Below are 55,833 nucleotides of genomic sequence, written 5' to 3' on the forward strand. Positions count from 1 at the left end.
ATATTCTCAAAAAGAAATAAAATTAAAAATGTTCTCTATGAGATTGTTCATCATTCATCTATGAATTGAAGCTGACAGTTCCCAGAAATAAACTTAAGGGTCTGTGGGATTGAAATTAACCTGTGCCCTAAAATATTCTTGGACTTTATAGGAAATCCTAAGGTCAGAAGTCCTAGAGCCTAGATGACCTAGTAAGTGAAGTAAATAGAGAGTTCCTACTACCTGAATGTTAACAGAACCTGGAAATAGACAGAGAGAAAAGGCAAAGGAATGCTGATTACAACTTGAAATTTGTGGTGCTTTTTGTCATCTTTAAGAACCTGAAGTTCTTAGAACTACATTATAGAATGGGACCACATATCCTTTATAATCCTCTAGCTCTGGATTGTTCTGTAAGATTTTTGTGACATTTTCATGGGCTCGAAATGGCTTAGTCACGAAGTGGGCCATGTGTGTTGTGGCTAGTAGCAAATAATTTAGAAACTGGTTGCCAATCTTTCTTTAATTCATGATTTTAAGTTTATTTTCACTTTCAGGAAAGTCAATGGTTTCTTTGAAGGACATTGTGACAGGAATATATCCTAGGGAAATTCCAGGTCTGGTGACATCCCTTTGAGGTAACATGTTGGACAATGTTAGAAGTTATAAGAAAGACTGATGTGTCTCTTCTGTGATCTCTCCAAATATAAGGTATAATGATAAGAATTTTAATGGGAATTGAAATCTCAAAAAATTTTACACGGCCTGAGTTTTGTTCTGTGACCTGGATCTGGTCTGGTCTCAGAATCTTCTTTGCAGCTTTGATCCTCTGAGAGACTTCGTTTCAGCTTGGCTTAATTTTATCCTAAAAAGCTGTTCATCTTTATTTGATTACAGTGTCAGGGAGGGATCCTGTGAACCGTTAAGTATCAAGAATTCCCCAAAGCTATTTTGAGTTGTGTATCTCTCTTCTTAGGAGCTACGAGTATTTTGGAAATTTTAATTGCAGAGGAAACTGTTGCAAAGCACTCCACTCCCTGCTATATGTCTTATATTCTTTCTGTACACGCTTCTGCAGTGGTCCATGAGCTTTTGCATCAGTGACTACAAGTGCCTACAAATAATCAATAGCCTACCATGTCCCCAAACAGGCCATTGTTCCCAGGAGATTCACCAGAAGTTGTGAGTTGTGGCTGACAATAACAGTGATCTATGGGTAAGAGTACACCTGTTCATAAGGCAGTTTAACAGGCACATAATGCCTATCAAATAAAACTATAAAAATTGTTTCTTCAACCACAGATTTTTGCTCTGACTTACATTACCAGGCTTGACCTCTCTCTTGTCTAGTGGACTGCCTGCTATTTGGACTGTAATCCCTGTCCAGAAAATGAAGTTTCCAACATGATGAGTAAAGATGTGTTTTACCAAAATAATCAACAGATTGTTTATTTTCTCCCATATTTACATAGTTCGCAAAGAGTCTTTTGGGGAAAATAAAAGTTTCATTATGAATTGGAAAGCATCAGTCACAGTGCTATCTGAAATACTATACTCACTTTTTATTTATTTTTTTATTAAGAAAATATTTTCATTCAATTTACACATCAATCAAAGTTCCCCCTCTTCCCTACTCCCACCCCTTAGCCACCCACTTCCATCCTCCAACCCCACCCCACAAAAAGGCAAGGTCTCCCATGGGGAGGCATATCCAGTAGAGGCAATTCTAAGCCCTTCCCCCACATCAAGCCTGCATGAATTGTCCTACCATAGGTAGTGGGTTCCAAAAAGCCCACTCATGCACCAGGGATGCATTCTGATTACATGTCAGAGGACCCCACAAGCAGATCAAGCTACACAGTTGTCTCAACATGCAGAGGGCCTAGTTCAGTCCCATGCAGGCTCCACAGCCATTGACTCAACTTTCATGAGTTCCCACTAGTTTGGTTTTATCATCTCTGCATGTTTCCCCATCATGACCCTGATGCACTTACTCATAGAATGATTCTTCTCTTTCTCCGACTGGACTGTTGGAACTCTGCCTGGTGTTTGGCTGTGGATCTCTGCTTCTGCTTCCATGAGTGACTGAAGAAAAGCTCTGTGATGACAGTTAAAGTGTTCACCGATTTCATGACTGAGGTAAGCCAGTTCAGTTCAGGCACCCTCTCCATTATTTCTAGTAGTACAAGCGGGAGACATCCTTGGGGATTTCTGGCAATTTCCCTAGCACTGGGTTTCTCTCTGTCCCCTTGAAATCTTCTTCTATCAGTGAATCTCTTTCAATGCTTTCCCATTCCATCCCTGTTCCAGCTTGACCATCCCATTCCCTTATGTTCTCATCCCCTATCACCTACCAACCATTGCCCACCCCTCATCCTGAATATTTATGCAGATCTCATCTAGTTCCCCTTCACAGGGTGAGCTATATATCCCTCTTTGGGTATTCCTTGTTAGCTAGCTTCTCTGGAGTTGTGGGTTGTTGTATGGTTATCCTTTGCTTTATATCTAGTATCCATTTATGAGTGGGTACATACCACGTGTGTCCTTCTGAGTTTGGGTTACCTCACTCAGGATGATATTTTCTAGCTTCATCCATTTGCCTGCAAATTCATGATGTCATTGTTTTTTTCTGCTGTGTATATGTACCACAGCTATACCACTCTTGGGCATATACCCAAGTAATGCTCAATCATACCACAAGGACACATGCTCAACTATGTTCTGAGCAGGATTATTCATAATAGCCAGAACCTGGAAACAACCTCAACTGAAGAATGGATTAACAAAATTTGGTACACTCTGTTTTTTTAACTACATATTGTTGAAACAGTCTAGACCCATGAACACAACATTTTCTCCTGGATATTATATGAGAGTACTAAACATTTCTACTGCAATCATTTTCATCATAACATTCAGCATTTTTAATATATTGTATCTACTTGGCAGTTTATTTAATGCTTATATGCTGTGCATCCTAATAGTCCCTGTACCACCCAAGTTCTCTAACAAGAAGAGAATATTCAGTGATCTTCTACCATTTCTTAGAAATGCTCATTTTTATAGTTTGTGCAATGATAGAGCAATGCTATCATTCATTGGTAATTTATATTTCCAGTTCTACTCTATTTCACAGGATAGTTTATGTGCCATCATATTGAACTCTTCATTAACTATTTTCTTATAATATCGATAACAAGTAATTCACAAGTGTTTTTGAATTAAGTAGGTAGTAGAATCAACATTGCTGTCCAGAAATTTTAAAAACTGTGTTATATATAGTATACCAGCTTCTGAAGATTGGAATTAATGGTTATTGTAGTGAAGATAATAGCTAAATAATTAACTGGCAGTTTCATTTAGAACCAAACCAGTGTGTAAATACAATTCTATTTGATTTGAACAAGAGGAATGTGAAGCAATAGCACAGGTATTTAAAAAGTTACACTAAAATTATAAACATATTTGACTATAAAAACCAGTAACTAATGCATAAAAATGAAACACTTGATTAGACTAATGCATAATAATTATAGTGATTCAAATGATACTATCACATATATAACAAAACCAAAATTCAAATATATTGACTTTTGTGTTTGTTGAACACAAGGTTACTACACTCATATTTACTTAATTCAACTTGCTGCTACTTAAAAAAGCATGTGTGGAGTGGAGGGAATGGAGACTGTGGTCAGAGTATATTGTACCAGAGAAGAATATATTTTCAATAAAAATGAATAAATATAACCTTCTTCTACTTAATTTTAAATACATATGAAAATTGAAGCATTTGAATATTTCCACTCATCAGTTTTAATGACATTGCTTAGCAAAGTCAGAGAGGATTGAACAACAGAAATGGAATATAAACATTCTGATGGATAGACTCAGTATTGGAATGTCATCTTTTCCATTTGATCTTTTGGGTCAATGCAATTGAAAGAAAAGTGAATATATTTTGATATAAACTACAAAAATATAAGTGGAAGGAAATTCTCAGCCTCATCCAATACTATCTTTCCAAAGTATGCCCTTGAGGAATGGAATGCTCACTACATATTGATGTTTCCACAATAAATACTGCAACCTTGGTAGCATTGAACTATCAAATTTATTGAAATTAGTAAAATTAGAAGATAATGTGGCCAAGCATAGGTCAAACAATGAAACAAAAACATATATGTCATATTTTCAACATGTAGAGATAATTTGTTCACGCTGTCTCTGCTTTCCTTGGAATTATCAGTGCAGGCTTTTTTTGGCCTCTTTTCTTTTTCTGTATTTTTAGATTATACCATTACATCATTTCCCCTTTCCCCACCATTCCTCTAAATCGTCCCACATATCCCTTCTTGCTTTTTTTAAATTTATTGCCACTTTTCTCATTAACTGTTGCCATGTGCATATATTTTGTGTACATACATATGTATTTTTAAATATTAACTCTTCATGCTGTACAATATTAATTGTCTGTTTTCAGGATTGACCATTTTGTTATCCAAAGATAATCAGTTTGTATGCCATGCTCTGGAAAAGACAGTTTTCCCGTGCTCAATATTCCTCAGGTGCCTATAGTTCTCTGTGTATTGTTGAAGCCTGATTGTCTTTTTCCCTACAACTTAGCCACATCTATTATTTGTATCCTTGTTCAACTTATGTTTAAGCAGTCATGTTTATGAGACTTTATGTTTGTATCTTGTGACATTTCTATGAGACACCTACTCACATCAAACTCCCTGATCTCCTAGCTCTTACAATCTTTCCATCTTCTTCTGCATTTTTTTTCTGAGACTTAATTGAGGGAGTATTATTACAGATGTATCTATTAGATTGTGCTCCAACACTCTACATTTTCACTGGTGGTGATTTTTCTCTATGGGTCTCTGTCTCAAAGATAAGTTTCCTTGATGAGGGAAGAGTAATAATATGAGTGTAAGCAAATATTTTAAACATTGTTAGGAATTGTACTGGATTAATAATCTGGTAGATATAGGTTCCTTCCAAGATATGGAGTGGGCAATGTTTGTATGCCAAAGGAACCATGTGAGGGCAATTTTATGTGGGACCTAACTTGCTCCTGATAGATCATGATATGCAAGGAAATACCTCATTCTCAGTTCTTGTTTGGCAGTATATGCAAAACTATGAATAACAACTGTGTTTCTGTGAATGACTCATTTCAAGATAGGTTACTGAGGCTACCTGAACATTATGTAAAAGTGTATTATTGTCTACAAAAATAATAAAAAGTTCTTGGATACTTAAGATTATAAACAAAACCTTTGCATTTAGATGAAAGTCAATGAACTTAGAATTAAATACTATACATCAAACACATTTAGTTTCCATATACTACAAGAGGTAAATAAATTCATCATAACTTCCCAATTCATTAATATAAGTAGCACGCTTCATGGAAACTAGGGAAAAATTAAATCTGAAAATGCTTCCATTCCTATTCTAGCCACAGATCATTGTGTGAAGAGTCCAGATGACCAGTGTGCCAACACTAAACGAACTCACTGCCTCAAAAACTTGTGACCTTTCTGGCTTATAAGTAACTTTTGGGAAATTCTCTGGCTGGCTTGGAACTGTTTATCTATTCTCTTACAGATGTTGTACTAGCTATCTTTTTGAAGCATCAAGATACTCTCATATTCAAGACCAATTACCAAGTTCTCAGCTATGTACTACTCATCTCCCTTATATTTTGTTTTCTCTATCCCTTGCTTTGTATTAGGCATTCCTATACAGCCACCTGTTTCTTGCAAAAGACCTAATTCACAATTGTCTTTACTGTGGCAGCCTCTTCTGTCTTGGCTAAGACAATTACTGTGGTACTAGCATTCAAGGTCACTTTTCCAGATAGAAGAATGAATTGGCTGCTGGCATCAGGTGCACCTAACTTCATCATTCCCATGTGTACCATTGTCCAACTGATTCTCTGTCTAATCTGGCTGGGAACTTCTCTTCCATTAGTTGATGCTGATGTATACACTGAACGTGGCCGTATTTTGAAAGTCTGCCACAAAGGTTCAGTTATTGCTCTCTCTTGTGTCCTGGGATATTTGGGCTCCCTTGCCCTGGCAAGTCTTATTGTATCTTTCCTGGCCAGAAATCTGCCTGTCACATTCAGTGAAACAAAGTTGCTGACATTCAGCATGTTGGTGTACTACAGTGTCTGGATCACCCTCCTCACTATCTACCAAAGCACCAAGGGCAAGTCTACAGCAGCTGTGGTGTTCTACTGTATCTTGGCCTTCAGTGCAGGGCTGCTTATTTGCATCTTTGCCCCAAAGTGTTACATTATTTTGTTCAAACCACAGGAAAATTCTTTACATGAGGTCAAGGAAACACACTAGAAAATATCATCCTGAGTGTGGTAACCCAGACTCAGAAGGACAAACATGGTATGGACTCACTCATAAGTGAATACTAGATGTAAACCAAAGGATAACCAGACTGCAATCCACAGCTCCAGGGAGGCTAGCTAGTAAAGAAGATCATCGGAAGGACGTATGGATCGCCCAGGGATGGAGATATGGGTGAGATCTACATGAGCAAACTGGGAATGACAGGGGTAACAGAGGGCAAAAATGGGGTTGAAAATGTAAGGAAATGAGAGATTCAAGCTGGAACAGTGACAGAGTGGGAGAGAAAGGAAAGAGATACCATGATAAATGAAGACATCCTAGGAATAGGAAGAAACAGGGTGTTAAGGAAGTTCCCAGGAATCCACAAGGATGACCCCACGTTAGACTACTAGCAATGGCTGAGAGGGTGCCAGGCACCAGACAGAGCTCCAGGAATCCAATTGAAGAGAGAGAGGAGGGATTCTATAAGCAAAGGACATTGAGATCATGATGGGAAAATGTACAGAGATGAACAGCCACACTAGTGGAAACCCATGAACTGTGGAACATAGCTGTGGAGCCCCCATGAGACTGGACTAGGACCTCTGGAGATGTGAGATAGTTGTTTAGCTAGAACTGTTTAGGGGGCCACCAAGCATGGGGATCAGGATCTGACCCTGGTGCATGAGAAGGCTTTTTGCAGCCCAGTGCTTAAGGTGTGACACTGTAGCAGGGAGCTTAAAAGTTCTTATTAATCAAATCATACTTGAGGCCAGTTATTGGGGTGAAAGCTGGAAGATCAGAGAAGCAGAACAAGCCACAGCTACCTCACCTTGCCAGTTCCTGAGCTGATCCTGTTTCCTCAGACTGGAAGCCTCTGAATCCTCATCCAGAATGAATCTCAGCTGAACTGAGCTGCTAGAAGCCTAAAATCTTAACCAGCCAAATGCTTCTAGTTTCTGGTCTTCGTGCCTTATATATATTTCTGTTTTTGCCATCACTCTCTGGGATTAAAGGCTCACCATACCTGGCTGTTTCCAATGTGACCTTGAACTCACAGAGATCCAGAGGGATTTCTACCACTGGAATGCTAGGATTAAAGGTGTGAGTGCCACCATTTTCTAGCCTTTGTATCTAGTGGCTGTTCTGTCTCTGACCCCAAATAAGTTTATTAGGGTGCATAATATTTTGGGGAACACAATAGCACCACATGACACCTTGCACAGCCTCGGTGTGGGGGGTGGGGCGATTGGACCTGCCTCAACTGAATGTAACAGACTCTGCTGACTCCCTGTGGAAGACCTTGAATTGGAGGAGGTAGGATAGGAGGGTGGATTGGGAAGGTAGGAAGGGAGGCAGGAAGAGGGAGTAGGGCAGATCTGTGGTTGGTATTTAAAATGAATAGAAAATTTTTAACAATAAAAAGTTGCTGTGTAGAGAGTATATACAAATAGGATTTAATAAGGAAACACTTCATATTGATCTAGGACTGTAAAAAAAGTTACAAAAAGATAATTAAATCATGCTCTGTGTGAGGTTATAGGCCATAACATGGGATAATGCAAATAATGGTGTTAGGAGGTAACTAAATGTTTTCTAATTTAATTTGAATCCTAATCAATGGGAAGATGCTTCATGCTTGATATTGTAATGTTGTTGAAAATCTGATACCTGAGGATCAAAAAGGGCACATAGTATAATACTCTGTTGATAGTTTGCAAAGTGACCATAGAATCGAATGCCTTCCTAAATATTTATACTTATGTCCAGAGACATCGGCTGCAGTCAACTTTAGTCATAGAATTTTATTTATATAATAGAAGAAGTAGAGAGAAAGACATAATTGTTTAAATTCCTGAGAATAACAAACTAAGTGCCCTGATGTATAAAGGCCATCTAAACAAATTCCCATTCTTCATGGCTTAGGGAATATCTTGGCATAGATGGCAGAAGGATTCAAGAGCTAACATGTTAGTGCTATGAAGTACCATCTTTATAACATGATGTTGCTATTGTATTGTATTTATCCTCTGAAGAATAAAAACTAAAGATCCTGGCATAGATTCAATAGATCTTATTTAGCAACCTGTCACATCACACTTATGAGATATAGGCAGTAGATAATGCCTGTGGGAAGGAAAAAAATTTTGAGTCTGTGGTTTGTGTTAGGACTCTCACTCTCTAGTAAATGTTCCTACCATGCACATGTTAACATCACTAACAAAGCATACTGTGATATCAAGACCAAAAGCCAAGAAGCTGGGAGAAGAGTGTGTTTTATGTATGGAACATTGTATGGAGAAGCAAGGATTATATATTTTTCTGTTACATTGATGAAGTATGACATTTGCCAAAAAAACAAAAACACAAACAGCACAATGTAAAAATGTTGTCTAGGCAATTGTTCATCTGTCATCTATGAATTGAAGCTGATTATTCCTGGTGTTAAAATTTAAGGGTCCATGGTAATGATGTTAAACTCTGTAATAAAATCTTTGGGATTAATAGGAATTCCTAAGGTCACATGCTTTAGGGGCTAGACGATCTACTATTTGACCTAAATGGAGACATCCTACTACTTAAATGCATACAAGAAACATACCTCAACTTCAAATATAGACACTACCTCAGGGTAAAAGGTTGGGGAAAGTCTTTTGAATCAAATGGTCTTAAGAAGCAAGGTGGTGTAGCTATCCTAATATGCAAGAAAATAGACATCTAACTAAAATCAATCAAAAGAGATCAAGAAGGACATTACATACTCATCACAGGAAAGACCACCAAGATGAAGTTTCAATTCTGAACATTTATGCTCCAAATACAAGGTCACACACATATGTAAAAGAAATATTACTAAAGCTTAAATCATACATCTGAAAGGCCCTAACCCTTCAGGCTTACACCCTCCAAGCTCCAGGAGAATAAGGAGCTAAAAAGAAAACTAGTTCCAAGGGCAACCTGACTCAGCCATTATTCAACCACCCCTGCCACAGTGTAACAATGTAAAGAGATTTCTGTTAAGAGATGTGCTCAACTGTGACTGGGATAGTTGCAAGTGTTCCAGGAAGGACCACTGTGACCTTTGTGTAAACTCCACTCCCACCTTGATACCCCCCTTGAGGTTTCAGGAAGAATGTGCATGCAGACGTGACTGTACCCACTCTGTGATCACCCTGTGATCAGGCCATGAAATTGTATGGGAATTGTAATCTTATGGCTTTTGTGGGTTTTTCCTTTAAAAGTTCCCATGTGATTGCAATAGATGCGACTCTTGCTCTTTGGAGCATAGGAGCCCGACTGTACAGCCATATCAATAAACACCTCTTGCTGTTGCATCAATTGGATTGGAGTCTGGGTTCTTGGGGCCCCCCCTCGAGAAGGTAGTACCCTGGGTCTGGGGTCTATCACATCAAACCCCACACATTAATAGTGGGAGACTTCAACACTCCACACTCACCTCTGGACAGATCTGCCAGATCAAAACTTGACAGAGAAATAAGAGACTTAACGGATGTTATGAATTAAACGAACTTAATCTGTATATACAGAATATTCCACCCTAACAAAAAAGAATATGCCTTCTTCTCAGCACCCCATGGAACCTTCTCTAAAATTGACCACATACTGGGTCACAAAGCAAATCTCAAAAAAATACAAAAAAAATACAAAAAAGATACAAAAAAATGGAATAACCTCCTCTATTTTATCGGACCACCATGATTCAAAGTTAGATTTCAACAACAACAAAAAGTACAGAAAGCCTACAATCTCATGGAAACTGAATAATGCCCAACTGAATCAGCAATGGGTCAAGGAAGAAATAAAGAAATAAATTAAAGAATTCCTAGGGATCAATAAAAATGAATGTACTACATACCCAAACTTATGTGACACCATGAAAGCAGTGGTAAGAGGGAAATTCATAGCACTAAATGCCCACATAAAGAAGTGGGAGAAATCTCACACTAGTGATTTAACAGTACACCTGAGAGCTCTAGAACAAGAAGAACCAAAGTCACCCAGGAGGAATAGACACCAGGAAATCATCAAATTGAGAGCTAAAATCAATAAAATAGAAACAAAGAGAATAATACAAAGAATCAATGAAACAAAGAATTGGTTCTTTGAGAAAATCAACAAGATAGATCAGCCCTTATCCAGACTAACCAAAAGGCACAGAGAGAGAGAGTATCCAAATTAACAAAATCAGAAATGAAAAGGGAGACATAACAACTGACAACAAGGAAATGCAAGAAATCATCAGGTCATACTTCAAAAACCTGTACTCTACAAAATTGGAAAATCTAAAAGAAATGGACAATTTTCTGGATAGGTACCACATTCCTAAGTTAAATCAACACCAGATAAACTTTTAAATAGACCAATAACCCCTAAGGAAATAGAAATGGTCATTAAAAGTCTCTCAACCAAAAAAAAAAAACAAAACAAAACAAAAAAAAAACAGAACCAGATGGTTTCAATGAAGAATTCTACCAGATCTTCAAAGAAGAGTTAATACCAATACTCTTTTTTTCTCAGGATAATTTTTTTTTTTATTTCAAAGTCAACCTGGGCTGCATAACAAAACTCACAGTGCAAAACAAACAAATAAACAAATACATTAAAGTTTGAAGATTATGTAGATACACTGAAACTTTCCAATGGTAGCATAAAATGATACAATCATTTTGGAAAAGTATGTCAGTTAAAATTATTAAACACGCCGGGCGGTGGTGGCGCACGCCTTTAATCCCAGCACTCGGGAGGCAGAGCCAGGCGGATCTCTGTGAGTTCGAGGCCAGCCTGGTCTCCAAAGCGAGTTCCAGGAAAGGCGCAAAGCTACACAGAGAAACCCTGTCTCGAAAAACCAAAAAAAAAAAAAAAAAAAAAAATTATTAAACACATCTTCTTATATGATACAATAATTCCATTCTTGGTATTTTTCTAAAGTGAAATTAAGATGAAAAAACATGAGTGCTCATAGAAGCTGTATTTATTAGTCTCTTACTGAAAACAGCTAAGATGACTGTCCATAGATGGATGGAAGAACAGTTGTGATGTAATAACCTACAGTTCCAGGGAACATCCTACTGTGACATGTGATAGCAGATGGATCTCAAGAACATTCCATGTTAAAAAAGAATAAACACTATGTGACTCATTTATAAGAAATTCTAGAATACATAGAACTTGTCCATGGCAATAGAGTATCAGTGATTGCCTGGGCTGGAGAGTACTCAACTCAAAATGTACTCATTTCAAAGGAGTATAGAATTCCAGGGTGCTGGAACATTCTATGTCTTAAAGAGGGTAGTTACTACTCAGAGAATCCAATTGAAAACAAAATGCCCCCCAACTCAGAGGAATATAAAAGAAAAATAGTTGTATTGCTGAATAAACATTGACTCAGAGCAAGTGAGAAGCAAAGACGAGGAGAATTCCAGGTCCTCCACACAGCCCATCAGATGTTGCCCATTGTGTGTATTCTCAACATAAACAGTCCCCAGTCACTAAAGAGAGAGGTGCTGCATTTGTCTCACAGGGTTCATCCCAGGTTCCAGGTTCCATTGGTAATCGAAGTGGCCATCTGCATTTGCTAATTGGTTCCATCAAAGGCAAAATATACATCTCACATGACCATGACAGGAGGCAGTTTTGTGACTTATAGGTAGGTGATAGATGTGACTTGGATTCCAGTTCTTGTTCTCCCACAGGTAGTCGGAGGTAAGATTCTGGCTTCCCCTTGTAACTGTGTTTCAAAGGGATGGCTCTCATGTCTCAGGGGAAACATCTCTGGGCCCTCACATGGCAAAGGTGTAATCAGTTTTTTTTAAGACATACATAAATTTCAGAGAGATAGGAAGGACTGAAGATTATTTGGTCCTCTGTGTCTGCATGGTTCATGTCTGCAAATTTAACCAACCATATGGAAAATATTTGGAAAGAAGGTACCTGAATACATACACTTTTTTTTCTTACTGTGATTCTTTAAATAGTAATGTAGACATCACTTTGGCAGCATGACCATTTAGAAAAAAAGCAATAACAAGTTTATCCTAGGGCCCATGGCCTCTCTAGTCAAGGCCTTTCACCAGAATTACAGTATCAGACATGAAATTCCTTACTGTGGAGCATATGTCAAATCCTATCAGAAATCAGTTAGTTACCTATAACAGTCATGCCAGTATTGCACTAGTGGACCAGCTTGTCTGGAAAATTGGTATTGTAGCATTTGAGGGTCTAGTGCTGGATAAGACCATGGATGTCTTCATTCTCTCAGCAGTCCATATTGCACTTCCTGGTACTACAAAAGCATGTAGTTATGATGGGTAACCAAGGGCAAAAGAGTAGATAATCTTCACACCTACTGCTTCCTGAGGATCTATTGGTAGTTGAGAGTTCCTGGGAAAGGACAATCACTCTTTTTTTGGAGGATGTAGCCAATAATAGGATTCCCATGCTTCAGTAGATGGCTCCACCTCCTTGGACATATGGTTGGCAGTACGTGGGCTTCAGCATGGAGTGTGAAGCTTCTTATTTTTTGTTTGTGTTTGCCTTCATAGAAGTTCATATATGAAGTCCATGTTTCTCTGTGCCTCTTCATATATGAATATTATGCCTAAGAAACAGGAGAAGGATGCAAGCAACTTTCAGGAGTCTTGCAAGAGTAGATAGAGACAGCTGGCAGCCTGGACAGTCATCCAAATTTCCTCTGTAAAGTTGGAGCATCTGTCTTCAGCCCACAGGCCTAGAGTCTCTCAGTCACATCTCTCTGTGTTCTGTAGAATGTCTGGTATTTACCTCTTGCAAAGCAGGAATCTGAAGGACCATTTTGTGAAGCAAAATTCAGTTATCACCTTCCTATGGGTCCTGCAAGTCCAGTTGATACATTTTTTTCAAGCAGTCCAGGGAAGAACAGTTTTTTGTCCAAATGGCCATTTTGCAATGAAGAAGATAAACTCCATATGGAGAGTCTTTGATGCCCATCCTTCTCTCTGAAATAAATTAGTGCTGCCAAGAGCAGACATGTCTCACTGTCCAGAAAGTCTTTTAGTCCAATCAGGTGCTGGCGGGCTCTGCTCAGGGAACAGTTGCAGTCTCCAAAAATACTTTTTAAATTGTTCCACACAATAGAAATAGAAGGAACATTGCCAAACTCATTTTATGAGGTTATAGTTACTCTGCTTCCCAAGCCAAAAAAAGATGCAACAAAGAAAGAGAATTACAGACCAATCTCACTCATGAATGTTGATACAAAAATACTCAATAAAACAATGGCAAACAGACTCCAAGAACACATCAAAAATATCCACCATGATCAAGTAGGCTTCATCCCAGAGATGCAAAGTTGGTTCAACATATGAAAATCTGTCAATGTAATACACCATATAAACAAACTGAAAGAAAAAAACCACATGATCATCTCACTAGATGCTGAAAATGCCTTTGACAAAATCCATCATCCCTTCATGATAAAATTCTTGGTGATATTGTGAATAAGGGACATACCTAAATAATATAAAGGCAATTTACAGCAAGCCAACAGCCACAATCAAATTAAATGGACAGAAACTCAAAGCGATCCCACTAAAATCAGGAACAAGACAAGGCTGTCCGCTCTCCCCATATTTATTCAATATAGTACTTAAAGTTATAACTAGAGCAATAAGACAACAAGAGGAGATCAAGGGGATACAAATTAGAAAGGAAGAAATCAAACTTTCACTATTTGCAGATGATATGATAGTATACTTAAGTGACCCAAAAAATCTACCAGGGAACACTTACAGCTGATAAACACCTTCAGTAATGTGGCATGATACAAGATTAACTCAAAAAATCAGTAGGCCTCATATATGCAAATGACAAATGGGCTGAGAAAGAAATCAGAGAATCATCACCCTTTACGATAGCCACAAATAATATAAAACACCTTGGAGTAACTCTAACTAAGCAAGTGGAGGACCTGTATGACTAGAACTCTAAGTCTCTGAAGAAAGAAATTGAAGAAGATATCAGAAACTGGAAAGATGTCCCATACTCATGGATAGGTATGATTAACAGTGAAAATGGCAATCTTACCAAAAGCAATCTACAGATTCAGTGCAATCCCCATCAAAATACCAACACAATTTTTCACAGACCTGGAAAGAACAATACTCAACTTCATATGGAAAAACAAAAAACCCAGGATAGCTAAAAGAATCTTATACAACAAAGCAACCTTTGCAGGCATCACAAACCCTGACTTCAAGCTCTACTATAGAGCTACAGTAATAAAAACAGCTTGGTACTGGCATAAAAACCAACATGTGGACCAATGGAATGGAATTGAAGACTCTGACAATAATCCACACACATATGAAAACCTAACGTTTCACAAAGAAGCCAAAACTATACAATAGAAAAAAGAAATCATCTTCAACAAATGGTGCCTGAGGTGACCTAGTCTAGTGGTTAGATGGATGAATATCCTAATTGACATCATAGAATCATCATACAGTGACTGATGGAAGCAGATGCAAAGATCCACGGCTGTGTCCCAGACAGACCTCCAGGAGTCCAATTCACCAGAGAGAGGAGGGATGCTATGAACAAGAAATATTGAGACCATGATTGGCAAAAGTACAGAGACAACTAGCCAAACTAATGGAAATGAATGAACTGTGGACCAATAGCTGACGAGAACCCATGGCACTGGACTAGGCCCTTTGGATAAGTGAGACAGTTGTTTAGCTTGAACTGTTTAGGAGGGCCCCAGTTAGTGGGACTGGGACCTGTCCATAGTGCATGAGCCAGGTTTTTGGAAACTAATGCCTATGGTAAGACACTGTGCAGCTTGGTGCAGGGAGGAGGGGCTTGGACTGCCTCAACTGAATGTACTAGGCCTGGTGACTCCCCATGGGAGATCTTGCCTTGGAAGAGATGGGAACTGGGGGTGGATTGGTGGGGAAGACTCAAGGGTGGGAAGAGGAATGACAGGGGATTTTGTGGTTGATATGTACAATGAATAGAAATTCTCTTAATAAAAATTTTTTAAATAAAAATGAAAATAAAAAATTTTAAAAAAATTGAAAACAGATTTGTGTTATATTGGACAATACAAATCAAGAGAAGGAAAAAGGCCCAAGAGAAAGCGAAAGAATCAGAGACCCACTCATACACCCACTCAGGATTTACACAAAGACACTAAACTGGCAGCCACAGTATGAATACAAAGGACCTGGTCGTGATCCATGCAGGTTCTGTGCATGTTATCTCAGTCTCTGAGTTCTTATGAGCATTGTACATATTGATTTAGAGGGCCTTGTATTCTTGTCATCCAACCTCTCTGACTCTTCTGCACTCTTTTTGCCCCCCCCTCCACCGTGAGGATCCCTGGGCTCTGAATGGAGAGACTTATTTAGTACTGGTTGTTTCAAGATCTCTCATCTTCTTGATAGTGTCTGGTGGTGGATCTCACTATTTGTACCCATGTGCTGTAGGAGGAACCTTCTCTGATCACAAGGGAAGAGACACTGGTTTTTAAGTAGAGCAGAATATCATTAGGAGTCATCTTATCACTACATTTTTCTTTTCCTCAATCTGTATTACTTAATTTTATCCTATGTCTCTGTGTTATCTAGACTCGGGGTCTTGAGCACGTAAGCAGTGTGGGGTGAGTTCTATCTTGTGGGGTGTACCTTAAGTCAAATCTGTTATCTGTTGTTACTAGCTTTTTGCCACCATTGCCCCAGCATGTCTTTCAGGTAGTACAGCTTTGAGTGCATAAGGTTTGTAGTTGGCCAAGTGTTTACCTTTTACTTTTGGGAGCTTACAGAGTATTTTCTATACCAAATACAGTGGAACATGGGAGAAAAGCCTCTTTGTAGGAACTGGCTTGATGTCTCCATCCTCAATGAGTTCTGTAGGTGCCCTCAGCAATGGAACCTTGCTGTCAGTGTGTGGAGAGCAATCTTTACTCTTAGCAACCCCCTGGTTTTTTTCTGGATCCCTGTGAGTCACTTTTGGCCAACAACACAATTTGATGTAACCTAATCCTCGTGCTAAAAATCTTCACTTGGTGAAAAAAGATGAGCAGTTGGGACTCTGTTATGGTGACATTTTATTTGTGCTGAAATGTGATTTTATTTGTATGTTAATAGATATGTTTTCCTGGAGATCAAAGGTCATAGCAAGCAGGAATAGCAGTCAGGTAGTGGTAGCCCATGCCCTTATTCTGATCACATGGCAAGCAGAGTCTCTGTGTGGTCAAGGACACAGCCAAGAGTGGTGAGAAGAGCCTTTAATCCCATTACCAACCATAGAGACCTGGAGATCTGTACAGACAGGTAGTGATGAGGAAGTCATGTGGTTGGGGTTAGAGCCAATAAGAATTCAAAACAGAAAGGCAATAAAAACACAAGTCAAGCAGGAAGAAACTCTCTCTGGGGAAGCTACAGAGGCAAGGTGGTAAGATAAGGTAGTTGTGACTCGCTGATCTCTTTGGATATTTAACTCTGTATTTGGCTCTGTGTTTCTTCTTTACCAAGACTGTTTAGAATTTTGTCTACACTCTGTGTACTGTAGTACTGACAATTTCATTAAAATACCTTTATGTACATATATATTTGAGGAAGTTTAAACTGTAATAAGGTTCTACACTAACCTTCAAATGGCTCTTGATTTTAGATATTTCTCTCCATATTCTCTCCCATAACATCTTCTCTCCTTCCTTTCCCCACTTGATTCTCCCATTCTAGCCCACTACCCTTAGCCATCCCTAACTGTCTATTCAATATTACTTTTATAACGAGATCAACTATTCCCCCCAGTCCCTCATCCTACACACACTTTCTGTGGTTCCAACAATTGTAACTTTGTTATCAATGACTTCACAGCTAATATCCATATACAAGCACGTATATGCAATATTTATCTCTCTGATTCTAGAATAGCTCACTTGGTGTGATTATTTTTTTCATTCCACCCATTTTCCTGAAAATTTCATGGTATCACTGTTTTATCAGCTAAATAATGCTCCATTATAGAAATGCTCCACATTTTCTTCATCTATTCTTGTGTTTAGGAGAATCTATGTTGGTTTTTAAATTCTCACTATTATTAATGGACTAACAAGGAACATAAATCAGCAAGTGTCTTAGTGGTAGGATAAACATCCTTTGGATATATGGTCTAGCATGGTTTAGCTAGATCTTGAGGTAGACTGATTGCCACACTGTTTTTCATAGTGACTCTGTGGTTTTGCACTCCTACCAGCAATGTACAAGTGTTCTTACTTCACATTCCTGCCAGCTCTACTTTCCCTTGTGTTGTGGACCTTTGCCATTTGACTAGTGTAAGATGAAATCTCAGTGTAGACTGGATTTGTAATGATATGACTGCTAATGATGGTGAACTTTTCTTTAAGTGTTTCTCAGCCATTTGAGTTTTCTTCTTCTTATTCTGAGGGCTACTGCATTGTCTGAATGACGTTGTTCTTTGCCATGCAAAAGCTTCTCAGACAGACAGAAAAACAACATTCAAGCAGGCAAAGAATATACTCATACAAAAGACAGTAAAGATACTTCTTCCTATCATGAATATTGCAGGTCATATTTCCCATATGTCTGGAATAATCTCTGTCTATGAAAAACTGTTTTTGACACAAAATTCATTTGGAATATTTGATGTAATCCAAGTCAACCACTACAAATGGTAATCAGAGCTTGTTAGGTAATTTGCCTAAGAGGAATTGTGTCTGTGAACTTCATGTCCAATTACATAGATCTACTCATACTGGATATGGAGCAGAATTATCATGAATGAAATTATTATCCCTTAATTATCCCCTGGACTTAGGAACTCATATGCAGAGCCCCAGGCCAGAGAGTGACTATACAACCCATAGAGACAAACAGTATACTCAAAAGACATGTACTGAGATTTCTAAAAAGTATTACAGCCCTTCGCAGTAACTATAATAATAAAAAGAGACACCTGGATGGGTTCATGAATAATTGATATGTGAGTTTCTTCCTGACTCTCCATGCTGCACTTTGCTCAGGCTCTCATCTCAGCTACATTACAAAGATGTTGTCTTTGATCTTTGTCTTCCTGGTCCTGAAGCCTCCTTTCCTTCTCTGCAGTTTGACTGACCCTGTGTGCTTTTTCAGAATGAAAGACAAGAAAAACCCAGAAGGAGATAAAGACACTGATTGTTCCTTTTTCATTTATACAGAACATGGAAACATGAAGAATGATTACTTCAGTGGAAAACTAGATAAGCAGTAGGTGCCTCTTTCACTTATTAATTTTTGTTTATCATGGTAGATGGTACATTCAAGGGTTGCAGAGAGGTAAGCCATTACTCCGTGTGTCTTCTTTCTGTCTTCTCCTCCCCCTGTTAGGACATTACCCAAATTTATTTTATGTTTACTGAAGGTTATTGTCCTGTTTCTGATGGTTTTGGGGATTAGCTTGTTTGTATTTTTCAAGTCACAGATTCCAGGATGAAAACTGAATGAATGCTCAATGCTGTCAATTTTGCTTTTAGAGACAGTATTTTAATATGACAGTTCCCAACTGGTGTCATGTGATGCCCCTCACAAACATGGTACTAAACACTTCCTTTAGTTTATATCATAGAGGCTACAATAAAGTGATCTTTCTTTTGTCTGCTACTGTTTTTTATTGTTTTTTCATCAGCACAAAACAATGACCAATTCTTACAAAGTGGACCTTTGTGTGTTTGCCCTGACATTTAGCTATATATATTAAAAAGGTGCAGAGATATTTTTCAAATAATCTATTTGTCATAATTTTACAACTGTTGTGTTCTTTGACTCCTGCAGCTGAAATCGGATATGGAAAATCAATATCTGTTCCCTATGAGAGTTTTATGCTGTCTTTTCCTTTACATTCGGGTACATATGCACAGCCACATTTTTGTTGAATAAACAATATCACAACTTTTTTTAAAGTTCTATGTAGAAACACATGAGCCATCCATTTAGAGTACTCCAGTAGTCAATTTGTTTATTTGCTAGAATAGAGGATTCCCCTGCAAGCAATGATTTACTATTTTCTTTTGAAAGTGCTAGAAAAAAAGGTGTTGTCTGTGATAGTTACTAACAGTTGAGAGAGAAGTACTAAGGTAACAAATTCATCCCAACTTCTCTAGACTGAAGCCCATTTATTGATTAGAAATTGTCAGGTTTCATTTTGCTGAATATGTTTTCATTTATTAAATTTATTCCACATTTAAGTCTCTTTCTCCTCTTTCCATAATTATATTAAATAACTTTATTTATTATGAGGATAAGTGTATTACACAATAATTGATTTATATTTTTTACCATAATTTTCCCTTCTCAATGAGGTTACTGGTTGACAAAATGGTTACAATGTCTCTTGGGTTTTATAAGGAAATTGTCAAAAATAACATTCTAAATTTGGGTAAAAACGTATTTCTAGATGTGGCATTCTATATGTGTGAAAATCATCACATGAAGTTTTCAGTTTCAGCAAAAGGTTATGTTCAGTTTTTAATACCATATCTTAGTAGGACATTCAAAACAGAGAAGAAAGTTTGTGACTGTATTACAAAATAGAAAAATCTCAGAACAAATTAAAAATCACAGTAGAGGTGACACAATATCCTATGTGTTGATCATTCATATGTTTATCAAAAATATCCTTAGGTTTAAAGGAGAATGTGGAGCAATGAGCAAGTAATTATATAATATTACCATAGAAAAGTAATATTCATGGTAATATGGAACATGGAGAAGATGACCCAGACATCCAAATGTTCAGATACAAATGAGGAAGAGTGAAGGGAAAGTTGAGTGGAATTTGAAAAAAATGTTCACCATTGCCTATATGATGTCTTCCATAAGCCTATGATTATCTCCACATTGCAGGCAGGCTGTGCCTTGAAAGTAATAGAGAGGATGTTTTTAATTCGTATTATTCACTTTCAAATATCATCAGCTAATGAATTAATATGCTTCAGTAATGTGACCTCCTATTTTAAGATGATGAGGAATTTTATGTCTGAAATTCTGGCACTTGAAATCCCACGGACATTCTACCTCTATGCTTACATATTTATATAACACAAGATGAGAGAAGTCCAGAGAAATGTTCTGATTTCTCCTAACTTATGAGTAATAAAAAAAATGGCCAAGCAAATGTTTTCTTCCTAGACTCATTTGTTTGGATTTTTATTAATAAAAAGTAATCGATTAGTATAGAAACTTTCTCATGGAGGCATAAATGCCTCACATGTAAAACAATGGTCCTGATCATTTCCTGAGTTTTCTTCATATACTTGTATGCTCATTACAGACTGGATATTTTGTATCTAAATTTCTATTATGTCTTTTTTATTATGTAGCAAACATGTTTCCAGATTACTGTATGTTTCTCTTCCTGATTTGTGATTAAACAGCAGTTTTTGTTTTATGGCTATTCAATATTATTTTCTAAGCAATATTTGGATGGTTCTACCATGATTATAAACAAGATATCACATTTGATAAAACAAATGAATTTATAGAATAAAATATGAGATTATTAATGCACTCACATGACTTATTGTCGAAATAAATAAATATATAATATAGATCATTATGAATAAAATATGACATTCTGAAACATGGTCAGGCTGAATGAGATTCAGCAAAATTAAACACATATTCATCATCTTAAATAAGGCTCTTCTGTGGAAATATAAATTGGTATTATGAAGAGACACTCTGCCTATGTACCTACTTGTAAAATCTTTAAGGTATTGTTTAGCTATATGTTAATAGCATGGTTAACATGAATTTTAAGGGAAAATACAATATCATTCATATTTTGTTTGACTATTTCTACTAGTGTCCTGTGCCATCATAGAAGAGAAGTGACAGTCCATTCATTTATTTTCATTTGCTTTATAGAACATCAGAAATTTACTTTGTGGCAAGTTAGAGAATTTAATATAAATTTACTGTATATGTATTTATCATAACTTAAAAATGAATAGTATGTTCCATTAGTTCGCTAAATTCTATGGATCTTCATAGCTATCATCAGATGTAATTTATCAGAAGGATTGTTTGTTTTTGCAGTTCCTGGCCCTTTTACTACATTTCTGATATGAATGAGCACTTAGGGGTGTCATTTAACAAACAAAATTTCAATTATTCCAATTCCTCTGTTGACATTCATAATCAGAATTTCTCTGAGACTGAGAAAAGGATTCTTCTTGTGGTATCCATTATTCTTTATGAATTGGAATTTGACTGACATAAGAAAGAAAAGTAATGTTACTATATATATTTATTATCTATATTTCCAATGATGTTGGAGATTAGATATGAGGGATATCTAAAAGTTTGTCCTGCATATTATTGATCTTCAGGTCAGCATTGTTTGTATATAACAGGAAATTAAGTAATTGGTATGTGTACCCTCCACTGGAATTAGGATCAAGATTTTGCCTATAATTTTCTACTATTTGCCCAAATCATGTTGAAACTATTCTAGTCATACATGTTTCCCATATGAATGTATAGTGATGAGAGGGAACCAAAGCAATCAATCAATCTCCATACAGATTGAGTCAAATCACCAAACCATGAGCCTACCTGAACAATACAGGAAGGATTCAATTATTTTCTCACGTAACTACATCAGCTTTTGTTGTTTATTTAAAATTTTATTGCTCATTTGAAGATTTCATGGAATGCATTATGATCATATCCATGTCCTTCCAATAACTTCCCTCATCCATGCCTCTTTCTTCAACCACCCTACTTTGTCTCATTTTTCAATGCATCACAAGTCTAATTTGTACTGTCCAATTTCTCTTGAAAAAATGGCTTTCCATTGGAAAATGTTTAACCATCAAAGTGCTATAATCTTTTTTATAAAACTAAAAACTGGCCTTCATATTTCAGTTATCTATCAATTGGCAATATTGTTCTAGTTTCTAGTCATCTTCTATGTGGAGAAAACGTTGGAGTAAGTTTCTTTCTCCTTTCTAAATATAGTGATTTTTTTTTTACAGAAAGTTAAGTGACTTGTGACTAAATAGAACATTCAAGTTAAAAAGTTCACAATGCTACTTCACTTCCATAGATAATGTGCTGTGTCCCAGAGAAAAACCTCATCTGATAAACTCCAGATTTTCCACAGATTAAAAAGAAAAACAACAACTGATAAATAGAGGCTTCCCAAGCAGATAAGAAAAGGTAGCATCATTGATGATGGCACAGGTAGCAGTGGGTACTTTTTGAAATGTAAAGTAAACCTTTGAAGATTTTATATAGAAAACTCTAAATATAAATTTATTGAATAATATAATTGCTCATTTAAGTTGAACTATGATTCCAAAGGGGAAAGGCACAAATCTCAAATAACTAATTTGTTTTGGGCTTTTGTTTTTGTTTCTGTTAAGATGTATTTTATGGTCCACTTGTTTAAAATAATGAATGAAACATACAAAGAACTGTGCATCTATCACCATAGTCAAGTTCAAAATACAGAACATTTCTCTAGGAATCATGAATAATGAACGGTTCAGCTGTCATCATTTTATCCCCTCATTCCTACCTATTCCTGAATCTACATTCTATCCCATAGAGTTCCATTTGGTCTTTTATTTTGAATGAGATAATATGCTTTTTGCTCTTTTATGCTTTTTTTAACCTAATATAATATTTTCACAGAGCTATCTACATGACAGCACAGATCACACTAAAATCCCCTGCATTTTTTATTGAAAATTTATTTTTCATACATTATATTCTGATTATAGGTCTCACACCCCCAACTCCTCTGAGGTCTTCTGCACTGTCTCTCCTATCTGAACCCACATACTTTCTTTCTCTTGATGGAAAACAAAGAGTCTTCTAATTAATTGTTAGAAAATAAAATAAAACAAAAACAAACAAATTAGAATAGGTAACACAATCAGACAAACAGAAGTAATAAAAAGAATGAGATACACATATAGATAATAAGAGAATCACATTCTTTTTTTTTTTTTTTTGGTTTTTCAAGACAGGGTTTCTCTGTGTAGCTTTGTGCCTTTCCTGGATCTCTCTCCGTAGACCAGGCTGGCCTCGAACTCACAAAGATCCGCCTGCCTCTGCCTCCCAAGTGCTGGGATTAAAGGTGTGTGCCACCACCGCCTGGTGAGAAACACATTCTTAGGCACAGGAATCCCATAAAAACACAAAACTGGAAGACATAACAGAAATCCAAAGGACTTTAAAGTTAAAATAACTTTTAAAGCCCTGAAAAGTAAATTATTATACAATGAAGCTTCACAGATACCATTTAGACTTTTTTGCCATATAATGCTGAATCTTAGCTCAGCCCCAAAGGGAAGTATGTGTCCTCAGGGAGACAGTGTTGGAGAGAACTAAATTTTTGTTTTCAAGCAGATACGAAATATCTCCTGAGCTTAGGATAGGAGCTTTTGTCCAATTTTCCACCGAGCAAACTGAATCCATTTGTGTGCAGATTTTTTACATACTGCCTCAGCTTCTTTGAGGTCATGTGCATCAGTCCTGTGATTAGTATGCCATATTTATTTTGTGTTCTCAATCCACTCTAGCTCTTAAAAATCTTTCTACCTCTTCTGCCTTGGAGTTCCTTGAGCCCTGTGAGAAGTGGTGGTGCATTTAATGGAGAAACAACATGTAAAAGTGGTGCAAGGTCTCTCACTCTCTGTACATTGACCAGCTGTGGGTCTCAGTATTTATCTATGTATGCTGGAAGAAAAAACTTTTCTGAAATGTCTGAGTAAAGAATAGATCAATAACTATAGCAGAATGGAATTAGGAGTCATTTTATGGCTCTGTTCCTGTTTCAGAGCAGTAGTCTTTGGTTTTCCCCTAGGTCCCTGTCTTATCTGTTGTCAGGTTCTTGGCCAGCACTGCAGTGTCAGACATGTATTTGATCCCTTGGAATGGAACAAAACCATGTCAATTATTATTTGGTTACTCCCACCAGCTTTGTGCCACTGTTTCACTAGCACATCTTGCAGGCAGTCACCATTGTAGGTATTCAGGTTTGTGTTTACCTTGCTTGTTTAAGAGAACTTTGTGTACTATGGGCAGTAGTTAGCAGGCATAAATGCTCTAGTTAGGCACCAGCTTGATTTCTTAATCTTCACTCAGCTGTGTAGCTGTCATCTTCAGCCATAGGGCCTTATCCTCAGTTTATAGACAGCAGCCTAGAGCCTTGGTAATAGCCTGTGTTTTTGGAGGGTCTCTTTGGGGCAGATTTGGCTAAATATTCAATAAAATGTAACCCATTCTTGGTGCTGTAAGCTTCCTTTGTTTACAAAACTTGTCTGTACAGTTGGGGCTTGATCTCAACTGTTATATCTCAATTTCATTTAGGTTGTCTTTGTAGATGCATTTATTTTAGGGATATTGTACTATTTTAGATTTCCGTCCTATGAACATTGGCCAAAAAAAATGTCTTTATAGTATGATGTATAGTCCTTTGTGTGCATGAACTAGAGTAGTATGCTAAACATTTATGTCAACTAGACACAAGCTAAAGTCATCTGAGATGAGGTACACTCAGTTAAGATAATATCTCCATGATATTGGTTGTGGGCATGTCTGTGGAACATTTTCTTAATTAGTGATTGACAGGGGAGGGCCCAGCCCATTGTGGGTCATGCCATCTCTTGGCTTGTGATGCTAGTATCTATAAGAAAGCAGGCTGAATAAACCATGAAAAGAAAACCAATAAGTATCACCACTCTATGGCTTCTTCAAAAGCTCCTTTCTCTAGTTTCTTACTCTGTTGGAGTTCCTGTCCTGACTTTCTTCTTTCGTGAACAGGGATATGGAAGTATATAGTAAATATACTCTTTCCCTATTAGCTTCCTTCTTGGTCATGGTGTTTCACTGCAGCATTAGAAATCCTGACTAAGACAGGTCAGATATCTGGATCTTGAAGTAGATCTATACCAAGCATCCCAAGGAACTACTGCACTGATCTTCATAATGCTCTACAAGTTTGCATTCCCAAAAGTAATGGGTGAGTCTTCTCATTACTATGCGTTCTTGCAACACAAACTAGCATTTGTTTGATTGATGTTGGCCATATTAAACACAATTGGATAAAATTTCAAAGTACATTTGACTTAGGGTACCCTGATGAGTAAGGATCCCTTCTCATTTTCCAGTCTGCAACTCTGTCCTCATGCTGGTGGAGGGTTTTTTTTTTGTTGTTGTTTTTATTTTTTTGCCATAAAAAAGCTTTTCAATTTTATGAGGTCTCATTTACATATTGTAATTTGGTACCTTTGTTATCAGTGTTCTGTTCAGAAAAAAAAAATTACTGTAACCATGAGTTCAAAACTATTCCCTAATTTTCTCTTTTAAGAGATCTAGCATATCTGGTCTTATACTTAGGTCTTTGATCCACTTGGAGTTGAGTTTTGTGCTAGGTGACAGGTATGGATAAATTTGTGTTCTTCTCCATGTATCTATTCAGTTACTGTCCTTTCACTTTCTAAAATACATGATTTTTAAATTATTGTCTAGTTTATATTATTTGTCATAATAGTATTTCACAGATAAGTAATTGTAGTGAATGAATGGGAGAATTCAATATTAAAAAGGCATATTCGTCTCCAGTATAGAACAGCAAGGCCCTAGACAATGTGACATAACTTCATTTCTTTATGAAAGAGATAATTGTAAGATATAAAAGAATAAGACACTGCCAAAAAAACTGATTCAAAATGAGCATTAAAATATTATGGGAAAAATAATCATTCCATCAGTTCCATGCTAGCTTCACAGCCACATGTTTGTCTAGTTACTTGAATATGTATTTAGTCACAAAGCAATACAGAAAATATGCATGAGGCTAACACAATCTGGGTGTCCAGCTCCTAGAATTGCTCCAGGGATGTAAATAGAATGCCTTCAGAGTAGCAGGATCTTAAGAAACTTTTTTATCTGAGAGTTGATAGATAAAATAAGTTTTTATCTATCTGAGGGAATCAGACTCACATACAAGATATGAATGTCATGCTCTTTATTTTCTCTACACCTTCAATTCTCTGTCAGGTTGCAATTTTCTTGCTCCCTTTGTCCTACACAGGTATATACACATTTAACAAGAGGCTCTTTGCAATAAAAATAAAAGATACAAAAGCATATCTGAAGGTCATAGCACATGAGTAAATGAGTAGGAGCAGAGTCATTTACCATGGCAATGCATAGGTCCCAAATGTAAAAATATATTTTATCCTGTTTGTAACCCCTAATCATAAGGAAGTGACTTGTAACTATATATTCAAGGCTGTGAGGCCAGACAATCTTCTGTAGCCCTGGCCCATTGTGAAAAATTTTCCATGTAAAGCTGTTTCTCTCTTGACTTGGTTAATTGATTACTTGTTATTTGGGACCTAAATAATAAACAGGTAGTTAGCTGAACCTTGAATTTTATTCATAAAATGAGGCTAGAAGTTTGTACAAAGTGTTAATTACCAAAGAATTTAGTAGGGAGTGAATGTTGGTCTCTGTTATCAATGGAGTGTAGCTAGAGAAAGTAGCGTAGTATTTTAGTATGCTTTGTGATTAATAACCAAGGTTAGACATCTACAACTCTATCTTTACGTATATCTGTAATGCTTAACTTATGGTCCATTTTCAGAAACATTCAGTCTAGTTTGAATTTGCTCTGAGGCCCAAAATCATCCAATAGTATGTAGCTCCTCTTAGAACTGAGAAGAAATTGCTGTTTTCTTTATGCTAGTCTGGGCAAGGATAAAAAAAAAGAGGGCCTAAGTGCCTTATAATTGCTGTGGGATGGTCTGTATGTCAAATGTGTTGCTCTGATTGGTCAATAAATAAAACACTGATTGGCCAGTAGCCAGGAAAGAAGTATAGACGAGACTACCAGAGAGGAGAATTGAGAGACAGGAAGGTGGAAGGAGACATTGCCAGCTGCCAAAATGACAAGCAGCATGTGAAGATGCCAGTAAGCCATGAGCCATGTGGCAAGGTATAGATTTATAGAAATGGATTAATTTAAGATGTAAGAACTAGATAGCTAGAAGCCTGAGCCATTAGGTCAAACAGTTTAAATAATATAAGCATCTCTGTGTTTACTTTATAAGTGGGCTGTCAGACTGCTGGGTTTGGTGGGACCCAGAGAGAAAACTCTCCAGCTACATATAATCCTGGTAGAATAATGAGAATTATACAACTTAATGAGAAGTCATCTTTCTGACCATCCATAGATATATGTGCCCATAATATTGAGATGTAATCAGGAGATTACATATACACATCAGATGAGACTATCCTTTACTGTAGCATGAATCTTAAAAGGTCTTAGTAATAAAAACAAACCTGGAGCCAGGTACTGGGGTGAACAATGAAATATCAGAGAGACAGAACAGGCCACAGCTAACCTCACACTGCCAACTTCTCATCTGAACTTGTTTCCTTAAACTACAAGCCTCTTTGTCCTCATTCAAATGGATCTCATCTGAACTGCTACTAACATCCTGAAAGCTTCACAGGACTCTAGTTCCTGGTCCTCATGCCTTAAATAACTTTCTGCTTCCTGCCATCACTTCCCCAGATTAAAGGCCTGTGTCACCAAGCCTGGCTGTTTCCAGTGTGGCTTTGAACTCACAGGGACACAATATCACCACACATTAAAGTTCAGGTATTGGGGAAATATAGTGATATTTTGTTCCCCAATATACTGTGCATCCGAATAAACTTACCTGGGGTTAGGAAACAGAACAGCCACTAAATATACAGACCAGAAAATGGTGGCACACACACACACACACACACACACACACTTTTAATCCTAATATTCCACAGGCAGAGATGAATCTGGATCTCTGAGTTCAAAGCCACACTGTAAACGACCAGGCATGGTGACACATGCCTTCAATCCCAGGAAGTGATAGCAGGAAGCAGAAAGGTATATAAGGCATGAGGACCAGGAACTGGAGCCTGGTTAATCTTTTAGGCATTTAGCAGCCATTCAGTCTAGATTCATTCGGGTAAGGACTCAGAGGCTTCCAGTTCAAGGACACAGGATCAGCTGAGAAGCTGGTGAGGTGAGGTCAGCTGTGGTTTGTGTTCTGCCCCTCCAATCTTCCAGTATTCACCCCAATACCTGGCCTTGGATTTGTTTATATTAATAAACCTTTTAAGATTCATGTTACAGGGAGATAGCATACCTGTTTATGCATATGTGAAATACAGACACAAGCAACAGTGTCCAGGGGCTGTAGCTCTTTAAGCTGTTTCTGAAGAGGTTCTGCATTAGAGAATTATTTACCTGGTGAGATGACACCTGAACTTTCAGTTTCCATCTGCTGTATACTCTTGGGCCTCTAGTAAAACCATTGCTACCAGCAGGTCTCAGCATGAGGCAATATCTAAAATACTCATAAACACACTGAAATGAGATATTATTAAATAAGATCAAACTCTATACAAAATCTATCAAAACATTTACATCCAATCAAAATATCTTAAATGAAAGAGAGAAGCTAAAGTAAGTCTATTACAAGGACATATCAGGACAAGTCTAAAACAACTCAACACAGGACCTGTTCTGTAATATCAAGCTGAATATATAGGTTGAAAGGCAGCATAAGGGTTCATGTAAAGAGAAGGTAATTCATTCCTCACTGGAAGCAGATATACTTTATTCCGATCTTATATCACTGAATATTGCAAATCCTCAAATACAAAGTGAAAATAAGAAAGTATGTGAAAGGGAAGAAGGAATATAAGAATTATTATGCTATTTGCATTACCTATAAATCGTTCAGCCTTTTCAGAGCTCTTGACACAGGCAGGTTTGGCTTCCTAGTCTTCATATCCCTAACAAAGACATATTTTTGTCCAGTTGTGCCTGTGTATAAAAGTATAGCATTCCAGATAGCAGATAATATCCATTTATTTTCCACATGTGTTAAATGTTAGAAGTACAAGATGATGGCATGAGAGGATTCAATGGTAGCCAGTGCAATCTTTTCTAGTCCCTGAATGGCATGCATACATTTTATGAAGTTTACAGAAAATAGGATGGAACATTAAGAAAATTCAAAGTAAAAGAATCAATCTCATTGGTATGAAATCCACTCCCCACCAAAAAAAAAGCCTTTAAGAATCTGAATTTTCACCCATCGGTCTCTGAACACCAAAGAAATAGGACTTGTGTCACTTACTAATGAGACAAAAAAAAACCCAAGAATTTATTCTCACATTGAGTGTGATTTAAAATTGTCATGTTTGGAACCTAATCTCTCATGAATAATGTGCTCTGTTTTCAGGTTGACACCGAAGAACGTCCACTTGATTTTCTCTCTTTATTTTGCCATGGAAGAAATCAATAGGAACCCTCATATTTTACCAAACATTTCTCTGCTAGTAAACATCAAATGTAACCTGGTGGAGGATAGGATGAAACATGGTCTATCTCCAAAAAGAAGTGAAAACTTTCCTAACTACTACTGCAAAAATCAGAGAAAACATTTAATTGTACTTACAGGACCCATATGGGGAGTTCCTGCAACTTTTGGAGCATTCTGGTACATGTCTAGAACTCCAGAAGTAAGTGGAGGTGCAATAACTTTAATGAAATACTGTCTACTTCAAATTGACTTTCTGAGTACCAAAAAGGTTAAAAGGCAGAGACTGGGTTTATATCTATTCAGTTCTATCAAAAATAAATGCTCAGATAAACTTTCAGCAGAAAACATAACAACTTTATCACAAAAGACAGCAGAAGTCTGAAACATTTTACCAGAAAACTTATTTTATTTGTAGTTTTTGGACAACCACAAAAAAATGGATATGATTTTAATGATGAGGATAAGAATTCGAATTTTCTAACACCCCCAGCATTTGCTTAGTACATGTAAGTCTTAGACCAAACATTATTCATTACATCTTTGTCATTTATGCTTATGTTCTATGTCCTCTAGCTCTACTATGGTTATTTTCAACCTCTCCTGAATGTCCGTGAACAATATCCTCATCTCTATCAGATAGCTCCCAAGGACACATCTCTGCCACTAGCCATGGTGTCCCTACTGGTTCACTTCAGATGGAATTGGATGGGAGTGATCATTTCAGATGATGACCACGGAATTCAATTTCTTTCTGAATTGAGAGAGAAGATGCAAAGAAATGTTGTCTGTTTAGCATTTGTGAGTATTATCGCCAATGGGAATTTATCATTCCTTAAAATGGTTGATAAATACTTTAACCAGATCATGATGTCTTCAGCAAAAGTTGTGATTGTTTATGGAGACAAAGACTCTACTGTACAAGTGAACTTTATACTATGGCAATCTGTAACAGTTAACAGAATCTGGGTCAGTATGTCACAATTTGATAGAATCACAATTAAAGGAGATTTCTTGCTTAACTCCCCCTATGGGACTCTCATTTATTCACATCAGAATTCTGAGATATCTGGTTTTAAACAATTTATGCAGACAGTTCACCCTTCAAATTACAGTAATGAAATTTCATTTGTTAGACTATGGTGGATTTATTTTAATTGTTCTTTGTCATCCTGTAATTGTAAGAAACTGAAAAATTGTTCAACCACAAATATATTCGAGTGGTTGTTTAGGCACCAGTTTGGAATGTCCATGAGTGACTCAAGTTATAACTTATACAACGCTGTGTATGCTGTGGCCCACTCACTCCATGAAATGCTTCTGAAACAAGTAGACATATGGTCAGAGAATGCTGGAAAAGGACTGGAATTGGACTCCTGGAAGGTATTTTTCTTGCATTACACGGCCTGTATGGCATTGTGATGACTTTCTTGAAGGGAACCACAGTTTTCTAAATCTAGGCAAACTACAAACTTTTCTTCCTGATGCATATATTTCTGGACTCTATCACTGCATGTGATGAAGATCCTGTTAGTTTCTTAAATTATGTTACACGTGATACTGGCACAAGTCTGCATTTTACAATCTTTTGTTTGTTTGTTTGTTTGTTTTTTGAGACAAGTTTCTCTGTGTATCTTTGCACCTTTCCTGGGACTCACTTTGTAGCCCACGCTGGCCTTGAACTCACAGAGATCAGCCTGGCTCTGTCTCCCGAGTGCTGGGATTAATGGCATGTGCCACCACTGCCTGGCTGCATTTTACATTCTAAGTGAAGAAATTTTTCCAGAATATTTCAGACACAAACATTAATCTTATGTTTTTAAAATTTGGGAGAAAAATATTTTTTTCGTGAATTTCTTAAATGGCAACAAGAAAACGAATGTTTACAAGATTAAAAAGTTGCCCATCATTGTAATACATAGATTCCTGATAATACTAGTAGCACTGCTACTTTTTGAACTGTTATGGAACACAGTTATCTAGGTTATGATCAAATAACAATATTGCCAGGAAGAAAGAGAATGCATCCCTAATCTATAAGCATATAACTTAGGGTGTGTGTGTGTTAGAGTATCAAACCCAGTGAGAAAATTTTAACTTTAAAGTGCAGGGAAACTTTATGATTGTATATAATTACTTTTATTTATTACTGAGTACTTCTAATAAGGTTACATTTTAGGAGAGGCAAATGAAAGTTACTGGCATTATATACTTCACATTTTCTGTCCTACTATGAAGACATAGTTAAAAGTAAAATAACAAATGTGTTTTAGATGTTCTCCTTCCTGAAGAACATAAAATTTATAAATCCTTCTGGAGATCTTGTGAATATGAACCAAAAGACAAGACAGGATACAGAGTATGACATTTTCTATATCACATATATTAATCACTTTGGACTTAAAGTGAAAATAGGAAAGTTTTCTGGACAGTTTCCAAATGATCCACAATTGTACATATCGGATGAAATGATACAGTGGGCCACAGATTTTAGACAGGTAATTTGGTCTTAACTCAAATGATTTACATGTAGCATAAATACTCTAGAACAGCATGCTTCATCTTTGAGATGAAGAGTTTGATTTTATTCATTTATTGACTCACTTCCACTCCTCTATATTCTCTGTCTCTCTCTGTCTCTGTCTCTATCTCTGTCTCTCTCCGTCCTCACTTCCTCCCTCCCTCTGTGTGTATATCTCCCTCTCTTTTCTCTTGTGTGTGTTTCACAGTACATAAATCTCCATACATTCTTAATGTTTGTCATAAAATGGATTTTTATTTTATATCATATGCATTTAAAAAGATAATTTTTAGTGGCTCCTTGTGAATCACTGCAGCTTTTGCAAGTTACATTAAACTCTTTGTTTCTAATTTTCCTCAGAGTCCACCCTCTGTATGCAGTAGGCCTTGCAGTCCAGGACACAGAAAATCCCCTCAAGAAGGGAAGGCTGTCTGTTGTTTTGATTGTGATCCATGTCCAGAAAATAAAATTTCCAACATGTCAAGTAAGGAAGTTATTTATCAAAATGATCAACAGATTTTTTTCTCTCATATTTTCATAGTTCTCACAAAGTCTTTTGGGAAAATGGAATACACGAATCTCACTATGAAGTTGAAAACATCAGTAACACTGCTATTTGAAATACTATACTCTGTCTTTTAAACTACATTTTTGTGTCATTATTCTAGACATATATTCTATGTTCTTGAACATAATATATTTTCTTGGACATTACTTTAGAGCACTAACAGTTACTATTGCAACTAATCTCTATCCTAATAGTCAGCATTTTGTAATAAGTTGTATCTGCATTTTATTTTATTTAAGCTTATTTAAGACGTATATACTGTGCATACACATGTTCCTAGTTCCCCCGTTCCCAGTGTTTCTAACAATGAGTATATGTTCAGTGACATTGCACCATGTTTTAGAAACACTCTTTTTTGTACTGTGTGCAAATATAGATCATGCTATGTATAAATATGAGATGTAGAAATATAGAAATGTTATCATTGGTAGTTTTTTTTCAGTTTTACTGTACTTCATAGGTGAGTTTGGATGCCATAATATTGAACTCTGAAATAAAGAGTTTATTATAATATTCATATCAAATAAATCAAAGAGACCTTTTTTAATTATAGAGGTGGTTTAATCTAATTTGAGGTACGGAAACTGAAAACATCGTTTTGGTAGTGTATCAGGTAACAGAAAGGTAGAATTAATAATGGTAGTAGTGATAAGAAATAGCTAAACACTTAACTGACAGTTTCACTTAGAGCCAGACCACCATGTAAATGATTCTATATGAGTTAAACTTGAGGATTACAAAAAATTATAGTGCAGGTTTTTAAAAATTACACAAAAATAATAAACATATTTGAATATAAAACCCAGGGTATAATGTGAGAAAGCAAACTACTTTAATAAAATAATGTACAAAAAATTATTTAATTCAAATGATACATACATACACATATATATAATATATATATATATATATATATATATATATTCCAAATTAACTGATCAAATCTTGACTTTTGTGTTGGTTAAAGACAAGCTATTACTTCCTAATATATTAATGTGTCATGTTTTGTGAGTACTAGGGAAAAACTAAAACTGAAAATACTTCCCTTCCTATACTAGACATGGACGATTGTGTGAAGTGTCCAGATGATCAGTACAGCAATGCAAAACGAACTCACTGCCTAAAAAAAGTTGTGACCTTTCTGGCTTATGAAGACCCCTTGGGAATGTGTCTGGCTGGCTCAGCTCTGTGTTTCTCTTTTCTTACAGCTATTGTACTAGCTATCTTTTTGAAACATCAAGATACACCCATAGTTAAGGCCAATAACCGAGTTCTCAGCTATGTCCTCCTTATCTCCATCATATTTTGTTTTCTCTGTCCCTTGCTTTATATTGGCCATCCCCATGTGGCTACCTGTATCTTGCAGCAGACCTCGTTTGCAATTGTCTTCACTGTGGCTGCCTCCTCTGTCTTGGCTAAGACAATTACTGTGGTAATAGCATTCAAAGTCACTGTTCCAGATAGAAGAATGAGATGGTTCCTGGCATCAGGTGCACCTAACTTCATCATTCCCATCTGCACTGTATTTCAACTGATTATCTGTGGAATCTGGATGAGAACTTCTCCTCCATTTGTTGATGAGGATGTACATGCTGAACATGGCCATATTTTGATTGTCTGCAACAAAGGTTCAGATATTGTCTTCCACTGTGTCCTGGGATATTTGGGCTCCCTTTCCCTGGCAAGCTTCACTGTAGCTTTCCTGGCCAGAAATCTGCCTGACACATTTAATGAAGCCAAGTTCCTGACATTCAGCATGCTGGTGTTCTGCAGTGTCTGGATTACCTTCCTCCCTGTCTACCAAAGCACCAAGGGCAAGGCTACAGTAGCTGTGGAGATTTTCTGTATTTTGGCCTCAAGTTCAGGGCTACTTTTTTGCATCTTTGCCCCAAAGTGCTACATTATTTTGTTCAAACCACAGATAAATTCTTTTCATAAGGTCAGGAAAAGACACTTTAAAACTGAAAATATCCATTAAATATAACGAATTTATTTTCTACAACAGACATTCCTACAATATCACAAGCATCCTTTCTGCTAACCAAATTTTATGTCAAAGTAAGAATGTAGAAAACAAACTGCATAATAAAGTTTGAACACAAAAATCTGGATTTCACTTTCTTATAATGTCATTTCTACATATGTATTTCTACTTTTTGTTATTTTTTATTATTGATTTGTGTAGTATCTGGGTATTGGCATGAAAACTTCACATTATTTCATTTGACTGTATTTTTTAACTACAAATTATGTGTTATTCATACATTCCAAAAAAACATTGGCATGTAGAGTGTATATACAAACAAGATTTAATTATGATAACCTTCATATTGATTTAGGATTGTAAAGAAAGCTACAAAAAAGTAATTAAATTACGTTCTATATAAGGGTATAGAGCAGAACATGGGATAATACAAATAATAATGCTAGGAGACATATAATGCTAAATGCTTTCTGATTTAATTTTAAACTTGAATAATAGGAAGATATTTCATGTCTTTATTTGTAAGGCTAATGAATATCTCAAGGCTGGGCATGGAAAAGGGCTCATTGTTAGTTTGCTAAGTGATCACAGTGATTAAATGCCTTTTTTAATATTTATGCTTATATCTAGAGACATAGGCTTCTCTCTACCTTGGTCATAAAAGCTGTTTTATGTAATTGAAGTCAAGGGAGAAATGCATAATAGTTTAAAGTCTTGAGAAGAACAGACTAATTGCCCTGACCTAAATAGGACACCTAACCAAATCCTCTCATCATCATGGCTTAGGAAGCATCTTGGAATAGGTGGTAGAAGGATTTAAGAGACAACTACAGGTAAGTAGTTCTGGAAATGCCATCTTTATAGCAAGATGTTTTCCTGTATTTCTGGTACTTGACAAAATCTCCACAAGAACAAACAATTGAAAATACTGGCAAAGAAACACTAGATCTTCTTTAGGATCCCACCCCAACACATTGGTGAACTACAGGCAGTTGATAGTGACCGTGGGAGGAAACCTTTTTTGAGGTTGTGTTTTTTATAGGATTCTAATAAATGACCCTAAACTCATGCACATCTTACCATCACTAACTGAGCTTACTGTGTTATGAAAATCAACAGCCAAATTTCTGGGAGAAGGGTCTCTTTCGGTGAGGGGAATGTTTTTTGCAGAAGCAAGGAATACATACAATTCTGTTACATTGATTAATGACATTCTCAAAAAGATATAAATTTAAAAATGTCCTCTATAAGTAGGTGCCTGGACTGGTCTACTCTGATGACCGGTCTAGCGAATAACCTAACTGTCATCATAGAGCCTTTGTCCAGAGACTGATAGAGGCAGATGCAGAGATCCATGGCCAGGCACCAGGCTGAGCTCCAGGAATGCAATTGATGAGAGAAAGGAGGAATTCTTCAGGTGGGGGCCGTTGAGATCATGAAGGGAAGACATGCAGAGATGATGGGCCACACTAGTGGAAGCCCATGAACTGGGGACTGGTGGCTGTTGAGCCCCCATGGGACTGGACTAGGCCCTCTGGATATGGAAGACCTTTGTTTGGCTCGAACTGTTTGGGGAGGGGGAACCCAAGCAGAGTGGTTGGGACCTATCTTTGGTGCATGGGCAGGCTTCTGGGAATCTTGTGCCTGTGGTGTGATGCCCTCCACAGCCTTTGTGCAGTCGGAAGAGTCTTGGACCTGCCTAGGCAGTGTGCCAGGCTTTGCTGACTCCCCATGGGAGACCTCCATTTGGGAGATGTGGGGATGTGGGGTGGCTTGAGAGAGAGGGCAGGGGTTGGGAGGAGGGAGGAGGTGGGATCTGTGGGTGGTATGTGGAGTGAGTAGAACATTTCTTAGTAAAGAAAAATGAAAATAAAAGATTGTTCATCATTCATCTATGAATTGAAGGTGACTATTCCCAGTAATAAACTTAAGGGTCCATAGGACTGAAACAAAACTGTGCCCTAAAATATTCTTAGGCTTTATAGGAATTCTGAAGGTCAGATATCCTAGGGCCCAGATGATCTAGCAAGTGAACTAAATAGAGTTTCTACTACTTGAATGTTAACAGAACCTGGAAATAGACATAGAGAAAAGCAAAGGAATGCTGATGACAACTTGAAAATTGGTGGTGCTTTTTGTCATCTTTAAAAACCTGGAGTTCTTAGAACTACAGTATAGGCTGGGACCACATATCCTTTATAACCCTATAGCTCTGGATTGTTCTGTAAGATTTTTGTGACATTTTCATGGACTAGAAATGTCTTGGTCATAAATTGGTCCATGTGTGTAGTAACTAATAGCCAATAATTTAGAAACTTGTTGCTAATCTTTCTTTAATTCATGATTTTAAGGTTATTGCCACTTCCAGGAAAGTCATTGGTTTCTTTAAAGGACACTGTAACAGGAATATATCCTAGGGAAATTCCAGATCTGTGACATCCCTTTGAAAATAACACTTTGAGGTAACATGTTGTACAAGGTATGTCTATATTAGAAGTTATAAGAAATACTGATGTGTCTCTTCTGTGATCTCTCCCAGTAGAAGGTATAATGATAAGAATTTGAATTAAAATTAAAGTCTCAAAAAATTTCACATATCCTGAGTTTTATTCTGCGACATGGATCTGGTCTGGTCTCAGAGTCTTCTTTGCAGCTTTGATCCTCTGAGGGACTTCTTCATAGCTTGGCTTAATTTTATCTGAGAAAGACTCTCATCTTTCATTGCTCACAGTGTCAGGGAGGAATCCAGTAAACCTTTTAAGTATCAAGGATTGCATGAAGCCATTTTGAGTTGTTTATCTTCCCTCTTATGAGGTCCGAGTAGTTTGGAAATTTTAATTGCAGAGGAAACTGTTACCCAGCACTCCACTCCCCGCTATGTCTCTTACACTCTTTCTGTACCCTCTTCTGCAGTGATCCATGAGCTTTCACATCAGTGACTACAGATGTCCACAGATAGTTAATAGCCTACTATGTACCAATAACAGGCGATTGTTCTCAGGATATTCACCAGTAGTTATGAGTTGAGACTGACAATAACAGTGAGCTATGGGTAAAAGCACACCTTTTCAGAATGCAATTTGACAGGCTCATAATGTCTATCAAATAAAACTATAAAAAATGCTTCTTCAACCACAGACTTTCACTCTGACTTACATCATCAGGCTTGAACTCTCTCTTGTCTAGTGGGCATTGCATCTAATTGGAAAACTGTTGTTCTTACCCCTGATCACTGAGCAACTATGGAGAAGAAATCATATTTTCCTGGAATGTTGTTGGTGTAGTTTGCAGGGTCCATAGACAAACAGGAATGTTGGTGACAATTCTCCACTGGCAACTTTACATCACCCCTCTGACATTCCATAAGGCAGCTAATGTGGTGAGAGTTTCCATTCTAGTCCCAGGTTAATTTCTCGGTGTCCTGCAGTCAAAGTATGTACGTTCAGTGTTTTTAGCCATAGATAACACCAACCAGTCCTGCCAAAAATTCAAGAGCATAAGCAATGAATTTTATAATTTATGTGCCTCAGAGTCTTTTCTAGACTAAAACACATACGCACTAATACTACTACCAATGAAGTTTTCATTTAATAATTTTATGGCTTCTTGCAGTTTCCCTTTACATTTTATAAGATCAAAAACTTGTTCATCATTGTAACAAATAGATTCTAGATAATACTAGTAATATTGCCACTTTCTGAACTATTAATAAACCAAAATTGCCTAGGTTATGATCAAAACATAATGTTGCCAGGAAGAAATACAGCATGTGTCTCTACTCTTTATGCATATAAATAATAATGCATAGGTGTGTGTATTTTAGAGTATCAACTCCAGTGATAAAATTTTAAATTTAAGTGTAGTGAAATATTATGCCTGTATATAATTTCTTTATTTACTATTGAGTACTTCTAATAAAGTCACATTTTAGGCCAGGCTAACAAAATTATAGGCATTACAAATTTATATTTTCTGTCTTAATGTGTAGTAATTTTTAAACTTACAATGAAAACTGTGTTTTTTATGTTCCTTTTCTGAAGAACATACAAATTGCAAATCCCACTGGAAACCTAGTGATTATGAACCAGAAGCCAAAACATGATAAAGAGTATGACATTATCTATATCGACTGAAAGTGAAAATAGGAAAGTTTTCTGGACAGTTTCCAGATGATCCACAATTGTACATATCTGATGAAATGATAGAGTGGGGAACAGCTTTTAGACAGGTAATTTGGTCTCAAATAATTTACATGTAGCAAAAATACTCTAAAATAGCAAGCTTCATCTTTAGGATAAAAGGTTTTGACATTTTGACAATTACTCATTTATTGTCTCATTTCCACTCTTCTATATCCTCTCTCTCTCTCTTCTCTCTCTCTCTCTCTCTCTCTCTCTCTCTCTCTCTCTCTCTCTCTCTCTCTCTCTCTCCCTCCCTCATTCTCTATCTCTCATAAGATTCCCATAAATTCATAATATTTATCTTAAAAACAATGAAATATTAAATTATAATATACTACAAGGGTTAAATAGAAGGATTTTCACTGCCTCCATGTTGTGAATCACTGCAGCTTTTGAAACTTTTATTAAACTCTTTGTGTTTAAAATGTATCTGAATTTCCTCAGAGTCCACCCTCCATATGCAGTATTCCCTTCAGTCCTGGACACAGAAAATCCCCTCAGGAGGGAAAGGCTGCTGTTTTGACTGTAATCCCTGTCCAAAAAATGAAATTTCCAACATGACGAGTAAAGACGTGATTTATCAAAATAATCAACAGATTGTTTATTTTCTCCCATATTTACATAGTTTGCAAAGAGTCCTTTGGGGAAAAGAAAAGTTTCATTAAGAGTTTGAAAGCATCAGTCACAGTGGTATTTGAAATACTACAATCTCTTTTTATTTATTTTTATTAAGAAAAATTTTTCATTCATTTCACACACCAAAGATCCCCTTCTTCCCTCCTCCCACCCACCAGCCATGCCCTTCTGTCCCTCCACACCACCCCACAAAAATGCAAGGCATCCCATGGAGAGGCACATCCAGTAGAGGCAAGTCCAAGCCCTTCCCCAATTTTCAAGGCTGTATGAGTTGTCTGATTACAGGTAGTGGGCTCCAAAAATCCCGCTCATTCATGATAGATGGATTCTGATTCTACTGCCAGAGGACTCCACAAACAGATCAAGCTACACAGTTATCTCAACATGCAGAAGGCCTAGTTTAGTCCCATGTAGGCTCCACAGCCATTGATCCAACTTTCATGAGTTCCCACTAGTTTGGTTTGGTCATCTCTGCAGGTTTCCTAATCATGATCCTGATGCACTTGCTCATAGAATCACACTTCCCTCTCTCCAACTAGACTCCTGGAGATCTGCCTGGTGTTTGGCTGTAGATTTCTGCTTCTGCTTCTATCAGTCACTGGAGAAAAGCTCTGTGCTGACAGTTAAGGTATTCACCGATCTCATGACTGGGATAAGCCAGTTAAGTTCAAGCACCCTGTCCACTATTTCTAGTATTCCAGGCTGGAGTCATCCTTGGGGATTCCTGGCAACTTCCCTGGCACCAGGTTTCTCTCCATCCCCTTGAAATCTCCCTCTATCCTTGTATCTCTTTCATTGTTTTCCCATTCTATCCCTGTTCCAGCTCAACCATCCCATTCCCTTATGTTCTCATTCCCTATCACTTACCCTCAATTGCCCACACCTCATCCTGTGTATTCACAGAGATCTCATCTATTTCCCATTCACAGGGTGATATATACATCCCAATTTGAGTCCTCCTTGTTAGTTACATTCTCTGGAGCCATAGGTTGTAGTCTGGTTATCCTTTGCTTTACATCTGTATCCACTTATGAGTGGGTACATACCATGTTTGTACTTCTGAGTCTGGGTTACCTCACTCAGGATGATATTTTCTAGTTCCATCCATTTGCCTGAAAATTCATGATGTCATGTTTTTCTCTACTGAGTAGTACTCCATTGTATATATATACATATATATGTATATATACCACTCTTGGGCATATACACAAGAAATGCTCGATCATACCACAAGGACACATGCTCAAATATGTTCTGAGAAGCATTATTCATACTAGCCAGAAAATGAAAACAACCTAGATGCCCCTCTACTGAAGAATGGATTAAGAAAATGTGGTACACTCTTTGTCTTTTGAATTACATATTGACAGAAGAGTCTAGACCATGAACATAACATTTCTCCTGGATATTATATGAGAGTACTAAACATTTCTACTGCAACTCATCTTCATCACAATATTCAGCATTTTTAATAATTTGTACCTACTTTGCAGTTTGTTTAATGCTTATATGCTATGCATCCTATTGTACTCTGTACCACCCAAGTTCTCTAACAAGAAGAGTATATTCAGTGATGTTCTACCATTTTTTAGAAATGCTCAGTTTTGTACTTTGTGCATTGGTAGATCAATGCTATCATTGGTAATTTGTATTTCTAGTCCTACTCTATTTCACAGGTTAGTTTAGATACCATCATATTGAACTGTGAATTAAAGACTTTCTTATTGGTAGCAAGTAATTCACAGAGAGTTTTTTAATTAAGTAAGATGTAGAATTGTCACGTCCGCCTCGACCAGCAAGGAAGATGCAACACCAGGCTCTTCTCCAAGCAGTTTACTCAGGAACCTTGAGACAATCTTCTAACCCCGGGGAGAGCCCACCCACAACCTAAATAGCCTCTGGGTAGCCTACCCCAGTCTGCCACGTGGGAACTGAGGATAGGTCCAGGTATGTGGAAGCAAGCCAGATCCTAGCCTTAGCCAAATAAGGAGTTGTTTATCACAGAGAGCACTCACCGTCGGGAGGGTGGAAGGTGGAGGCCAGTGCCATCTTTGAGGCGCAGCTGCACGCAGCTCTCTACATAGAATCAACATTGATGTACAGAAATTTTGAAAACTGTATTTTACATAGTATACCAGGTTCTGAAGAATGGAATTAATTACTGTTGTAGTGAAGAGAAATAGCCAAATAATTAACTGGCAGATTCATTTAGAACCAGACCAGATAAATATAAATCTATTTTATTTGTACACAAAAAATGTGAAGAAATATTTCAGGTATTTAAAAAGTTACACTAAAATTATAAATATATTTGACTATAAAACCCAGTGACTAATGCAAGAAAATGAAACACTTGAAAAGACTAATGTATAAAATTGTATTGATTCATATGATACTATCACACATATAACAAATCCAAAATTCAAATATATTGACTTTTGTGTTGGTTGAACACAAGGTTACTGTACTCAAGTTTACTTAATTCCCCTTGTTCCTACTTAAAAAAGCATTGGCGGAGTGGAGGAAACGGGAAGCTGTGGTCAGAGGATATTGTACCAGAGAAGAATATATTTTCTATAAAAATGAATAAATACAGCATTCTTCTACTTAATTTTAAATACATATTAAAATTGAAGCATTTGAATACTTCCACTCATCAGTTTTAACGACATTGCTTAGAAAATCAGAGAGGATTGAACAACTGTAATGAAATGTAAGCATTCTGATGGATAGATTCAGTATTGGAATGGCATGTTTTCAATTTGATCTGTTGGGTCAACTCAATTCAAAGAAAAGTGAATATATTTTGATATAAACTACAAGATAAAAATGGAAGGAATTTCTCAGCTTCATCCAGTACTATTCTTCAAAATTATGCTCATGAGGATTGAAATGCTATCTACATATTGATGTTTTCACAATAAGTACTACAACATTGGGAGCAATGAACTATCAAATCTTACAGAAATTAGTAAAATTTGTAGATTATATGCCCAACCAAAGATCAAAGAGTGAAACATAAAAATAGATGTGATATTTTCAACATGTAGAGAATTGGGGTGATAATTTGTTCAGGTTGTCTCTGCTTTCCTTGGAATTATCAATGCAGGGTTTTTTTTTGCTTCTTATCTTTTTTTTTTATTTTTAGATTATAATACCATTACATCATTTCCCCTTCTGACACCATTCCTCCAAATCCCCATACATATCCCTTCTTGATTTCTTTCAAATTTATTGCCACTTTCCTCATTAAGTGTTGGCATGTGCATATATTTTGTGTATATACATATATGTTTCTAAATATAAACTCTTCAGACTGTACAATATTAATTGTCTGTTTTCAGGATTGGCCATTTTGTTATCCACATATAATCAGTTGGTGTGCCATAGTCTGGAAAAGACAGTTTCTTCTGTGCTCAATATTCCTTATGTGCCTATAGTTCTCTGTGTACGGTTGAGGCCTGATTGTCTTTTCCCCATCCACTTTACCACATTTATTAATTTTTCCTTGTTTTACTCATGGTGAAGCAGTCATGTTTATGAGACTTTATGTGTGTAGCTTGTGACATTTCTATGAGACACATACTCACATCAAACTCCCTGATCCCCTAGCTCTTACAATCTTTCCATCCTCCTCTTCTGCATTTTTTTCTGAGACTTAATTGAGGGAGTATTATATCAGATGCATCTATTAGACTGTGCTCCAACACTCTACATTTTCACTGGTTGTGAATTTTCTGTAGTGGTCTCTGTCTCAAACATAAGTTTCCTTAGTGTGGGGAAAGTAATTTACTAGTATGGGTGTAAGTAAATATATTGAACATTGTTAGAAATTGTACTGGTTTAATAATCTGGTAGATATAGGTTCCTTCAAAAATATGGAGTGGGCAATGTTTTTATGCCAAAGGATTCATGTGAGACCATTTTTATGTGGGACCTAATTGCTGCCGATAAACAAATCATAATATGCAAGGAAGTAGCTCATTCTCAGTTCTTGTTTGGCATTCTATACAAAACTATGAGTAACAACTGTGATTCTATGAATGCCTTATTCAAGGTAGGTTACTGAGGCTACTTGAACATAATAAAAATTGCATTATTGTTTACAAAATTATTAAAATTTCTTGGATATGTAAGATAAATATAAAAAACCTTAGACTTAAGATGAAAGTCAATGAAACTTAGAATGAAATACTGTGCATCAAACACATTTAGTTTTCATATACTACTACAGGTAAATAAAATTTATCATAATTCCTAAATCATTAATATAACTAGAATATTTCATGAATACTAGGGAAAAATTAAATCTGAAAATGTTTACCTTCCTATTCTAGCCATAGATCATTGTGTGAAGTGTCCAGATGACCAGTGTGCCAACACAATGAACTCATAGCCTAAAAAAAACTTGAGACCTTTCTGACTTAAAAAGATCCCTTGGGAAATTCTCTGGTTAACTTGGAACTGTTTTTACATTTTCTTACAGCTGTTGTACTAGCTATCTTTTTGAAGTACATAGATACTTTCATTGTCAAGGCCAATAGCCAAGTTCTCAGCTATGTACTACTCATCTGCCTCATATTTTGTTTTCTCTGTCCATTGCTTTATATTGGCCATCCCAAATGGCCACCTCTTTCTTGCAGCAGACCTCGTTTGCAATTGTCTTCACTGTGGGAGCCACTTCTGTCTTGGCTAAGACAATTACTGTGGTACTAGCATTCAAAGTCACTGTTCCAGATGGAAGAATGAGGTGGCTGCTGGCATCAGGTGCACCTTCACTTCATCATTTCCATCTGCACTGTGACACAACTGATTCTCTGCAGAATCTGGATGGGAACTTCTCCTCCATTTGATAATGAGGATGTACATGCTGAACATGACCATATTTTGATTGTCTGCAACAAAGATTCAGTTATTGCCTTCCACTGTGTTATGAAATACTTGGGCTCCCTTGCCCTGGCAACTTTTACTGTATCTTTCCTGGCCAGAAATCTGCCTGACACATTCAATGAAACAAAGTTGCTGACATTCGCATGCTGGGTTCTGTAATGTCTGGATTACATCCCTCCCTGTCTACCAAAGCACAAAGGGCAAGGCTACAGTAGCTGTGGTGGCCTACTCTATCTTGGCTTCAAGTGCAGGGCTGCTTATTTGCACCTTTGCCCCAAAGTGCTACATTATTTGTTCAAACCACAGGTAAATTCCTTTCATAAGGTCAAGAAAAGACATTCCAAAGCTAAAAATATCCTTAATTTTAAATAATGTAATTCCTATAACAGACATGCCCACAAGATAACAAGGCTCTTTTCTGCAAACCAAATACTATTTAAAAATATGAAGTTTGATATTATGGAAAAATGTAGAAAACAAGCTGCCTAATAATGTTCCAACACAAAACCTGCACATCAGTTCAATTGAATAATATTAAAATAAGCCACTTCTATACCTGTAATTTTATTCTTTAATTATTTTATTGACTTCCGTGTTATCTGTAAATTGACACTGAATTTTATACATTATTTCATTGGCTGTAAGTTTTCCACTACAAATTGTATGTTACTGTTACATGAAAAAATATTGCATTGTAGTTTCTCAGAAAATTAAAAATCAGTCTTCCTCAAGACGCAGCTATACCACTCTTGGGCATATACCCAAGGCATGCTCAATCTTACCACAAGGACACATGCTCAACTGTGTTCATAGAAGAATTATTCATAATAGCCAGAACCTGAAAACAACTTAGATGTCCCTCAACTGAAGAATTGATAAAAAATGTGGCACATATACAGAATGGAGTATTACTCACCAGTAAAAAAAAAACAATGATATCATGAAATTTTCAGGCAAATGGATAGAACTAGAAAATATCATCCTGAGTGAGGTAACCCAGACTCAGAAGGACAAACATGGTATGTACTCACTCATAAATGGATACTAGATATAAAGCAAAGTATAACTAGACTACTACAAGCCATAGATCCAGAGGAGCTAACTAACAAGGAGGACTCTAAGAGGGACAAATGGATAGCCCAGTGAAGGAGAAATAGATGAGATCTACATGAGTAAACTGGGAGTGAGGGGGTAGTAATGGAGGGCAAATAATGTGTGCAGTGGGATGTCCTGTATGTTGTGAATAAATAAAATGCTAATTGGCCAGTAGCCATGCAAAAAGTATAGGATAGGTAGGACAAACAGGGAGGAGAGGCTGGGAGATGAAAGTCAGAGAGATGCTAGCCTGCAGTCTAGGGAGCATCATGTAAAGTAAGCAGGTAAAGCCACGGAACACTTGGCAACATATAGATCAACAGAAATGGGCTGTGTATAAGAGTAAGAGCTAGACAATGGTAGGTCTGAGCTAATTGCCAAGCAGTTTAAATAATATAAGCATCTGTATGTTTATTTTACAAGTGGGCTACAGGACTGCTGGGTCTTGACTGGACCCAGAGAGAAAAACTCTAGCTACAATGGCACCCAATAAGATACATAGGATATCTTCTTTAATTTTGCCAAATACAAATAGACTAGATATTGTACCTGTAATTCTTGCTAGGTAACTGCTTTGTTATATGTAATCTTACTATGTAAAGTTAAAATATTCCTTTAAAAAAACAGAAAAGGGGAAGTGCTGTGGAATGTCCTGTATGTTGTGAATAAATAAAACCCTGATTGGCCAGTAGCCAGGCAGAAAGTATAGTTTAAGTGGGACAAACAAAGAGGAGAGTCTGGGAGGTGGAAGTCTGGGAAAGATGCTAGCCTGCTATCCTGGGAGTATCATGTAAAGGCAGCAGGTAAAGCCATGGAACATGTAGCGACATATAGATTAACAGAAATGGACTGTGTATAAGACTAAAAGATAGACAATGGTAGGCCTGAGCTAATGGCCAAGCAGTTTAAATAATATAAGCATCTATATGTTTATTTTATATGTGGAATACTACCATTAATTGTGGTAGGAGGTAACTAAGTGTTTTCTGATTTAATTTGAAGCCTAATCAATGGGAAGATATTTCATGTCTGATATTGTAATGTTATTGAAAATCTGATGCCTGAGGATCAATAAGGGCTCATAGTATAATACTCTGTTGTGAGTTTGCAATGAGATCATAGAATCAAATGCCTTCCTAAATATTCATACTTATGTCCAGAGACATAGGCTGTAGTCAACTTTAGTCATAGAATTTTATTTATATAATAGAAGAAGTCAAGGGAGAAAGACATAATTGTTTAAATTCCTGAGAAAAACAGACTATGTGCTCTGATGTAAAAAGGACATTAAACAAATTCCCTCTTCTTCATTGCTTAAGGAACATCTTGGCATAGGTGTCAGAAGGATTTAAGAGCTAACATGTTAGTGTTGTGGAAGTACCATCTTTATATCATGATGTTGCTATTGTATTTTGGGTTACTTGGGAAAACCATCTCAAGAACAAAGAAGCAAAAATACTGGCATAGATTCAATAGATGTTATTTAGCAACCCACCACAACACACTTATTAGATATAGGCAGTAGATAGTGCCTATGGGGGGGCTTTTTTGAGACTGTGGTTTATGTTAAGATTCTCACTCTCTAGTAAATGTCCCTACCAGGCACATGTTAACATCACTAACAGAGCATACTGCGTTATGAAAACCAAAAGCCAAGAAGCTGGGAGAAGGTTGTGTTTTATGTGTGGAAAGATGTATGGAGAAGCAAGGAGTAGATATGATTTTGTTACATTGATGAAGTATGACATTTGCAAAAGGAACCCAATTTAAAAATATTGTCCATGCTATTGTTCATCTGTTATCTATGAATTGAAGCTGATATTTCCTGGTGTTAAAATTTAAGGGCCCATGATACTGACATTAAACTCTATGATAAAATCTTTGGGCTTTATAGAAATTTCTAAGGTCACATGCTTTAGGGGCTAGATTATCTGTCATGTGACCTAAATGGAGACATCCTACTACTTGAATGTTAATAGGACATGGAAATAGAGATAGTGTAAAGGCAAAAGAACTCTAATCAAAAGTTTACAATATTTGGTGGTAAGACTATCCTTTATTGGCTGAGCCATCTCTAGGAAGACCCATAGAGGGATGCATGGATTGCCCTGGAAAAGGAAAATAGCTGAGGTCTCCTTGAGTAAACTGGGGATGAGGGGTGGTCAACAGAGGGTAGGGATGGGGGATGAGAACATAGGGAATGGGATGGTTGAGCTGGAACAGGGATGAAATGGGAAAACAATGAAAGAGATACAAAGATAGAGGGAAATATTCTGGGTAAAGAGTGAAACTGGGTGCTGGGGAAGTTGCCAGGAATCCCCAAGGATGACCCCAGCTTGGACTACTAGAAATAGTGGTGAGGGTGCCTTAACTGAACTGACTTACCCCAGTCATCAGATTGGTGAATACCCCAACATGACTGATAGAAGCAGATGCAGAGATCCACAGCCAAACTCCAGGCAGAGTTCCAGGAGTCCAGTCAAAGAGAGAGAAGAGGGATTCTATGAGCATCAGGTTCTTGACGGGGACCTGCAGAAATGACCAAACTAAACTAGTGGGAACTCATGAAAGTTGGATCAGTGGCTGTGGAGCCTGCATAGAACTGGGCTGGGCCCTCTGCATGGTGAGACAGTTGTGTAGATCTGCTTGGGGTCCCCCTGACAGTAGGATCAGAATCCATCCCTGGTGCATGAGAGGGCTTTTTGGAGCCCACTGCCTATGATGGGATACCTCATGCAGCTTTGAGGCAGGGATAAGGGCTTGGACTTGCCTCTATTGGATGTGCCTCCTGGCCTTGCCTTCTTGTTGGGGGCACTGGTGGGGTGGTTTGGGAGGGGGTGGCTTCTTGTTGGTGGAGTGGGGCGTGGGTTGGGAGGAGGAGGCTGGGAGTGGGAGGAGGAAAGAGGGGGATCTTTGATTGATGTATAAAATGAATGAAAATTTTTTCTTAATTAAAAAAAATAAAAAGTAAAAGAAAATCCAAAAAAAAGTTTACAATTAGAAGTAGTTTTTGTCTTCTCTCTAAACACACTGTTATTCTTAGAACTAAGTTATAGCATGGGACCATATTATCATTTATAACCCAGTAGGCCTACATCATTCTCTAAGATATTTATAAATATCTCATGGACAAGATATGAGTTGGTCATAAAGTGATCCTTGTATGTTGTAGTTAACAGTCAATAATTACAAACAAGTTGCAAATCATTCCTTAATTCATGATTTAAAGGAGATTAGATCATTCAGAGAAGTCACTGGTGTAGTGGGTAGCCATTCCAGCTTTGTTCTGGAAGTTCCAACGCCCATTGAGACTTCGGCAACTGTCACGCCTACAAGGCGGGGCCAAGGGAGGCGCCTGGGGACCCGAGATCCGGATCGGCGAACGCTCTCTTGGCTCCAGGACGCTGGATGGTGGAAGTAGACAGAGGAGAGCTCCAGAGAACACCGCTGGACTGTGATACACCTTCCCCAGACCCCGCGACCTACCTATCCCTTAATTTGTAAGTTACGCCATTAAATAAATCTCCTTTTAACTAAAAAAAAAAAAAAAAAAAAAAAAAAAAAAAAAGGGAAAAGAAGAAATGGAATGGATACGTATAAGACATTATGGTAGATTATTGTGTATACTAGTAAACAAATTTAGTAAAATAGCAGCCTTAAATAATTTGCACTGTAATTTGCACTGTTATGGATTCTTATATGTTGATACAAATGTAAACTATTTTTATATTCCTGTTTAAGATAATTTGTATATTGATACAAATACAGAACTATACTTGGTATAATGTACATATATTTCTACTCTTATTTGAAATGTTTGTATATTGATACAAATGTAAATTTATATCTGTCATACTTTATGTATGTTCTACTTCTGTTTAGGATATTTGGTATATTGATATATATTTAAGATTATTGTCATATTGCATATCCCACTACATACTCCTACCTCTGTTATAAATATTGATATATATTTAAGATTATTGTCATATTGTATATCACACTATACACTCCTACCTCTGTTATAACATCTTGTGTATTGTCACAACTTTGAAGTCATCGTTCTTTACCATACACTTGCTTATAGACTGTCTACCTTGTTTACGTGAAGCCTTAGTCCTTAGGTTATTTCAGTAGATAAGACTTGTAGATTTATAGTCACCTATGCTTGTCATCTCTATAGTTACGTTAGTCAGGTTATACAGATTTACAGATACATAGGTCAGATGGACAGGTAATCTTCAAACACTTCATAGACCTAGAGAATATGGCATTTAAATAACTTAGAATTCTGTTGATGCGAGACACAATTGCTCCTGGCTGCACCAATTTGATCCCGAGAGAATGTTGGGCTTCTAGACATTTCCATTTGGAAGTTTGTCTTCTTGGCACAAAATGGCCTACTGGGCAAAGAACTGCCCTTGCCTCGACAGCTGACAGTACAAATGCAATGCTATCCTTTCTGGACAAGCGGGACACAAGGAAAGCGACCACTGTACTCTGCCAAGACAGGGTAAGATGGTCTTTCAGAATTCCTGCTTCTGAAAATGGTCTGTCAGATACTTTAGGCCTGTAGCCAATTTGAATGCACCAACAATGCTGAGAAACATTAGGTGATTGTCCAGGCTGCCAGCTGTCTCGGTCTACTCTCGCAAGATTCCCGAAAGTTGCTTGCATCCATCTACCATTTCTCAGGTACCATTATATTCCTTCTCAGGTCTTTGATGGGATTGAAGACTAGCAGTTATAGTTACAACTTAGTAGATAGAACATATTAAGTATTAGATTCAGGTTCTTTAGGGTAGGACACCTTTTGGAATGATCTTTGTAACATGCCATTTATCTATGCTCTATACTTCTCTGGATTTTAATATGTGTTTCTTGCTTGATATTGTTTGCATTGGTTATAGTTCCATCTTATCTAGGTCATTACCCCTCATTATTCCTGGACAATATTTGATAATCATTCCTTTGTATATAGTCTTGTATTAGGTTAGAACTTTCTTATTTAGACAAAAAGGGGGAGATGTAGTGGGTAGCCATTCCAGCTTTGTTCTGGAAGTTCCAACGCCCATTGAGACTTCGGCAACTGTCACGCCTACAAGGCGGGGCCAAGGGAGGCGCCTGGGGACCCGAGATCCGGATCGGCGAACGCTCTCTTGGCTCCAGGACGCTGGATGGTGGAGGTAGACAGAGGAGAGCTCCAGAGAACACCGCTGGACTGTGATACACCTTCCCCAGACCCCGTGACCTACCTATCCCTTAATTTGTAAGTTACGCCATTAAATAAATCTCCTTTTAACTACGTGGAGTGGCCTAAATAATTTCACCAATACACTGGTTTCTATAAAGAACATTGTGATAAGACCTGTTACATTGTTCCAAATAGCTGAGATAAATCAAAGCCTTTCCTAGTTTATAAAGATCTTGCTCCAATGAAGAGTTGTGCAAAGCCACTTTAACAAAGTGTTATACCAGTCTCAAAATCCCTGCTGGATTAACTTTTCATTAAATCCTCTGTGAACATAGTTCTATCTGACCCACTGAACTGGTTACACACACAGAATTCTTTATTCCTAGGTCCCTACAAGGAAGCAATCCCTTCTATATAGTCCTGTAACCCCTCTCTATTTGTGAAGATTTCAGGAGAAGATAACCAAGTATTTCTACTGATTTAGATGAGTCAGTCCATCAGGGTCTCATTTCTCTGAAACTGTTTCAGGCTGTTCACTCTTTGCCTTGAGGAGGAATGGGATGTTATTACTCAGTCTTTCTGCCATCATAGCAATTACACTGATCTCATCCATGGCCCAAAACTGTGGTGATATTTCATTTGTGCTGAAATGTGATGATATTTTATTTGTATGATAATAAATAAGCTTGCTGGAATTCAGGGGGAAAGGGTTAGCCATTTTAAGTAAAGAAGAAGTCAGACAGCATATACCCTTAATCCTATCACTTAGCGGGCAGGGTCCCTGTGTGTTCAAGGCCACACTAGGGAACAAAGGCAAGCCTGGTGACACAGGCCTTTAATCCCACTGCCAACCATAGAGACCTGGAGGTCTATACTGACAGACAGTGAGGTAGCTGGTCTAAGATAGCCAAAGAGAGGGCAGAACAGCAAGGCAATAAAGGTAGACAGGAAGTAACATGTGTTAGGAAGCTGCAGAGTAGGTGAGGTAAGGTTGGCTCCTGGCTTTCCCTATTTCCTTGATCTAAGGTTTTCACCCCTATATTTGGCTCTGTGTTTCTTTTTTATTTTTATTTATTTATTTCATTTTTTTCTTTATTAAGAAATTTTCTACTCACTCCTCATGCTATCCACAAACCCCACCTGCTCCCTCCTCCCACCCTCAGCCCTCTTTCCCATACCACCATGCATCGCCATATCCCCCAAATCGAGGTCTCCCATGGGGAGTCAGCAGAGCCCAGTTTTCTGAGCCTAGGCAGGTCCAAGCCCCTTCGCACTGCACCAAGGATGTGCAAGGTGTTATACCACAGGCACTGGATTCCCAGAAGCCTGCCCATAGATCAGGGACAGATTCTGATCCCACTGCCTGGGAGCCCCCTAAACAGTTCAAGCCAAACAACCATCTTCCATGTCCAGAGGGCCTAGTCCAGTCCCATGGGTGTAGCTAGAGTTTTCCTGCCTGGCCCACAGTCAGGACAAATCTCTGACACCCACCAGCTCCACAGCCGCTCAGACCCAATCAAGTAAACACAGAGACTTGTATTGCTTACAAACTGTATGGCCATGGCAGGCTTCTTGCTAACTGTTCTTATATCTTAAATTAATCCATTTCTATAAATCTATACCTTGCCACATGGCTTGTGGCTTACTGGCCTCTTCACATGCTGCTAGTCATGGCAGTGGCTGGCAGTGTCTCTGACTCAGCCTTCCACTTCCCAGAATTAGTCTCCTCCTTGTCCCGCCTATACTTCCTCCTGCCTGACTACTGGCCAATAAGTGTTTTATTTACTAACCAATCAGAGCAACACATTTGCCATACAGAACATCCCACAGCACATGGGAGCTCCACAGCCACCAGTCCACAGTTCTTGGGTTTCCACTAGTGTGGTCTGTCATCTCTGCACATCCTCCTATCATAATCTCAACGTCCCTTGCCTGCAGTATCTCATGTCTCTCTCATCAACTGGATTCCCGGAACACAGCCTGGTGCCTGGACATGGATCTCTGTATCTGCCTCCATCTGTCACTGGGAAAAGGCTCTATGATGACAGCTAGTTATTTGCTAGGCTGGTCATCAGAGTAGACCAGTCCAGGCATCCTCTGGACCACTGCCAGCAGATCAAGGTCATGTCAACATTGTGGATTCCTGAGAGCCTCCTCAGCATGCTGCCTCTTCCTATTCCCATGATATCCTCACCTATCATGGTATCTTCCTCCCTGCCATCCCACTCTGTCCCTTTTCTGGCTTGACCCTCCCATTTACCTATGTTCTCATCCCCCACTCCTCATCCTCTGCCACCCCCCTACACCCAGTCCACTCATGTAGATCTCATCCACTTCTCCTTCACAGGGTCATCCATGTGTCCCTCCTAGGGTCTTTTCCTCTTAGTTAGCCTCTCTGGAGTTGTGGGTTGCAGTTTGGCCATCCCTTCCCTCCCATTTAATATCCACTTATGAGTGAGTACATACTAGGTTTGTCCTTCTGAGTCTGGGTTACCTCACTCAGGATGACATTTTCTAGATCCATCCATTTGTCTGCAAATTTCATAATATCATTGTTTTTTACCACTGAGTAGTACTCCATTGTGCATATATGCCATATTTTCTTTATCCATTCTTCAGTTGAGGGGCATCTAGGTTGTTTCCAGGTTCTTGCTATTACGAATAATGCTGATATGAACATAGTTGAGCATGTGTCCTTGTGGTAAGATTGAGCATTCCTTGGGTATATGCCCAAGAGTGGTATAACTGGGTCTTGAGGAAGAATTATTCCCAACTTTCTGAGAAAGCAACATAGTGATTTCCAGAGCAGCTGTACAAGTTTGCATTCCCACCAACAGTGGAGGAGTGTTACCTTTGCTCCACATCCTCTCCAACATAAGCTGTCTTCAGTGTTTTTGATCTTAGTCATTCTGACAGGTGTAAGATGGTGTCTCAGAGTTGTTTTGATTTGCATTTCCCTGATGACTAAGGATGTTGAGTAATTCTTTAAGTATCTTTCAGCCATTTGAGATTCTTCTGTTGAGAATTCTCTGTTAAGCTCTGTAGCCTTTTTTTTTAATTGGATTGTTCAGCATTTTGTTGTGTAGCCTTTTGAGTTCTTTATTTGTTTTGGAGATCAGCCCTCGGTCAGATGTGGGGTTGGTGAAGATCTTTTCCCATTCTTTAGGCTGTCATTTGGTCTTATTGACTGTGTACTTTGCTCTACAAAAGCTTCTCAGTTTCAGGAGTTTCCATTTATTAATTGTCGCTCTCAGTGTCTGTGCTACTGGTGTTATATTCAGGAAGTGGTCTCCCATGCCAATTCATTCCAGACTACTTCCTACTTTCTCTTCTATCAAGTTCAGTATAACTGGACTTATGTTGAAGTCTTTGATCCACTTGGACTTGAGTTTTGTGCATGGTGACAGATATGGATCTATTTGCAATCCTCTGCATGTTGACATCCAGTTATGCCAGCACCATGTGTTGAAGATGCTTTCTTTTTTCAATGGTACAGTTTTGGCTTCTTTGTTGAAAATCATATGTTCATAGATGTGTGGATTAATGTCAGGGTCTTCAATTCAATTCCATTGGTCCACATGTTGGGTTTTATGCCAGTACAAAGCTGTTTTTATTACTATAACTCTATAAGTAGAGCTTGAGGTCTTGGATCATGATGCCTCCAGAGGTTGCTTTGTAAAACAGGATTCTTTTAGCTATCCTAGGTTTTTTGTTTTTCCATATAAAGTTAAGTATTATTTTGTCCAAGTCTGTGAAGAATTGTGTTGGGATTTTGATGGGGATTGCATTGAATCTGTAGATTGTTTTTGGCAAGATTGCCATTTTTACTATGTTTTTTCTACCTATCAATGAACATGTGAGATCTTTCTATTTTCTGATATCTTCTTCAATTTCTTTCTTCAGAGACTTAAATTTCTTATCATACAGGTCTTTCACTTGCTTAGTTAGAGTTACCCCAAGGTATTTTACATTATCTGTGGCTATTGTAAAGGGTGACGTTTCTCTGATTTCTTTCTCAGCTCCTTTTTCATTTGTATATAGGAGGGCTACTGATTTTTTTTAGTTAATCTTGTATCCTGCCACTTTACTGAAGGAGTTTATCAGCTGTAGAAGTTCCCTCGTAAAATTTTTGGGGTCACTTATGTATACTAACGTATCGTCTGCAAATAATGCAAGTTTGACTTCTTCCTTTCCAATCTGTATCCCCTTGATCTCCTTTTGTTGTCTTATTGCTATAGCTAGAACTTCAAGTATTATATTGAATAAGTATTGGGAGAGTGGACAGCCTTGTCTTTTTCTTGATTTTAGTGTAAATGCCTTGAGTTTCTCTCCATTTAATTTGATGTCAGCTGTTGGCTTGCTATAAATTGCCTTTATTATGCTTAGGTATGTTCCCTGTATTCCTGATCGCTCCAAGACCTTTATCATGAAGGGGTGGTGGATTTTGTCAAAGGCTTTTTAAGCACCTAATGAGATGATCATGTGGTTTTTTTCATACAACCTCAAAAACCAAGCTTCAACAGGCTCTTTCATTGCTTGTTTAAAAGTATTCCTTAATACAAGGGACATACCACAGCATAATAAAGGCAGTTTAAAGCAAGACCAAAGCCAACATGAAGTTAAATGGAGAGAAACTCAAAGTAATTCCAATAAAATCAGGAATAAGCCAAGGTCATTCATTCTCTACATACCTATTAAATATAGTACTTGAAGTCCTAGCTAGAGCAATAAGACAACTAGAGAAGATTATAAGGACACAAATTGGAAAGAAAGAAGTCAAAATGCCTTCATTTGCTAATGAAATATAGTCTACATAAGTGACCCTAAAACTTTTACCTGCCAGATGATGGATACAAAATTAACTCACATAAATTATTAGCATTCTTATATAGAAAAGGCAAACAAACTGAGAAAGAACATTTTCTGAAACAAGGCAACGCTTCCAGAGGTGAGATCGGGACATAAACCCAGCCACAAAAGCTTTGAACTATAACCTATCCAGCCTGCAAGATGTACTGTGGCAATGGAGGT

The 55,833-nt window shown here is 37.5% G+C and overlaps 1 protein-coding gene across 1 annotated transcript; it reads left to right on the forward strand.

Annotated features, from left to right (window-relative positions):
- Positions 1-18,404: 18,404 nt before the first annotated feature.
- On the forward strand, positions 18,405-34,800 carry LOC131902245 (vomeronasal type-2 receptor 116-like). Its single transcript, XM_059253277.1, has 6 exons — positions 18,405-18,604; positions 29,656-29,935; positions 30,310-31,116; positions 32,007-32,231; positions 32,615-32,738; positions 33,881-34,800. Exons 1-6 carry the CDS (start codon positions 18,408-18,410, stop codon positions 34,798-34,800), a joined length of 2,553 nt encoding a protein of 850 aa, XP_059109260.1. The 5' UTR covers positions 18,405-18,407.
- The last annotated feature ends 21,033 nt before the right edge of the window (positions 34,801-55,833 follow it).

Source organism: Peromyscus eremicus, chromosome 1 (assembly GCF_949786415.1).
Source record: "Peromyscus eremicus chromosome 1, PerEre_H2_v1, whole genome shotgun sequence".
Lineage (NCBI taxonomy): Eukaryota > Metazoa > Chordata > Mammalia > Rodentia > Cricetidae > Peromyscus > Peromyscus eremicus.

Excerpts from the sequence above, each read along its gene's own strand:
- LOC131902245 (XM_059253277.1), top strand. The coding sequence starts at position 18,408 with ATGTTGTCTTTGATCTTTGTCTTCCTGGTCCTGAAGCCTCCTTTCCTT. Across the intron at positions 32,232-32,614 it reads GGGCCACAGATTTTAGACAG|AGTCCACCCTCTGTATGCAG; the intron begins GTAATTTGGTCT and ends AATTTTCCTCAG. Across the intron at positions 32,739-33,880 it reads TAAAATTTCCAACATGTCAA|ACATGGACGATTGTGTGAAG; the intron begins GTAAGGAAGTTA and ends TTCCTATACTAG.